The 60,224-nt window shown below is 43.8% G+C and overlaps 1 protein-coding gene across 1 annotated transcript; it reads left to right on the top strand.

Annotated features, from left to right (window-relative positions):
* Positions 1-6,385: 6,385 nt before the first annotated feature.
* LOC126527896 (uncharacterized) lies at positions 6,386-45,224 on the top strand. Its single transcript, XM_072284264.1, has 9 exons — positions 6,386-6,577; positions 17,382-17,503; positions 20,647-20,713; positions 22,910-22,940; positions 23,013-23,068; positions 26,064-26,145; positions 33,607-33,653; positions 35,017-35,166; positions 43,903-45,224. The coding sequence occupies exons 2-9, from the start codon at positions 17,417-17,419 to the stop codon at positions 44,019-44,021; spliced, it is 639 nt and encodes a 212-aa protein (XP_072140365.1). The 5' UTR covers positions 6,386-6,577; positions 17,382-17,416; the 3' UTR covers positions 44,022-45,224.
* The last annotated feature ends 15,000 nt before the right edge of the window (positions 45,225-60,224 follow it).

The raw sequence follows: 60,224 nt of genomic DNA, 5'->3' as shown, positions 1-60,224 counted from the left end.
GATGGTCCTATAGTAGCAGTTTTCAACTAGAGATGGCGTGTGTTCGATGGGGTCACTGTCCCCCAAGTTCCGCTGAGACAGATGCTGCCACTAAGGGGGCAGATATTGTGGTCACTGTAGGTGTCAGATGTGTATGTGCCAACTGGTCAAGTTCTGCTTATCCGGCAAAGGCCAATATTAAGATTGAAATAATGAACTGGGCCTATAGGAATGCATGGGCACCCTAGGTTCGGATTCAAGTAACCAGAGTAAAATTAATGGAAATCTACTGTACGTTGTTATCCTCGGCATTTATAAAAAGCCAAATCGAATACTGGTCCAGCCATGAGTATGTTTGTTAATGGCATGAAGCTTAACATTATTTTTTACAATGTGTAATGCTGGTTAACTAGATGGAGTGTGAATATATTCTATGCTGAGTTCACATATTTCTAGTTAATCGCTAGCTATGTTTTCTTTGTGCAGAAAGTTTCACCCTAGCTTTACTGGGATTTTAAAACGAAAAGCTTGTCCGAATTCATGACTAGATACTAATCAACTATCCTATTGCGCTTTTCGAGAGAATCAGCTCATCTTTATAGAAATTAAGGTAAAACACTTGAGTTGCATGTTTACTGCAAATAAAGTCCCTCGACCGCCGTTGTAATGTGCCAGCCAAAGTATCAAACAAATTACTTTTGATTGTACTGTGTTATATTAACGTGTTTTGCCTTGTTTTTGATGTTGACTGCACTAGGAAGCCTCAGACCTTGTGCATTCCGAATTACGGAATGTTTATTTCGAATTGTAGAATGTGCTGAACTGCAGTTATCCATGGAAAAAACGCAGAATGTCGGAGTGACAGTGAGAAATTGATCATCACTTTTCCCACTTTTGTCACTGTTATAGCTCCCAGTTGATAAGTCGATGTTAACTGTAGCTAAAGTTAACATCAACATCCATTTATGACTGAGGTCAGTTACAAGTGCACCAATGCTAGCGCTGCTCCAATTGTGGTGAACTGCACTGAGAGGAGAACCCTGCTACATTTCAGCAAAATATGAAAATCTGCGCCTGCTCTGTGCCGAAAGGGTTGCTCGGGCTTTCAAAAATGGGACTAAGTCCTCGAATGCCGCTTGTCCACACCATCAGCTCCATGGTGTACCAATTAAGCCTTGATCATGCCATTATTTGTTCTGCAGGCTGTTGTCTATTTTCACTACCTTCCACCCTGCCGTTTGTGGGTTGCTTAGGCAAAGGGACAATGTCGCTTTTCAGGCAGCAGCAAGCCGGTCACGCTGGCACCGAGCCAGACACTGTGGCGTGCGCCTCTATGACTGAAGTTGCAGATACTGTATAGCGTCTCGCTCGATTTTTTGAACATAATGCGCACATATGTGCAGACGTGGTGCCCATGAACAATTTTTCCGCACCTTCCCCACTTTTGTTGATGAGGTGATCTCACGACTTTGAGAATGTGAATGACCGCTACAAAGATTTTCATTGACTCTGCACCAAACAGCAGCTTTTGCCACTGGATACTGACGAAGCACCACTGGTTAGGCCTAGCTGCTTCGTGTGGCTGTGACAAAAATAGGCTGCTAGCTGGCGTGGTGGCGTATAGCAGGTCACCGTGCCAAGGCTTCCGTCAGTATATTTGGACCAGTAAATCACCTCGGTGAGTGGGCATGAGATCATGGGCTGGACTGGTGGCGAGAAGCCAAGATTGGATCTGCGAGCGACGTGCCGGCAACTACCGCTAGCGCATTTGTGAATTTTGTTTCTGTGCTTACTGGAAAGAATGAGGAAAACTTGCGTGTAAGCAGAAAGCTCCAAACTGAACTTGCACATTGCAGCCTCATCTGACATCGTTGCACAAAACCACACACATATATCTGCACTTCGTGATGCACGCATCAAGCTGGGTGACAAATGAAAGTGAACCGCTTCCACGGTGTCAACCATCACAGTATTTCAAGTTGATGGTATATCAGTGCAGCACAGCACTGGGTAAAATAAATTTTTCATACTACTGACGTTGTATAAAAAGCTGTGAAATTAATTTTACTGTTAAAGTTCGCACTTTTGGACTGTCTGCGTGAGTGCCCAAACGTTTTTGCAAGATATTAGAAAAATCAGGCACTGACTGCTTTCATCATCAAGTTTGAAACTCGTGCAATATGAAAACATCACATTCAGATGCGAAAGTCCCGATACAAAGACGAACCTGCCATGTGACATAGGTGATCAGAGCTTAGGGCAGCTGCACTACTGCCCTCTCTTGGATGACATTTCCCCGCAATGAGCTATGTCAATGGGGGAGGGGCAGGGCCAGGTAGAAGGGGGTCTGTGTCTAGACTCCAGCCTGTGAAATTATCCTCCTTAGTGTCAAACTTGATGATCATTTCGGAACGGAAGTGTTCTTGAAGAATCAAACAAATTGAAGTCTTCGAATCGATTGCCCGAATTTTCAATGAAATGTACATATATACATATACCATAAATTGTGAAATAAATACAAAACATTTATTTGCTGGCTCTACTCATTTGCAAAAACTAAGTCTTCCAGAGCAGATAACATACTTGTGCAAGCAGCTATTTTCACAGATAGCATTAGTTTTATCAAGCTTATTTGCATTAGCTTTAGAGGACTTGTATAATATTGAGATAACGGCGTGTGAGAACAAGGCATAAGCGAAAGAAATATACGTCGCCAATTCCATTTAGAGAGGTAAAGGAGAAGGTGCATATTACATTAAACTCAGCTATGTTATCAACACTTTCTTTTTCACAGAGCATCTTGTCTTAAAGGAGACATTTATTGCAGTAAGATCATGCTGAAAGTTTTCAAAGTCTGCACCTGACATGTCCAAGTGCTTCTGTGCTTTTTTTAAGCCGCTGAAGTGCTCTTTAAGCACATCTTCAGACACCACTGCTTCATCACAGTTTATGGTGAGGACTGCGATGAAAGGGGAGAGGGGGTCATTTTTTTGTGTTTAGATTGGGTTTATGAGCCAGCGACCACTTACTGCTTTCACATGGCTTGCCGTCTGTGAAAGCTCCATATAATATAACTTTCACTCACTTTCATAAACATGCTCCGAAAGTCCATTTTACTGCTCCAAAATGCATTTTTGGCTGCTTCAAAAGCTGCTACAACGTGGCACGGGTCGGTAGAATCGCTGCCAGTGGGTTTCCGCAAACATCTGAGCTCAAGAGGCTTCCTGCCAGTGTATTTCAATACTTCAGACCTCAAACCTATCTGACTTCTCTGCACTTCAGCAACATAAATTGCGTCTTCCTCATTTAGCCTCAGAATGTCATCGTCACCCTCCCCAATTTTCTGAAGCTGATTTTTGCCTCACCATGTGAGGGTGAGGGCACTTTCGGGTCAACATGCCCTCTGGAGGGTTCCCATGTCGGGTCACACCTGTACCCCTCTCCCCTTGCTGTTTTGCTGATTATCATACGAGTCACACATAACACGTCTGAGCCAGTCTTTTTTTCTTGTTTTTTGGGGCATGACCTCCTGTGTGTGGTTCGTCACACTCGGGTACTGTAGCCTTAAAGATTGCCTCTGGCCCTGCTGAGTGGCCAGGTTCTCGCATTTTCTTCAAGTATGCTTTGTTTCTGCACCCTTTTATTTCATCTTCTTTGGCTGTTATTACTGTATTTCCTTTTGTTGCAATGACAGTAAAGCGTTACGGGTCATATGTGGACAGGTGTATTCTTCTTTCCTCTTGTCTTTTTGATAACACTTGTTCCCACATTAAAGTTGTAACAAGTGTGTCGCCAGTCATCAGCATAAGCTTTCGAGGCTTCCTTTCTCTTGGTGTCACTTTCCCCTGTGTTGTGCTGTTGCTACGGTGGCAGCATACCTGGGAGCAGACTTTTTTTACTTCTGTGCCAAACATCATGATGTGGGGCAGAATTAAGGCGTGCAGTTGGTTCTGTAGCAAGATGTTTTTCTTCAAGGTGGGATGTCTGGATTAGCTTGAACAATAGTTTTATGAACCACTCTACAGTTCCATTTGTTAGGGGCCAGTATGACATTATTTTGCATTTATGGAAATTCAGCTCTGTTGCCAGAGAGGCCATGTTCCTGCTGTTGAAGACTGGTCCGTTTTCAGACTTCACAGAGTCTGGTATACCGAAAAGGGCAAACGTCTTGTGGATTTTTGGTGTGACTTATTCCGAAGATGTCGACTGAACCAACTCTACAACTGGGAAGCACGAGTGTTCATGTGTGATGACAGGTCAATGTTTGCCTGACTGAAGGGCGCATGTAGGCCAACAGCGACTTCCGACCAGGATTGCTGTGAAAGGGGGTTCATGGTGAGTGGTGCCTGGTGAGATTTTAATGCGAAAGCATTGTATGGTTCGTGAGGCAGAAAATTCTGCATTGGCACTGTTGGTGTGACCACGCCATGGTAAAAAAGAAATGCTCTGAATCCCCGACCTTTTGGGGGAGTCGAACCCCCGAACTTTGTTGTTAAGATGAGCTTAATTAAGTCATATTTAATTAGGATAGAGTTAATAAAGGTACTCCAACCCTTGGCCTTTGGTAGGATTCTTCATGACTCTTGGTGTTAATTAAGATGGAGTTAATTAAGGCACTCGAACCCACGACCTTGCATTGTGTGTACCTTGTGATGAACACCGTTGGTCACGTCGCAGCGCTTCTGCTGACATGGCCGCTCGAGTCACGCGACTCTACCAGTGGTGCACTGGATGTCGCTGTGATGCTTTCACATTCATCCACGTGTTAGGATGGCCAAGTGCCCATTGAATTTATTTTGTCACAGGCTTGGGACGGAATACATGCTTGGACTATCTTGGCATACAATGTGCATCCAATTGCGCAAACCAAACTTTGGTGTGCAGCAGTTTGGCTTTCACAATCCCCTCTGGTGGCCAATGTGTGCTAGATGGACAGCCAGCAAGCGGAGAGGTCTTGGCACGAGGATTCTGGTGCCGTCAAGGATGATGTTATTTTGCACACCCAGTTAGTTTTTTACCTTTGTTACCTGAACAATCTCATGTTGGTCGCTTGGAGAGCTGAACTGTTCTGTTTGTTGTTGACAGTGTTTTCTACTGCAGAGTTTTATAGTTGTGAACTCGATCTTTAGTTACGATCAAATTTTCTTATGTGGCATTTTTGTAAGCAAATTGTTTACCTAAATCAATAGCCAGCTCCCAGCTATTAGTACATTCTAATTCCTTTCTTTTTTAATGCACCAGACTTCCTTAAAAATCAGTTTAAAATAAGCCAGCTACATCAAATACAGTCTAGCCTGGTTATGACGAAGTCGGTGGGAATCTGAAATCACTTCGCTATATCCGCTATTTCGTAATATGTGGACTATGAAAAAAAAAATGCAAACATGGGCATACCGATTTATTGCCGCTGAAAGAAGTGGTCCAGCGTCCCCTGAACACGTTTCGCGAGTGCGGACTTCAGGATTGCGGCTTCCATACCATCCAACTGCGAACCAAAGATCTGGTCGAACTCCGGACTCCTGAGGTACATCCGTTAGTGTCAACAGCTGCTATGGCCGCTGCGGAGGTGACCGGCTTAGGGGCACAACTAGCATCGTCGCATTCGCTGTCGGAGGCACTGTCCGCCAAGGTCTCTTCCATGACACTCCCGGCAACTTCTTCAGTCGTGAAGTCTTCGGTGGCAACAAGGTCTTCGTCGGGGAAAACGAAGTCCATGTGGCTTAGATCCGCAGGCACAAGGTTCAAGTTGCTAGTGGAATCCCAAAGCTGCTCCAAGCAGGCCGTCACGGCGGCAGCATCTGCGGTTGCAGCGATGTCAATCGCGGTAGCTTCGTCCCCAGCAGGCGCCGCCTCCGCGCTGCTGCTTTGTGAGAAGCCTGCTATCTCGAAGCAGTGGGCGATGGTCAGGTGCTTCACATCCCTCCAGGCTCCGCTTGCGAAGAAAATCGCCTTTACCAAAGGCACCTTCATGCCGGCCACGTTGTCAGCAGTGTGAACATCAATAGAGAAATAGAGAACCGCGACTGCGAATAGAGAACCGTGCTCTACCGCTCTACGCCGTGACGCCGTTCAAGGACGGCGCAACACGAGACCGGCGTGCCATGCGATGCAGTGAAGCAACCTTTCGCTCCGCGGGAAAGCAGACGACGCCACGAAAGGACGCCGTCAGCCGAATTTTGTTCTTATATACGCGGAAAAAATCGCCTCAAGGACGCAAAAATGTGTTGATTGACAGATTATTTTTCGGTTGGTATTAAATGTCTTCGTTATATCCGCTGACGCGCTATTATTTACTTGGTTAAAACCGGCCCCAAAATGTATTGAAAATGCAAAAATGGGAATGGGAAGTTGAAATCCCTTCGTTATAGCCGCTATTTCGCTATAAGTGGCTTCTTTATAACCGGGCTAGACTGTATTATAATTCTCCTGTAATCAAGATACTAATTCCTGACATAAAAGCTTCCGATAAGTTGACAGTCGATTGCATCTGTGGCTTCTGCAGGGCTGCTTTCCAAGCGCCTGCTTGTGCCCTGGCAGCGAGTCCGGACATTGCCCAGACCAGATGACGAGGAGCCAGCCGTGGCCCCCGAAGAACCAGGTGAGTTCATCGGGCCTGTTTTCTCTTGGAAGCAGAGTGCATTGATAATGTTCCTGTAAGCACAGCAAATTTCGCTTGGGGTACAGTACAGCCGAACTATTTTATTTCCACCTTCACGGGGCCAACGGAAATGATCGAATGATCTGGTGGATCGAACTAAAACAAGAGGCAGGAAATGTCCAAACACATCGCTGCATTATTTCGCACTATTTACCTGAACCTAATGCGCACCCACTTTTATGTTTTCAAAGTGGATAACCATGTGCGCGCAACTATTATGCCCCACTGATTTTATAATGAAGAAAACGTACAATATCAATTTATGCTATTGGTCAAAGTATTTGTGTGGTGTATTTGGCTAGCTCTCTTCAGCTATCAGTAAATAAATTTATAGAAACTGCAAATCACCATCCTGCAACTTTATAGCAATAACTATAAAAGATGAGTTTGGGCTTAAAGCTACTTTTCTCGTTCAAACTTCACAGCAAGGTATCACTCTTTGGAGCACATTGTTCACTGAAACACCATTTGTCATGTTTGCAGACTGCTACAGTCGTCTACCTTTATTTGGCTTGCCTCTTGTTTGAAAATTGGCTTAGTTGTATCACAGCGACTGTATCGCACAGATGCAACACAGAAGTGAGAGCAATCGCATTGTCATGTGCATTTTCTCTAGTGATGTTTATTAACCAGCAATGACCAAATTGACGTGTTTTCTTGTTGACAGTCAGTTGGAATGATGCCCTGCTTTAAGGCAATGCCCGCTCTGTTGCTAAGACGTCATTCCCTGTCACCCTCGCATGTTGAGTCGTGTGGTAAAAATAAACCTGCAGCATTACCAAGCTGTTTGGGTGTGTGTCGAAATGCTCTGACAGGGATGGAAGTGCTGCACCAATTGCGCCATTTTGCGCAAAGCTACCAGCTGCACCAGCTTGTGCCAAAACACTAACTTCGAATGAAGTCGCTAAATTTGGCGGGATGTTCAACGTTCATTGGCACAGCCGCCTGTTGACTGCTAGTATTTAGCCCTAGAAGCAAAGCTAAAGCAATCCGTTTCAGTGTCTGCGTCTTTGGAGTGTGGCTGTGTTTGGTGGCACATTGTAACTTGGCAACGGGAAAACAAAAATCCTTTGTGCTATACAATGCATTACGAATGTTTTATGTTAGTCTTACACGTTTGTGTAATATGCATATAAGCTAAAGATGATTTGAACTGTCACACTTTTTACGGGGCAGTCTGGAAAGAAAGCCGCACTCTAAGCTGAATGAATGAGCAGTACGGTCTATCGTAATAAATTTCAGGGCTCGCTTGTACGGCCTTTTGGTAAATCTGGGTCGATTAATGGCAAACACCGTGGGTGTAACGTTAAACATAGTGCTTAAATGCATTAAACGCTGACAAATGAGCTACTTGCTTTTGCAAAAATTTTTGATGAAAGATATCCAATGGCAACTGTAATCATCACTCAGAATCATCACTCATCACTCCGTATTCTGCCCAAGCACTCTATACAAAATCAGGCTTTTGCAGCCGCAAAATGCAAACCGGGAATGTAAAGTTCTGGTTTTAGTCTACCGTAGTGGCCAAATTGTGGGTTAAAGGGTAGGAGAATGCGTGAACAACAAAAATTGCGTTTGCGGGAATAAGGTTAACGACACGACTTGCACAGATTGAGTCCTAAAATCTTATGAAACCTTTGTCTGGCATTCAAAATATCGGTCACCGTCTTATGTTGACTTTATGGGGCAGCCCGAGCAATCAAGCTTGTGCAAAATATTGGTGGGTGATGCTGATCGGAAAGCCACTGAACACTTTTATTCCCTTTATTCTTCACATAAATGTTAGCATTCTTTTTTTTATTTTTCTTGCCAAGTTATGCAGAATACTTGCAAACATGCAATTACCGACAAAGCAACTGCGCACTTATTCTGTGGTACTCTGCCGTACCAACTGAATGTCACCAATAAATAAACAGCTGAGGGTATTATGTGAACGGTGTTCACTACATGTTGATGGTTGTTGTTCATGGCTGTCAGTCAGTATTTCTTGTTCATTGTGCACGAATGCGTCTAATTTGCTAACTACAAACTTACTTAATTCATGAGATGACCATGAAATAGCTGTGGAGGAGGTTGAAACATGAGAGATAATAGAGAGTTTTAGAATAGGGGCCCCAAACGTTTTGGGGCCCCAAACAAATAGCGTCGAAGCCACTGCGCATGCGCGAGACGCAAACTGCGTTTGGGTTTTGCGTTGGGAACGCTATTTCACCGATTTAGCGGGAGCTCAAATAGCGTTCCCAAAAGCTTTGCGTCAACAAACATGGCGGCACCCATCGAAGCGACGGCTCTGACCTGGCACCAAACTAAGTTCGATTCGCGGTAACGCGTGAAGTTCGCAAGCTAGGAGAAGTGACTGCAGTTATCACTTTCTCTCAACTAGCGTATGTTATGAAGATTGATTCATTAGACGCCGCTGATTCCGAATTCGAGTGTGGATCTTATGGCTCGTAGGCCTAACACGGCTAAGCTTGGCTGGTGAAGGCACGTAAAGTTGGTTTTGTTGCTCCAAACTAAGCACAACTAATTGTTTGCTGCTTGAAGAATAACCTCTAAATTGTAATTAAACGCAAATACACGCAAGTCAAAATTACTATTCATATCATAAAATGAAATATTTTATTTAATTATTTTTAATCGTTTTTCTTGGACGCCGTAGTGGCGCTGTCAGCGCAAGACGCTATCCGCAAACGCAAAGCCCTTTTCCTAAAACTCTTCACTCCTGCGTGCCCCAACGCTAACACCCGCAAAGCTGTTTGGGGCCCCAAAATATTGGGGCCCCTATTCTAAAACTCCCTAATGTGATTTAAAGAAACCTAGGATTTCTGTTATCCAATATCCTTATTCAGTAAGTGAGGTAATTAATGTTCGCTAATTAAACTTAAGTATTAGTTGCTTGTGCACAACGGGAAAAAAAAAACTTGACTAGCATTAACAAAAGCCTGTCAACATACAAAAGCATTGGTTCGTGTAAATCTTTTGGTTATTTTTTTTTTCTCGGCCACGTTTAGTTGGGATGTCCGGTATATAATTTAATAGTGTTTTCTGAGGAACATACTATATGGATTTCCTTTATTGGCTGTATGACATTTTTTTTCTTTAGTGAACTTTCCTTCATGTTGCGGGCCTCCGCACAGCTGATTCGTCGTAACCTAATAGTATTTTGCAAAGTCTAATAAAGAGCATCTCTTCTTGATTTGTCTGTATTTCAGTCACGTCGAGGCTTACCTATAGCATGCCCCGAAATGCGTATATTCTGCTCCAAGAAAAATATTTCCTGCTCCAAACCTGCTTCAATGTGCCGAATTAGCTTCTTCCAGAGCTGCTCCAAATCTTCCTTAGTTGTGGACCAGTCTTCTGGTTTTGAGGTTCTTATTTTAGTGCTTGGCATGGCAAACTGAAATTAGGATGGAGCATTCACACTGATCTGCCTTTTAAGTCGTGAAAAGTGACTGCAGTCACTTCCTTCTTGTTGTCGGTGGCATGCATTTCTTGGCCACACACAAGTCTTACACACTGCCGTTGAGGTAGGGTAGTCACTCTTGCCAATTACCGTGGACTGTATCGACCATCAATTTTGTACATTGGTTTTCCATCTTCCAGTTACTCTTAATGAACAAAACTAACATGTGAAGGTTTATGCCATGTATCAAAAATGCTTTACTGAGGATATTCCTGTGAGTAGACTGTTTTGTTGTGATAGCAATGTATAGCTATTCCAGGTGAATTTTCCCCGTCACCGTTTGTTCCATACGGTAACAAAATCCGGCAGATCCCATGCCTGTGGGAATCGATCTCATGCAAAGTAGTGTGCAGAGAGCCTACCAAAGTAACAAAACGGCCATGACAGCACCAAGACATAGGCGAATGTTTCATGACCTACATGACACGCATGTCATGACCTATAATTTATATTCGTCATACACTCCTGTCATACTATGCCAATTTTGGTACATATCAAGGAAACGAAGTGACCATGAGAGCACCAAGATGGAGGCGGCTGTTTCATAACCTACATGACACGCATGTCATTACGATAATGTCATGACCTATCATTTATGTTCGTCATACACTCTTGTCATGCTATGCCAGTTTTGGTGCATACCAAGTTGGCGAAACGACCATGAGGGCAGCGAGACGTAGGCGGCTAGATAGATACTGTCAAAGTGACAAATGTTCGCCACGGAATGCTTTGCATTTAGAAATTCCAAGTGCAATAAGAGAGGCCTGCACACCGTGTGCAGCAGGTTTGAGGGCAAGTGTGCGAGAGTGAGCTGAGAAGGATGTGGCTTGATGTGCGCCGTCCTCCCGTACGCTCAAAGTTGGAGGTCACATCACCTGATTGAGTGTGTGCTAGGGCAGGAGAGCACGCATCTCAGACCGGCTGTGGCTGCGCATGGCCGTCCGCGTAGATGAGCGCATATACAGTTAAACCTTGATGTAACGAAATTCTCGATATAACGAAGTATGTAACTTTTCTTAATCTCTTGTCCATAGAACACCATGTAATTAGAGCTTCAATATAACGAAGTGTGTTTGTACGCGATTTCGATATAAGTTAATTTCGCTTCCCCAGCAAAGGAATGCTGAGACAGTATATGGAAACCTCTGCAGACACAGATGGTCAAATGATTGAATTACAAATGACTGCTTGCAAACGCACCTCTCAAATCGTGTGCGGTGTGACAAAAGCAATCGCCGAAGTGAAGACACATCATGTTCCATATAAAGTCCAAGTGCGATAAGACCCTATTGCGCCCCGCGCACCTTATGCTTCAGGTGTGAGTGAAAGTGGTGCAAAGGTAAGAAAGAAAGATAGTCGCTTCACGGACGAGTGCTGCCTCCCCGCACGAGTAAAGGGAAAGAGAGGGAGGGAACTGAGCTCGCAGTAACGTGAGATAGCGCGCGCTAGAGCCAGGGCAGGGCGTAAGTTGGCGCACGTCTCAGCCGTCGCTGCGCATGGCTGCAAGCATGGCTGAGCGCATACGTAGTCGCGCACCCTGCTTTAGAGATAATCTGCTGCAAAGAGTGTGCAAAGAGTGGGCCTGCCGAGACGGCATGGCATCATGTAAGCTGTCCTCCCACGCGTTTAGTATTGAAGGTTGCGTAATCTCGAATTTCAGTGACCCGTTGGAGCTAAGGGCACTTGCTGCCGGCACTTTTGTGTGTCCTCGAAAGTATGGCTGGCTTCGCTTAATTCGTATCGCCTGCGTAAAAATATCGTCGACATGGCATGAAACCGTATCATTCGTCACCGACTGCCTAATTCATCAAAATTGATTGTTTTCTCATTCAAATTTGCTTTTTTCAATTGCCCAATAATTTGGAAAACTCTGCAGCCCCTTTTCTTGTATAAAGAAATGATCGGCGACTATACTTATTTGCATTAATGATAGAGTTTCGATATAATGAAGCGAATTGCTGATTTTACCCACTTCGTTGCATCGAGGTTTAACTGTACATGCGATGCTTTCCAGCTGCTCAGATGCGTCCTGCCAAATGTAAGCTGCAACTAAGAATAATAACAGTGCACAACATGATTCTATGATTTAGATGGAGCAAGACAGATTGGTGGTATTTAATGAAGCTCTTTGTCACGTTTATTACGAGTAAAGTTGCATTCTCAGTACTAGTGACCAGTAAGTGCAGAGGGCAATGCGTAATTGAGAGGAAACACGTGACCCTGAGCTTTCCCTTAAAGTGACTGGAACTTGGAATGTATCGCTGCCGAGCAGCCGGTTTCCATCACATCATCAATTCTTGCCACGAATGGTCCAAGCCGCATCGCAGTGGACACGCGTGTAGATAAAGCAACTGGTCGCAGTCACCATGCATGCCAGCAATTGACATGAATTGTTTTTGTATTTTGTGTCGTTTTGGACATTTAAAGCGGGGAAAAATGCCCAGGAGGTAGACTTTTGGGTGCGGCAACTGCCAGGAGTCCAGGAAACCACTTTTCGGGATACCAACTTGCCTGGTATCTGTTTTGATGAAGTGATTTTTGCGATACCAAACGGAAAGAGCGACAGCAAAGCGCGGTGGTGGTACAGCTGTGCCAACTGCACCGAGAGTGATGCTTTGCACCATCCTGCTCGAAGACAACGTCTTAGCAGACAATTCTGCCAATTGTGCCAAGTGAAGCACAAGAACAAAAAGCCTCCGTGTGTTGCTGCTGCCTCGTTCATAAAACTGGAACCAAAACCTAAAGTACACCGTCATTGTCATCATCATCATCCTGGAAGTCAATGGAATGGCCACAGTCGCAGTTATAACCAATGCTGTTGGTTCTAAGTTCGCTGTTTTCACGTTCTGCTGTATTTCTATTTGGCACAAGTTTTAACGTACTGCCGCTCTACTGCCTTTTTGGTTTTGCAGTTCATGCTGCAGTTCGATGCTCTATAGCATAGCACGGAGCTCAGTCAAGGAAGGTGCTGGATTAAAAAAAAAGCCCATGATAACGTCCGGTCACACATTGATTAGTGCAGTTGTTGGTGGTGCGACTTCAAGAATATCTCGTAATACATCTGTTCAACTGTTGACATATGATTTAATTATGAGTGAGGACCTTCTTTGCAATCCTGCACAAGCAGAAGAGCAGATCCTACTATTTTAATTTAATAAGCTTTCGGATGTTCTATGACGCTGCAATGCAGGAGAAATTGTGCACGTTACGAGAAGCATCTGGACATCTCCACTCTAACTTCAGTTTAGTCGTGCGTGTCCTAGAGCGTGGTTTTCTTGGCATGCCCTTCAGAGTTCCACAAACTTTTGTATTTCTCGTTTAAAGCCCACCGAATCCGCAGTGCAAGCCCAAATCGTAGAAGCAGCTTTATAGCATGATGCACGCACATGGAAAGTAACTGTATTAAAAATCATTGGCACTAGTTTCGCAATTTCAAGCCTGAATGCCTCATGGATGCACCTAAAGCAGGCTCTGCTGTATTTATTGGGTATTGTATCTGGTATACGGATGGTTGTCGGAGGCTGCGCCAAATCGGATTTCTGCCTGTGCCAGGAGGTCAAATGGCTGTTCCAGCACTGCAAGTGCCATGGAATATGGTTGCGTGGGGATAATGCTTGTCACTCACACTAGTGTCGACAAATGTCCTTGAGAGGCAAGCGTTACTGCGTACAAGCATTTGAAAGAAGTGCCTCATGGTGCATTGTGTACCACTTGTGTCATTCACTGCAAGTCGCAGCTATGATGCAATTTTTTCATTTTTTTTTTCAGGATGAGTTTCGCAGTAGCGTTTCGATTTTACTGTGTTTTATTACGAGGTAGATGTTGCCCCTAATGGTTCTCATTTCACATGCCTTTCCTGTACAACAGTCGCACAGACTGTGTCAATCCTCGTTGACGTTGAGCGGTATGAAGTGTTCCGAGTGCGAGTAAAACATAATCAGATGTAGGGTTTAAAATGATGCAGAGCAGCGCCTAATTCCAAGTGAGCTAGGTTCTGAGACCAGAGGGTGGGTGTGGTTTTGTGTGCAATTTTCATAGCGCCAACTGCAACTACTACTATTTATTCTTCACTGCTGCAATTGTATTGAAAACGTGAAGAGCCCTTTACACTTTCTGCAGTCTATCGAGTAGCTACGAGTAAACAATGAGTGTCCCGGTCAGCGTTTTTTGCGAGCGCGGGATGCACATGAGCTGGCGACGTGGAAGTGCTTTAAACATTACCAGTGCTGCTTAAGTAAGCACAGCGTAGAGGAATTTAGTGCCCCACTGTTGTGTTTTGACGCCGAGCACATACCACATCGGAGAGTCCGGAGAGGTTGGCGAGTGCGTTGGCACAGAGGTTCGAGCAGCTGTCCTATCGCCCATGTTACATCATGCGATTTGGCTGTCAGTTACGACCCTGCATACTTGTACAACTCTTTAGCATGCATTGTAGGTATAGCATATCTCAGGGTGTCATCAAAGGACAAAGAAATGCGTTGATTTGCGTCGTCTAATACTTTGCTATTGCGATCACTGCATTTCCTTTCAAGGGAAACTGCACTTGCTTCCTTTGACTGTATTCTGTATTTTCCAAGCTAAACTTATTTTATTACATTGAGTTCTTCACCTTTCTTATTGTTTTTGCATTGCCGTGTTGCGGCCTGGCTTCTAGAAAAGGCGTGGCTGGTCGAACTGCGGTTCTGCAGCTTGTTTCCTCACCAACTAGGCTGTAGTTTCTTCAGCTGAAAGACTGCAGGTTTCCTATTTGTATGGAGTTTGTGCACTGTATGTGGCCCTCTCATCAATGTAGACACTACGCAGGAATGCAAAGTTATGCCGTATTAAGTGAACTACGATTGCACTGTAGCAAAGTGACCACTCCTTGCCATGAGAGGGTGTTACGCGAGCCAGAAAAAATTCTTTAAAAAAATATTACTAGTGGCAATGCCACCCTGAAAAAAACAATTGACAAGTGGTATTACCACCCTGAAGTTGCTGTGCCATGACGGCATAAATCCTGGCAGCGTATATACTCTAGTCTGCTTAATTTTTATTTTATTTATTTATTGGCAATACTGTCGGTCTCTGTGAGACAAAAGCAGGTGGGCATGATATTAGACAGTTTTACAAAAAGAAACAAAGAGCCCATGTTACATGGTATAGTAAAAGGAAAAAAAAAGCTACATTAATAATTGTTTATTAGTAAAGATGGACTATATGTAGAGGAGGTAAAAAAGGCTAAGTGAGTTTGAAGACACGACCTAACAAGTCTAGAGAACTTTCCCACTGCCAAAATTGCCCAGATACGGGAGAATAATTTGGAATCTGTGCTGTCACACTGATACTGATGAACAAGAAATTTTTACAGTGACGCTTCATATGGCTGGGGAATTTCCACCGCCCACAAACAACCCGCGAACTAGCACGTTAGCAACCCTCGAACAACTGCATGAACATACTTGTGCCACGGCTCACGCATTCGTCATCGTCGTCCCCTTCCACAGCTGGCTCCATTGCCTCTCATTGCATAGAGTTTCTCACTACATTACCTAGAGGGGAATCCGGCGCTGCTGCACTGTGATATGCATGAGAATGCCAGTATATTGTGACTTCCGATTGGCATTGTTCTCGGAGAGCCAGGACACCTTGAAGACGCACCTGGCAAGCACCGTTCTGTCTGTCACAATGATCCATTTTCTTCTAAAACAGCATGTGAAAAGCTGTTTTAGCTTTATTGTAGCACAAAAACATGTTTCGACTAATTATGAGAACTTGTTATTGCATGTACAATTCTGTGAAACGTAAGAAGTATCAGCGGGCCACTAAATTTGTAGGACAGAAGATTCGCACTCGCTTTGAAACAGTTTGTCGTCTGTTCTTGCTTTTCTTTGCTTGGTTATGCATTGTAGGTGAGTAATCGTCCCTGGAAGATGTAATATGCATGAATGAAAACCTTTTATGAAGATTTTACTTTAAGAATGCATTATTTGTGTAGCCATATCCACATTTTAGACGAAGCCTCTTACAACGCAAGCCTCATAGACACATATACCGTCGTTCCCATGACAGCACAGCGCCCGTTAGGAAACTCCCATACACGGTGGTGCCAGATTTCCCTCTAGGTGTTATAGTGAGAAACTCTCAAAAAAAAAAAAAAAAACGAATCCATGGTCAATACTTAATATTAATGCCTATGGTATATAGATAGCCTTTTATTTGGGTCACTTACGTCTCAGCTAACACAATACGATCAAAGATACTGATTTAATGCCTCATTGCTTAAAGGGGTATGAGCTATTCATTCCCAAGAGGAAACTATCATCATCATCACCATCCTCAACTGTCATCATCAGCAATGGCTCGCGCATCGTTGTCTTCTTCCACAGCTGGCTCATTTGTTCCCGGACCAACCGCTCCGTTGCCACTCACTGCTTATGGGGGTATGAGCTATTCATTGGCAAGAGGAAATTATCGTCATCATAATCATCATCAACTATCATCGGTTAATGGCTCAAGCATCGTCGTCCTCTTCCACAGCTGGCTTCGTAGCCGCTCACTGCTAAAAGGGGTATGAGCTATTCATTGTCAAGGGGAAATTATCGTCATCATCACCATCATCAACTGTCATCATCAGCAATGGCTCTAGTGTCGTCTTCCACAACTGGCTCGTTTGTGCTCTTCGGAGAAACCGCTCGAACACGCTCATGCCTATGCTTGCGCGTTCGTCGTCGTCCACAGCTGGCTCAGTTGCTGCTAATCATTCCAGCGCAGAATTTCATTTCTCTTCTGTCATTGTAATGGGAGGCTGCGTTACTTTTTTTTTTTTTACGATGAAATGAACCATTGCTTAAAGGGGTATGGGCCATTCATCGCCTCACTTCATAGATGCAGTTAATAACAGAGGTGATACAAGAATGTATGCATACCTTATGTCCCGATTACCACCGATCGGGACAATAAATATGTCCATGCCTTTGCACAAAATTCTGTGGCACCTCTGTGTTACGTTGTCTTTGTTGGTCATCCACCTTCTGAGAGTGTTTTTTTTTCTTATTTCACTAGTAACCAACATATTTCTTATCAAATTAATGTAAATATGTAGTGTTGAAAATAGTTCTTTACTTGATTTACTCAACTGGGTTAGTGTTGCTCTTTTTCCTGTCCCTGAGGCTTTGTCCACAAGCAGTTAGTGAAAATCTTTTTACTCGTAGCTGCACAAACGCATTTAGCATTATAACCAGGTTGCAGATAAGGTGATACAAACCCATCGAGTGACATTGTCATGTTTCTGTTGTGCAGTTCCTGAGCCAGAGGCTGAGCCCGTTCCAGAGCCCATGTCAGAGCCAGTTCCTGAGCCACTTCTTGAGCCACTTCTTGAGCCAGTGGCTGAGTTAGTTTCTGAGCAAATGGTTGAAGCACAGGTAAATGCAATCTCTTGATTTTTGTGGCAAGGGAGTATTGTGAAGACTAGACGCAAACTTGACACACAGCATTGACTATCAATTTGCAATTTTTATTGCAACAACCGCAATATGTCATCGGGGAAATGTAGCTTGCCATGGTACCATATCCATCCCTATGCAGTAATCTTATGTCTGGGAGTGTTGTTTCCGTAAAGTCTATCACTGAAAACTTTCATGCAGTGAATTTATTAACAACTTGCCACTCTTCTTGAATTAATTGCGAACTTGGTCAGTTGCTGCAACACTTTCGTATTCATTCATTTTGCATGCATCCAGCACTGAAACCTCCTTGTGATTTTGTGCCATAACTGATTACTGTCTTTTTTTGTGCCATTTGTTCACCTTTTTTTTTTTTTTGTGCGAGAATAGCCAATGACTGACATACTTTTTTTTTTCGTCTCTTAAATATGTTCTTATTAGCTTAAATCAAGCGTTTCATTTTGCTTCCACACTACTGTCTGTATTGCTAGCATTGTATAAGTGCTGCATTTTGCTCTATGACGACTTTTTTTTTTTCATTCGGCAAAGCAATATGTGCTTGGAGGTATATTTATAAATGCATAACCATTGATTAAACCCAAGATGTTACGATTGCTACAGTTAAAACCATCACTTGACAGTCGTGTTCTGCCTTAAGCTGTTTTCTATGTTCATCCTATTGCTTCACCGTAATTTATGTTACCATGTAGTTGACATTTGTACCTTGCTCCAATACTTTACTCCAAGCATTCTTTACCTCTTCCATTAGCTTTGCAATAGGTACGTTTATATCTGTCTATCTTGCATGGTTTGTAGGGCCGGTAAATAGTAAGGAGTGGGAAACAAAGCACAACAGCTCGCACAGATGTCGCATGCATTGTCATTTCATTGTTATCATGCAACTGTCATCAATAATATCACTGCTCTTGGTCATGTCGTCATCTTGATGCCGTCGTCTTTTTGTTTTCATCTGACATACAGTAAAACCTCGTTGATACGATCCTGTTTCATACGATTTCTTGGTGCCAATGTTCGCAATCAAGAATGCAAAAAAATACCCAATAGAGTTACGCTTACTTTTTACTGGTTAATACGTTCCCAGAAAAAAACACAATCTTTCAGCACTAACTTCCAGTGTATCGCCAAACTGCAATCATACGACAAATTTTTCGGCCACTTGATGCCACGTAAAAAACAACAAAAGAAAGTGTGAAGCATTTGCAATCAAGAGGAGAAGGCGCCCGCAACAACAGCATCCCCGCTGCACTTGTCTGTCTGCCCCACAGAAAAATGCTGCCACACACTTGGTTCCCCATTTCGGTACCAGCTAATCTCCTGGTGGCTCGTTGCACGTCCGTCACTGTTCACAGCTATGACTGCCAACCCATTGTAATAACAATCTTCACCTATCTGGGACACAGTGCATGTGTGTTTTAGTGCCATTGGAAGCATACCGCGAGCTTTCAATAAGCGATAACCCAAACACACCGCCGTTCCCTACTGCAGGTGGCGCTAAGTGAGCATTGTTGGGATCCGGTTCTGGGGTTCGTAGTTCGGACTCTGGCGTCACACAGAGGGTTGCTTGCGAACGCTGCCCGAGTGCCTAAAACGTGGTAGCTGGCCTCCGCTGTACTGGCGTGTCACACTAAGCTGACTAAGCAGACCTACGCGATCATCCATCTCTATCGTTGAGAGCTGCTTGTTGGTGCGGAGATGAAGTTGGGAGGTTGATGAAAACACATTGGTTTATTTTACATATTTGCAACCAACAGCTTGCTCTGATCCGCCGTGGTTGCATAGTGTCTATGGTGTTGGCCTACTAAGCACGAGGTCGCGGGATCAAATCCCAGCCACGGCAGCCACATTTCGATGGGGGAAGAATGCAGAAACACCCGTGTGCTTGGATTTAGGTGCACGTTAAAGAAACCCAGGTGGTCCAAATTTCCAGAGTCCCCCTCTACGACGTGCCTCATAACCAGACAGTGGTTTTGCCACCTAAAACCCCATAATTAAATTTTTAACAGCTTGCTCCAGCAATATGGAGCACACTCCTTGTTGGAGCACTTTACATGTCTGAGCACACCACACGTCTGAGCGCACGCTTCACAGTACCCAAGATCTGCTGTTTAAGCCATTGTTTTCCCGAGGTCACCAGACGAGTAATCTAATAACCTTAATTCGGCCAATCGGCATGGTCAAACTGAATGGCTGAACTCCACACATGGTTGCACCACCTTGCTGGACTCTACCTGTGATGTTGCACCTTTACTCCTGCATACGATGCAGCCGCAAGGCAATTGGGAATCTCGAGTCAGCACTGTTCTTCCCACAGAAGTCGTCGACGTTGACCCATTGCACCAATTAGTGGGCTCATATTTTGACACTGCCTACCAGCTTGATTTTGTTTTGTTTTCCCGTTGCCTTCAGACTTCAGATCTTACGTTTCCCCAGTTAGCATGTCCTTTCCTGCGTTTCTTTACAGAACGTATGGACGGAGTTCTTCTGGACATGCATCACACGCATATAACTGCTTGCCTCAGACAGGCATGTTGCACTGTCTGCTAGCACTTGGTTCATCCTGAAATGAAGCGAGATAGCCAAGCTACCCACAAAATGCTTCGTGGAACGTTGATTCCCAATGTGCAGGATTTACATATTCTTTTTTCCTTGCTTTTCATTGCTGCCACAATGCTCTGCAGAAAGGGTAAGTCATAAATGTGACCAGCGATATGACAGAAACTACAAACCCTGAGTTATGCTATGCGAACTTTTCGTGCCCCTAGGTATTTATCGCCATTTTATGTTCTACGAGGTTCTTTTACTGCTTCTTGCGATTGGTGTCAGTCTGTGAAGATCGGAGCCGCCTTTTCTGTACGATGTGGTCGCAGGCTTATGACAAAATAAAAGAAGAGATGCTTTGGGAGGGTGCAAGACAAGCGCAAAGGCTATTTGATGACTAGTAGCAAGTCGTAGTTAGTTTATACCCATAGCAACCAGTACACAGCACCAGTTTTCAGAGCGTCAGCTGTGAGTCAGCACTTGGGTACTTCACTGTTTCTGCTGTTACCACCTTTGAGAATGAAGCTACGATTAAGCACTGCCACTCAACTCTGTCCATGCAGGAGCTGCCCTCGGCTCATGGCCTGGAAGTGGCGAGAGAGCCTTCACTGCAAGACACCTCAACTGCCAGTGAGTACGACTGCGTGCGGGCTCCCTGCCTAATTCTTTTTCTCGCCTGGGTTACCATGTGGCACAATCTTTAATGAAATGCCAATATAAGGGATTACGGGCTCCCCAGGCACCCTCAAGCTGCATTTGGCCGCTTTTCGCCTGGGGTGTACCCTAACTATCATGTTGGAAATAAAATTGTGAATGATATATACACACACGCACAGTCAACTTCTGGTAATTTGACCGCGACGTAACCTACAAAATTTATCGAATTTCCCGGTGCATCAATTTTAACAAAATGAAAAGAAAAAGAAAACAGATGTCTCTTCCCAATGCCTTTCGGCGCTTTTCACATTCGTGAGTGGTCAAGAGACACTCCGCCCCGGGCAGAGCGTCGAACGCGGCCTCTCACGAACGCAAAAAGCACGTAAAGGCATTAGCATTGGGAAGACGCATCGCCACAAAATCTCAGCTCACTGCTGATTTATTTCCCAGTATTTGGCTGATTCTAACACGCCCCAAAATCAGACATGCGCATCGACTTTCTGTGTGCGCAAAGGATAAAGCTAACATAGAAATGACACTTAAACTCCTAAACAAAGTAGAAAGGTAGTGTGCAGCCAATGTGTGAGCAAGGAAAATAGGCAAGGGTCTGATGATATTTGTTGCACAATGGTGGCCAGTTCCCTAAAGTTGTCATTGTCATTGTGGAGCTAGACGAAGCCAGGTCAAGAGACCAAGCCATAGCACTGTTTTTGTTGTTTTCATAGTTCATACTGTTGCCATCGTGGCTCCATTTTCAAGCCCCAGCTTCTAGAAATGCGTGGCGGAGGGTAAGCCTCATCTGTATGGCTCGAACCTGACGAGTATCTTTGGCTGAAGCTTGAAGGCAGTTGACATCATCACTATGAGGAAGTCGACTTTGAAAAGCCACCTGAAGAGCTTGAAGCGTGTGTCTGACTCAGCAGCTGCTTAGTTGCAAGAAATTGTAGCTAAGTAGGAGGTTTTGCTATTTTTCAGTGTATGTGCATGGATACCCAATACATCCGTGAAATCTTTCAATTGCCCTTGAATTTGGAGTGGAGTGTTCTGTACGAATCCTGTGTCGATCACGAGCATAGGGGGAACGGCACGAGACAGTGTGCTCCAATCCTTGCCAGCATTGAAGCCAGTCTACTTTGATGGCTAGAAGACAGCTTTGGGCCCAACTATTAGAGCCTGCCTCTGTAGCTGGACGCCGCCTCACAACGGTAAAAAAGGAAGCTGAGAAATAGAAATGTCTCCGCTATCAAACGCTTTGCACGTTCAACCAAATTCCCACTCTTTTGGAGAAAGCAGCCATGGGGTTTGCTACAAGTGAATGCTAAAATGTGATCACATCTTTTTGTGTGCAAGGCAGACAATTTTGCCGATTAGCTTCGGGCAGGATACTCAGCTGCCATCTTAATTGTTCAGGTACTACAGTAGCCTGCATCATTCTTGTCATCGATGCAGTCTTCGCAAAGCTCTTCTTTGTGTGCATTGGAAGGAGACTTAAAGATGGAGGCTCCCCTCCCTTACACTTTGCGATCTACTTTACAGTCTTCTACAGGGAGTAATAGAACACAGCCAGGGTTTTGAGCTGGACGAGTTGGCTTTTGGTCGATGTGGTTAACAGCGCCAATGATGGCCAAGAGATGCACAAACAGCTCATGTCTGCCTGATTTGCATCTTTATTTTCCTGCCTGCACTGTTTGCTGTGTTGAGCGCTAAAGGTCGCTCAGTTGAGTGTTCTTGCATCTGGAGGGTTATGCTGAACTTGCACACTGACTCGTGCTACGTGGGGCAGCACATTGGCACTGCTGCCACAAATTATTCGCAATAAAATCATGTGGATTCTGCCTGACTTCAGCACGGAGTGCAAGGCAAGAAAGATATTCGAAAGATATAATTTCTTCATATAACTCACAAATGGTAATCAAACCTCTGCCACATGCAAAAAGCATGCTTTCCAATGCTTAACCCTTGTTTTTTTTTTTCTTGTATTGTTGTTAATTTAGCACTGTGACAGCTCAAAACTTATTTTTAACTATTTTTGAAGAAATTCTTAACTTGGCAAAGTTGAAGGGGTGCTCATGTACTCGTCTTATCCTCCAGAAGCCTCAAAAAAAGCTTCAGTGATTCGAATCGTTCTAAAAATCTCTCTGACAACTTTGCCTTTTCCCCACTTTGCAGGCGGAGAGGGGAAACTGGCAGGAAGGACTTCGTGAGGAATCATTCATCGTTCTGCCCTCACTCCATTGTGACATAACTGTTAAGACCATTTTTGTTCCCACAGCGTGGTTCCATCGATGACTGGAATTCCTGAGGAAGAACAGCAAGCAGAGATTCCTGGTAAGATAATTTATTTGAGCATTTACTGCAGAAGGTCCCACCGATCGGTTCACAAGTTGAGGCTTCTGTCACGTTTTGTTTGTATTTCTCCAGGCTTGCTACAGGCTTATAGGGCCCCTCACCAGGTCACATAGAAAATTTTCGTTATACGCTGGAAGTTGTTACGTGCCCTCTAGGGAGCATTGTACCACAACAATTTTTCAGATTGGTTTATTAATAGCCGAGGTAGAAATAATTCAGTGCCGCCGACACATGATTTCAGGAGGTGAGCTTCACTGCCAGCATAGACACTCTCTCCACTTGCCACCGTCTAGACTCCACAAGCGAAACTCATTCCCTGCGTTCTCCCATACAGGAGCTGGAGTATCACACGTCACATGCATCACGGGCCCCGCTTTTCTTTTTTTCTCTCTCGTTTTTTTTTTCTTTTTTTTTCTGTGTGGGGTGCGCTTCTGCTGACGGTATCACGTCCGAGCTGTTGCATTTGTCTCGTTTCACGCAGTGCGCGAGAACACCTGACTAGCGGTGTAAGTCAGTGCTACACGAACACAGAGGCAGACACAAGCGCATCGCAGAGCATGATCGCGCGCTGGAACACGGTAGACAATTGCATGGTTTCTCTCTCTGCATGCTCAACCGCACCACGCGGGAACAAAACGAAACGGAAGCACATCTCTCGCTACAGTATGAAGTTAAACAGTGACACACAGACATTCGGTTTGTATGTTTTATTATTTCTTTAACCTATAATTCGTCCATTAAAGCAACAGATTAAACAAATAACTGCTGTTGCCTTGAATAATTGTCAAAGTCACTTGTCACTGTGAGTGAGGTTACAGTACTGCAGTGTACATACGTAGGCGCACTTGTGTGATGCGCATCTACTCTAGGGCTGCGAGCGTTGTGCCCGCGAGGAGGAGGGCAAACGGCATTTGGTCTCAAATTTAAGCTCTTTTCTCGGCATGTAGTGATGTAATACTTTGCAGGCACGATCGTTAGCGCTCATTGTAAGCACTGCGCCTGTCAGTTCGAAATGGCCAGACCTGGTGAGGAGCCCTTAACTCTTTGAGGATCGATATTTTTATTGCAGATTCCGATTCTTCTGAGGAAAGTATTGCGAAAACAATTACCGTAATTTTTCTAGGTTGACTGTAAAGTCAGAAAAGATATTTTCCGTTGGTATATATGTACTGTTTGTTCATGAATAACAACAATAAAAAAAGGAAATAAGCTTATAAGAATTAAAAATTTGGTGAATTGTTACCCACATAAGGCTTACAAAATGCGCACACGAGAATATTTCGTGTCAAATGTTCCTGCTCTTACACTAATATTTACGTCCGTAGCGTAGTCGAACTATGTAGGGGAGCACGCTCAAGAAAACTGGGGTTGTCTGCCCATCAAAAAAGCAAAACGTGTGACCAACTTCCACTAATCTTCATCTTATCGCCAACCAGAGGCAATTACCGTATCTACTCACATAATGATCGCACCCCTGAATTTTGTCATCAAAATTTGATTTTTTTTATTTCCCGTGTAATGATCGCACCCTGAACTTGCCTTAGCGATATGTCGTGTGCCAAGTCTAGCTAATAATGATCGCGCTTACCATCTGTCGAATGCTACGTGAGCAACTCTTAAAGACAAACCAAGCGGTCTGCACGCACCAACCATTCTTAAGTAGATGCCTCATTTCATTACTTTCATCACTTTCCGCACTTCCATGACAAAAAGAGGTACAACCAAACTCGCCTTTATTATGTGTAGGCTTTATAATGGTTGTGGTCAACAACAAAAAAGCTCCTTTCGATTCTTCTCATCTGCACTCGTGGTCACGCAACAAATCGCGAGCGGCAACAATAGTAGCCACGTTTACACCGATACGTTAAAAGTGTACCCTATTCATAAGCCGACGCTTGTAAGACACCTAAGATATTCACCCACCCTTAGCGCAAATGTGCCGTATTAGGATAGTAGTGAAGACATATGCCGCAGTTTCCGCAGCATGCCCGCCATGTGTTTCTATGTCACTGGCAGCTAAGCGCGCCCATCTGTTCCTGCCCCCTCAAAGTGGACATGGCTACGTTATTGCCGCAAACTTGCCGATATTAACGATATTATTCCTTACTGATGCGGAAGAAACTGTTTCAATGCACGTAATGTACTCACGAGAAGAAAAAAAAACGCGTTCGGCTTGCTCCGCCGGCCGCCATTTTTGTTTTGGCGTCCCGCATCCCGTAGCAAACGCGGGACGAAAAAAATATTTTTTTTCGCAGAAAATTTAACCCACGTAATGATCGCACCCCTGAATTTCCGTCAATTTTTTCTGACAAAGAAGTGCGATCATTATGTGAGTAAATACGGTAGTTTTCGCGACTCTCCAAAAAAGAAATGAGAACAAGGAAACGCATGCACGGCGGCATCCTTCCTATACGCACCCCTGTGAGCACTAAACGAGCAAGAAACAGGCGGTCGCCCTTTGAGCGATTAGCAACAAGATAGCCATCAGTTTTGCAAGCACGAGAAGCTGAAATCGGCCGCGAAACAAAACCCAAACCGCCACCCGCCCGCCTGCCCACACGCCAATGCGCGAGCGGTAGTATATAGACGCGCAGGAGCATGCTAGCTCTAAAACAAACCGTGCAACGAAAACCGAGAGAGGGAGGCGCACAACAAAAATTCCCTGTATTCACACATAGTGGCAGCACATGACAGAAAAGAAAAAGTTAGGAAATTGGCGTGATTTTTAAACATACAGACGGCGCCGTAAATATACGGCATCAACCATTTTGGACTTGTTCGCGGCGCCATATATTTACGTCATTGACCCTCAAAGGGTCAAGGAATTCACATGGTATCAGCAGTACCATATTTCGCTCTGTGTTCCATTGTGACAAATTCTGTGGCGCTGTTGGAAATTCAGCGTCATGCAGGAGTCGGCGTTCCCTGGCCACAAGCCGGTGCATTGTTGCTCAAATCGTTCGTGCCTGTGCAGGGGCCGAGGAAGACCAGCTGCCCATTCCAGAAGGACCGGCACCGCCCGAGGACGAGCCGGAGCAGGCTCCCGTGGCACAAGTGTAGGCAGCTTGCGTGCAGTTTCTTGCTTTGCGTGATTCCCTTATTGCGACTGCAGAGAATGGGACAACAGAGAGCAGGCAGCAGTGAATCAGTTTAGAGTGGTTTGGCATGCTCTCATAACTCACTGTTACCTGCCGTGGTTGCTTAGTGGCTATGGTGTTGGGCTGCCAAGCAGGAGGTCGAGGGATCGAATCCCGGCCATGGCAGCCGCATTTCGATGGGGGCGAAATGCGAAAAACGCCCGTGTACTTAGATTTAGGTGCACGTTAAAGAACCTCAGGTGGTCCAAATTTTCAAAGTCCGCCACTATGGCATGCCTCATAATCAGATAGTAATTTTGGCACGTAAAGCTCCAGAATTTCATTTTCATTTCAACAGTCGCTGTTAATTTATTATGCAAAAAAAAGAGGTTCACTTTTACTGGAGAAAATGAAAACCCAACTTCTGTGTTTACTTGTTTTGCTTGTTTCTGAGTTTTACGCCAATAAGCAGGTGTGACATCATTGGAGCTTAGACTATTTCCTAACACTTTGGGCTGTATGGCACAGTAAAATTGTAGCAGCAGATCCTGCTGTGTCTCACATAAGATTAATCGTACTGTGAAACAGTAAGTGTGCAGTAAAAGTGATCCTGTGGCTTAGTAATGGAAGTGCTGCACCAAATCACTGTTTTTCTGCTTGTTTTTCTGAGGCACGCTCACTCACGTGAGGATGCCTCGGAAAGCACATAGTGAATGTGTAAATAATAGCTGCAGGTGTCACGTAGCACTTTAGGCCAAACGACTGGCCGAGTTGTACACGGGTTTCACCCGGAAGGGGCATTTAATGGTTCGTGCAGCTTTATCGTGTCTGCGTGCGTTGCTTGCCTCTTTCTTCCTGAAGAAATCGGGATTGCCTCTCATCTGCTGCCACAGCTGACAAAAAGAAAAGACGTAGATTCTGCAAGAGACAAGTGGTGGCACCACCTCTCACTTAAGCTTTTGGTTCAGTAAAAAACGGTTCAGCTCCGGTTCAACTTCTGAGAAAACAAAATGGCATTTCAAACCGGTTTGAGTCAATACCTGTTATTTTGCATAACCTGAGCATAATTACAGAAAAAGGGCATAAATAAATTTTGTACAAGAACTCAACAATGCTCCTGAGCAACACAAGAAAGCAACAAAAAAATATTGCTGATGATTATGATGCTCCCTAATGCGAAATTTGAGTACAGCTCTATACGTGTTTTCATTTCGCAATATATTGAGGCATAGAGTTTGGGAGAGACATGTAGCAGAGTCAACAATCGTCGAAAATCTGATCTGCAGCTGAAGGGCATCGGCTTTTATGCATGACCCGTTGAAAGTACCAGTGTAATCACAGGTGCCGCTTGTCTTCCAGAAAGTTGTACACAATTTGCATCACGTAAACAATCAGATTAGAAAACAATTGCAAACCATGACAGTTGAAACAAGCGTGAGCGAGAGCTGACGCAAGCAGACGATAGTACGAAACGAGCGGTCCAGCTGAGACCAATTACGAGTACGCATCGAGCGGTTGGGTAAGTCCGCATGAAATCAGTTTCCTGTGCATACGTCACTGAAGGGGCCGCTCTAATTGGTCTCGGCTGTTCGTGGCTCGTGTCTTTCATCTGCCTCTCCGCATTCGCTCTTTTATCTTTCGTCGTTGTGCTTGTTCGCTCGGTTGTGCCGCCAACACTCACCACAGGAATCGGCCATTAAGAGCTGCACTCTAAAAAGAAGGCGCGGAGGCTGTTCCTCACGCTTGAAGTAGTTACGAAAAATCATGTTGGTGCAGCCTACCTCATAAGCGGTACGTCAGAACTCCATAGCAGTTTGCAATGTCTAATGTACCCACTACAGTTATACTGGTGGGATCAAGTGTGACTGCCCAGCTTCTTCATTTTGGTGATTATACATAGGTTCTTCGCCATAGGAAAAATGATATTGACAGTCACCAATTTCTAAACACTTATGTGTGCATTACTAACAGGTATGCCTCCTAATGCAACACATTGAAAATCATCCTAACGATGTGGTCACTCTTAAAATGCCAGCGCTCTCGTGCATTTCCGAACGAGGTACTATAGTTGATCCACAAGGTCAAGGCGTGATGAAAAGCCTCAGAAAAGGTGGCCAAGCTCAACCTAAAACCGTCTGCCTTTTTTTTTCCCGGTTTCATTATAGAGTGAATATATATATATATATATATATACACACACACACACACTCATACGAGATATTCTGGTTCAGTTTCGGCGCATCCAAAGATAACGTCTGATTTTCGGTTTAGGTCTGGTTCAATACCTTGCTCACTACAACAGCAACAGCACGGCATGCTCTGTGTTTTACCCGGGCTCTTACACGTTACAGAAAAAAAAAGTAACCGATCGCAGTTACAATCACTGCCCAACGAAAATAATTGATGAGTTACTAAAAAGTAAACCATTAAGTTACTTTCGTTCGAATTGTTTATAACGTTGCACAGAGCTCGTAAATCGAATGAGCTGGCCTGGCACGTTCAGTGCATCCTCTGCCACCCTTCCTACATTGCTTACTTTTATAAACAGGAGCATTTCAAAGATTTCATTGGTCATCTTGCCTCGTTTTTGTTGCGAATTAATCTGCAGCAGCGATGAAAACTTGCTCGATGTGCGCGCTAGGGGATTGTGCGGATTGTCCGCAACGCAAGGACATTTTGCACATAAGATTGTCGTTACTCAGCATCTGCGTCCTCTGTAAAGCACAGGGCTTCGTTGTTTTCTCGTTGCTGGCACATGAAGAAGATGCTTCTGCAGGGTGTCTACCGACCGGGAAAACTGGGAATTCTCAGGGATTTTCAGTAGTCTGGAAAAACTCAGGGAAATTGCGCTTCTATCAGGGAAAATTAGCTGTAATTTTATTGAAAGGGAAACAAAGTCGTGGTAAAGCTGGCTCGAGTAGGAGGACTTGCCAGTGTTTAGTCAACGACCAACTTTCCGGACGGCCCGATAATTCGGACGGCTTCGCGGCACCACCACATACCCCATAGAGCCTATGTATAATAACGTCTGAAATTTCGGATGCAAGAACCCTTCGCCATCTGATTTGCCAGACTTTTTGCCGTCATGGCAGGTCCAAAACGGCATTAATAAAACCACCACCACCGCCACCGCCGTTTTGATTACCTCGTTGCTCCTCGAACTGGCACACGCATGCATATCCGTTGGCAGCTGTAGCTACCACCGCAGCAACGCTAGGCCTAGCTGCTTCTGCGTTTGCTGTTAAGCTTCTTGCTGTTCTGTGCTGTGTTTTTCATTGAAAAATTCGCCGCTGTCAGCAATGGCATTGACTCTGCCTTTGTAGTCCTCGCAATTGGCTTCGAAGCTCGGAAAGCACTACGCGTTGCATAATGCCGGTTGCCAAAAGTCAGCTTCGCCTCACAACAGCAATATTACGCGGTGAAGCAAGCGCAAATTATTGCGGTGAAGCTCAACAAGCGTGGAAAGGGGCTATTGTCATGGGACACAGTATGTATCCCTTAATTAAACACGCGTGCACCTGCTGCCTCCTGTCACAGGATGAGCACCGACATGCATAATAATAAGGCAGGCCTTCAGAGCTTTTTCTGATGTGCTGCGGCAGTAAAAGACATGCAGTGGCGTACCAACTATTTCTAGAGTGTGTGTGTGTGTGGGGGGGGGGGGGGGGGGGCAAACTGCAGACGGTATGATCTTTCTCTCTCTCTCTCTCTCTCTCTCTCTCTCTATATATATATATATATATATATATATATATATATATATATATATATATATATACTATTGCCAATTACTATTACAATAAGTGAAATAGACTGGAAATGCTTCTGTTATATGTATGTTTAACCGACAGGGACCTATTTATCAATCATGCATGGTGAACCATGAGGGCCCGAAAAATGAGCTGAATTTGCATTTATCTCTTGCAACTATATAACATCTCAAGATGATACAGGGGCAAAAGGCAATGAGGGCACCCACAGTGGTCTCAGATGGCAGCCAGTAGCAGCAGTACAGCGTACATAAAAAGGCACATTTGCTACAAAGAATATAAATGATTCAACAAAGAATTGTACTTGCTGTTTAAGTCTACAACATAAATGTATCACTAGTTTAGGTGATAGTACTGTCGAGGTTATACGCAATGACGTACAATGAACATAAATTACTTGTGATATTCACCCACACACAAAGAAAATGGACTCGCCATCCCGGCCCTGCGACAGTGGACATCCAGCGAAGCTGTTAAAAACCACCACTACAACGGCTGAGGAGGGTATGCAATGCTTTAGGGCTTTATAACGCCCCCCCTCCCAACCATTCCCAACACTCAATTTCCACTGGATTTGATATCTGTTGAGTTCACAGTTATTCCAGAGCAATTGGATAAATTCTTTGTTCGCAAAACACATTCATAAAGCTATGAATAGCTTACATGCATCATATACTAAATATATCATAATTAGTTTTCTATCTTTGGAGTTTGCCTTTATTTTCGCCAAATATAAACAAAATGTATTGTTTAGTTCATGGAGGACATCGCTAAAACAAAGACAGAAGTTGTTATGACGCATGAAACTAAGGAAAGAAAAATGACGGCTCATTATTATTTACGCTTTTAACCGGACCAGGAATGTAAGAATTTTGTCATACATTGCAGTTACAATGGCCCCCCTCCACTTTCCACAAGATAAGAGCCTGTTGTAAACTACAGCTATGTCGAGACACTGTGAAGCATAGTTGATAGCAGCCATATCACATGCTCTAATGCTTGAATAAGAAAATTTTACAAAGGCTGCATTTGATCCAACCTTTCGCATAGGAAGTTTCCATGGGGCACCATTAATTTTCGCTAAATTTGGTCTTGGCGGCTTGTATAGTGCTGCTAGAACAGCGGGCTCAATTATTCCGCTCTCGTTAGACGTGCTCAAACATGCTGCAGTGCTTGCATAAGTAATTTATTACGAAAGCCATCTATTTTGAACTTCACCTCCACACCACCCATTAATTTGTACTTAAAGTCACCAAACCTAACGAAGCTGCCTTCTTTAGTTCAGTGAGGGCACCAGCTGAAATTAATATGTCACGCACGACAAAGTAAGAAAAAAAAATGGGGGTTCAATGATTATTCGTAACCCTTCACAATAACTGAGAAATATTAAAACTATGCGACACATTCCACTTAAATTGCTGCCTATTCCTTCAAAGTATAAAGTATCGTAAACTCTCTTGGGACAATAGTAGTAGCGTGATAATTTTGAACACTTGTTCATAATTTTTTGATGCTGTATTTCATCAACACGCATTTACCATCGCACATAAACTTGGCGTATTGTTCTCCTTATGTTCGCACAATTTTATCTCAGTTGTAATTATGCAAGCGCAGCTGTCTAAGTCTTACACCACTCGTAAAACAGGCTAATAAGGCTATGGACCACTTGCATACCTATTCTACTTAAAAATGTGCATTTAACCCATCCATTTGAAGCATTGCCTAGACCTTATCCATACCATGCCCCTAATTTTCCCTAGAAGTAAACAAGATGCCTTGTTTAGCTCACTGAGAACACTGGAGAAACAAACTGCAAATCTTGTAATATGCCCTTCAGTCACGGCATAACATTTGCAAACGCAACTTATTTTGTCATTACTGTGTAGTGGTTACAAGGAATAGGCAGTGAACATTAGGCTTTGAGTAAATTGCACATTCTGCTTTCTTAAGGCACACCCATTCCACTTCTCAGTGAAATGTGTCCCTTCAAACGACCGCTTTCACGAAGGCATCGCCCTCTTTGACGTCCCTTCAAAGTGGGTAATGCCTTCATGAAAGCGAAGTTGGGGGTTTGGGTAGTAATCACAAAAGATTATTTCTCCCTTGTTGTAATGCTTGGGCCCAATAATTAACCTTTGCAAGTAATTTGAGTGGGTGATTCAATATTTTTATTGAGGAAACATAGCACGACTGACTTCACAATTAATGAATATTAGTTACTATGTATTTACGATGGATCACTATAAAATTCACAGGCATTCTCCCGCCTTGACTTGCCTTCTATATGGAGTCTCCAGCAAATAGCTAATCTTCGAAAATATTTGCTTCTGTATGCATATCGTTTTTATTTGTATTTGAGAATGTCTCACTAGGAGTTTTACGCATTTTTTTCCAATATATCTTTTTTTCGCTGTGCATTGTACTAACTCCTCCCTTCTGTTTTCTTTTTGAATAAAATAAACCCCTCCCCTTACTATTCAAGCTGGATTAACTCGTTTTGTATTTTTTAGCATGCTTACTAGAGAGTGAAACCATCGGATGGCATGTTGTCAGCCCGTCTCTTGACATAAAACAGAGTTCTGTGTCGCTCAGGGAATTTGGCAAATGCACCCAGGGAAAACCTGGAAAACTCGGGGAATTTGGAAATGTCAACTTGGTAAACACCTTGTTCTGCCTTGGCGAGTGAAAGGCTGTGCAAATTGTCCGTAGGCGATTTCTCGGCAGTGCTTGTCGCCGCCGAGACATACGAGCACTGGCTCCATTCGTCAGCCAGCATCTGTCAGAGCGTTAGCACGAGGAAACAAATATTGAGCTTCCAGGTTTTCCCTCTGAACGTATGCATCCGTGAGACTGCTGCATGACGCAATCAGGGGCATTTCGCTGTAGTTCCCTCTGAATTCCGGTTCCTAAAGCTGCGTTGCCTGTTACACCTTGTCGCGTCAGTAAAGTAACTAATTGCATGTGGTTAGTTACTGAAAAAGTAACTGTATTGCAGTGAGCATTATCCAGTAAAAAGTATAATTCTGAAAGTACAAAATGACCAAAAAATGTGATAAATTACAAGTAATCACTTACATGAAATTTATTATGTACGAGTCTTTTTACTCTACCAGTGGCAGGCAATGTGCCAACATACTACAGCAAAGTCAGAATTTTTTTAGGACGGACATCTCAACAGAAAACATACTTTCTGTATAAGCAGCCAATTAATGTACATAAGTATGGTAGTAAAATGTATGCACTGTGAAGTTTTATTACCGTGTTTATGTACATTAATAGCTTGTTCGAGTCATAACAAACTAGAAGTCATTGTGTCTGTCACAAGTTCTGACATAAAAAAATGCCAACTTTGCTGCTGTGAATTGCTGGCATTGTCTGTCAGTGGTAGTGTAAAACACGGGGCATGCTGCACTTCTGCTGCTGCAGCGAGCAAGGTATTGAACTGGTACTAATCCAAAAACAGAAGACACTTCTGTTTTTGTCCTGGATTAAACAGGCAAAGAGTGTACGTAAACATGGTAATAAAATGTATGCACCACAATATGCGACCTTTGCATGAAATCAGAGCACAAACGAGGCAGAAGTTCAGGCTTAAAAACTGTTAGCGTCTACCGCTCTCATTACGCTGCTTTCAGTAAGTTTTTTTTCTTTCTAATTTATTATCGCCCAGTGCCCCTCCCGACGAGACCGTGGTGCATGCTGTGCCTGCAGCAGATGGTGAGCATTGTTTTCCTTCCCCTGTTTGTCAGCTTCACTGCACTGCACTGCTGTCGCACCGCAGCTAAAGCGAAGACTTTGTTAAACGGAGCACCTCGGCTGTGTGAGGTGCTCTCATAATTTCTGATAAGAAGAAATAGAAGGACAGAACTTCATCTCAAGCATGTTGGCAGGCTCGTTGGTATTGGTTTGTGGTTAAAATGTGCAGGGCGGCTAGACAACAAGAAAGAAAATGCACGTACAGCACCGTGTGTGTGTGTCGTTTTCTCTATCTTCATCTAGTCCCGCAGCATATTCTAATCACGGAAGACAACAGCTTTGCATGAACACTTAAGTTTCTTTGATCGGGCCAATAACTGCAGTTGACGTAGATTTCCCTTATTTGGCCACTGCCGATCATGCTATGGAAAAGTGTCTCGCTTGATATTAGAGTGGCCTGAGGTTGCCTCCTATTGCTGCATCAAGAAACTGCACTTGTTTTGAAAAAGGCACACTGTACATTTAGGCAGACGAAAGGCAGTACTGTCACAATAGGTTTTCTGTGACTCAAATGCTTTAGAGAAATGAGAGAGCTAAATTCTTGTGATGAACTGCACACAGAATACAAGCCAACTGGGACAAAAATAAAGGTTAGCTGTTGTGCTTTTGCTAAATATAATATCAGAAGCTACGTAATTATATGTAAGATGGTGATGGTAAACCAAAACTAAGTTGAACTGGTAGGCAATGTTGGAATGCGATGCTGTCAGAACGAGACACATCGCTCACTTCGCGCCACCTGCAGCAGGACACAACGGTGCGCTTGGGTTATTGCCCATTAAAATTGTGCAGTACTCTTCCAACGGCCCTATGCCACGCGTGCTGTGAAACAGATAGGCGGAGATGCTTATTGTGGTAACTGTGGTTGGCGATGCGTGGTGAGCCACGAGATTTGCTGGTCCCAGAATGGGAAACCAGGTGCACGGTGGCATTTTTCACGTAACGCAGGCAGGGAAACATACATCGGAGAAGCTGCCACTGTGGGTGGCTACTGCTCTCGGTCACGCATGCTTCGCACTTTTTATTGTTTACATGGGATCTAGCAGTTTGAGAATGCATTGTACAATCGCAGTTTGGGGATACACTGCACGTTGGTGCTAAACGATTATGTTTTCGAGGAATGATAATTAACAGTTAAGAAAAGTGTAACTGCAGTGGGTAATTTTTGAGTTCTCAATCACAAACATTGGCACCGTGAAGTCATGCGAAACAGGATTGTATCACCGAACTTCTTTATTAAAAAAAGTCGTGAAATCTCGCCACATTTCAACCTCTCGTGGAATCGCCCAAGTGCTCATGTGTGATTGCACACACATGATTGCAGCCCCCCTGGCGCAGCAAGGCTCCATGCTGCGTGTGTGGGATCGGCTGCAGCAGTTCAGCGACGACCACGGACTGTGCACCGTGGAGGCGCTGGTCACACCGGATGCCTTCAACCGGAGAGCCGTGGCCAGCTGCTTCGGTGCGCTCCTGCGTAGGTGGCCTCTCTCTCTCTTTCAGTCGCTTCCCGCATTGCAAGTACCCTGCGTGTGTACTGAGAACAGTGTGGGACGTCCTGTCTTGTTTATGCACTGTGTGCACATGTGCACACTGTACTGTGTACTTGCGGTACCCCGTCAATTGGCCCACAGAAATGAGTTAGCAATTTCCAGTAGGCACTGCCTGTCCTTTACTGGCATACTATGCTTAGGTTAGTGAAGCAGTGAGTGGCCTGTCTCGTAGCATAAAGCTTCGAAAAGAACCAACGTAGATTATCGCAGTGTGACCTTAGTAGCGGAAGAATAGATAGTGCTTATAAGTGACGAATGTGTGCCTGACCTTATAATTTGCGTCTAGTGTGTAGGATCTGGCTGTGATGACGCGTGTCGTCGTATGCTAGAGCTGATACAGGAATGCGTTGCTCATTTTGTTGTGATTGACAATGATTTCTAAACATCCTGAAATACAGTCAAAGCACCTGAAGTGGCTTGTTCTCTCTTAAAGGTACAAATACCTAAGGTTGTTGTTTTACAGTATGCTAAGCATTAGAAGCTTAATTGATAAAGGAAAGATACCTAAAAAACACCTAAATCTTCTCGCATGTGGACTCGGCCATCAAGATATCTCCATATCAGTGCTGCATAAATTTAATAAGCTACGTTTCATTTGATATTGTACATGAATGGAAGTGTGCTTACTGAAAGTGATTGTTACTGCACTTCAGTTTACTGTTTTTTGTTCTTTGATATCTGTACTCTGGAAATCACATTTCTGGAATATTTAGTTCTGGAATGGGGGTGCCCTTCGGCATGGTAATAAAGTGTGCTGCGCTTTGCCTTAACAATGTCATATGAATGAAAAGTTCAATTTTCCAGGATTACCCTGTCTGAACTTTCTGAGAAATCTGAAGTTGTCAACAGCAACGGTGCATGGACTCTCACATTGTTGCACAGGCTGCGAAAGCAAGCAAATTTTTTTTTACGGGATATGTCTTTGCAAGTGCACACAGGTACCCCGGTACGTGTGAGGGGAGGACAGCCACTGCTGTAGCTCAGACGATAGAGCACCACACACACACACACACCATATATGAAAGTGCTTGCGATGGCATGCCATCCTTTTCTAGATGTATTCAATGAAAAAGTTCATCGCTCAACGAAAAATACATTCCACACATAGTCATTGTGTCAAACTGGCAATTGCCGTGGTTCATTCGACCGTTAAAAAGGCTCTGTAATAAGAAAAAACTAATTTTTCGCTTTGAAAAACTAACCGGTACTGAGGAACGTTGGACTACTTATCAGGCCGTGGCTACCTAATACAAAGAAGCTCTCAAGCACGCCAACGATTCATTTTTTAACAGTACATTACCATTTCTTCTAATTACTAACCCTAGGCAATTTTGGAGCGTAGTCAACGAAAGAGACAATTCAGCTGTCACTCAAGCTATCAACTAATCCAACTTGATCAATGCGCAAATGTTTTCAACTCTGTGTTTGTTCTGTAACCTCTACCTATCCCAGTACTGACTTTTTACCGATGGATCCTATTGTGTTTGATATTGCTGGTATAGAAAGAATAATAGATCAGTTAAAAGTTTCTTCATCCTGTTGCATTGACAATATAACTTCCAAGCTTTTAATCAGGACTAAAGTGTACAGTGCTGTAATGCTTTCTCATCTATTCCAGCAAGCTCTTCAGACAGCCTTCATTCCAGAAGACTAGAAGGTTGAGGAGGTGATTCCCTTGCACAAGCCTGGGGATAGCCATTTGCCACATAATTATCGGCGCATTTCACTTACGTACATTCCCGGTAAAATTATGGAACGTCATGATCATCAGCATGGACTTCGCAAGTCATTTTCCTGTGAAACTCAACTTTTATCGTTTACACAGGATCTAAATTCCATACTTGACAAGAGTTCCATTGTTAGCTGTATATTCCTAGATTTTTTTAAAGCTTTTGACAAGGCTTCTCATCAACTGCTTACTTTTTTAAACTAAGTAAACCTAACCTTGATCCTAACGTTCTTTAATGGCTGCACTCTTTTCTCACCAATCGCTTGCAATTTGTCACAGCTAATAGCACTTCCTCTGTCACTTCTACAATTGGATCAGGTGTGCCACAAGTCTCTGCACTGGGACCTTTGCCTTTTCTCATTTATATTAACAATTTACCTGATAGGTTATGCTCATCAATTAATCTTTTTGCAGACGCCTGTCGTATACCACGAAATTAACAGCAACTCCGATATAGGTCTTCAGTCTGATATCCAGTATGCTCTTGACTGGGCTAACTAAACATTAACAAATGTAAGTGCATGCGTGTTTCTCATCGTGATACTACACTGCCCTCATATCATCTTAATACTAGTAACCTCAAATCTGTGCCCTGCTGCAAATATCTAGGCATATTATTACAATATTAGCGGTAGATACCCGAGAGACGAGCCACCGCGAGAACAACGACGAAGGGGGTTTGTGCCCTTGGCACGAGAAAATGTCGGCCTGGCGCTCTGGCTCCAGTCCAGTGTAAATAGCTTGTAAATAGCCTCTTCCGTCTGTATCTTCCTACACGTAACAATATTTATTTCTTCTAATCTTTCTTGGAAGATGCATTTAGACCATATAACCAACAATGCTAATCGCATGCTGGGCTACATACACCGCAATTTTTATCTTTCTTCTTGTTCTGTAGAACTACTTCTTTATAAATCGTTAGTTCGTACTAAACTTGAATATGCTGCATCTGTCTGGGACCCCAGTGAAGAGGCGCTCATCTATCAACTTGAATCTGTCCAGAACCGGGCAGCTCGCTTCATTCTTTCTAATTATCACCGTAACTCCAGCGTCACTACTGCGAAAGCAAGCTTATCGTTACAATTGGTTGTCACAACATGGGAAAGTATTCTGCCTTTGCCTGTTCCATAAGATGTATTATGACAACCCGATTAACCCTTTGAGGGTCAATGATGTAAATATACGGCACCGTGAACAAGTCCAAAAATGGTCGATGCCATATACTTGCGGCACCATCCGTATGTTTAACAAGCGCGCCAATTTCTTAACTTTTTCTTTTATGTCATGTGCTGCCACTATGTGGCAATACAGGGAATTTTTTTCGCGTGCCTCCCTCTCTCAGTTTTTGTTGCATGGTTTGTTTTAGAACAAGTTTGCTCCCGCGCGTCTATATACTACCGCTCGCGCATTGTCGAGTGGGCAGGCGGAAGGCAGTTTCAGTTTTGTTTTGTGCACTGGTTTCGGCTTGCACTTGCAAAACTGATAGCTACCTCGTTACTAATTGCTCAAAGGGCAACTGCTTGTTTCTCGCTCGTTTAGTGCTCATAGGGGTGCGCACAGGAAGGATGTGGCCGTGCATGGGTTTCCGTTGCTTCCTTTTTTTTTTTACACCCGCAAAAACTAATTGCCTCTTGTTGGCGATAAGATGAACATTAGCAGAGGTTTGTCACACATTTTGCTTTTTTGACAGGCACACAACCTCAGTTTTCTTGAGTCACCTACGCAGTTCGATTACGTTATGAATGTACATATTAGTGCAAGAGCAGGAACATTTGAGCCTTGCGAAATATTTTCCTGTGTGCATTTTCAAAGCCTTGAACTATGTGTATAACAATGCATCAAATTGTTTATTCTTATAAGTTTATTTCCTTTTTTATTGTTGTTATTCACGAATGAAGAGTTCGTATATAACAGTGCAAAATATTTTTTTCTCACTTTAAGGTCACCCTAGAAAAGTTAGGGTAAAGTTTTTTCGAAACAAGTCCCTAAGAAGAATTGGAATCTGCAATAAAAAAAATCAACCCAGGGCGGTCGCGTATGGCGAAAAAAAATCGACCTCAAAGGGTTAAGAATAAATTCATAACCCTCCCTTGCTACGCTTCAGCTCGCATTGACCATCGTCATAAGGTTGGTATTCCTTCATGCCACATCAACCACGTTTTCAATTCATTCATCCTCAATTCGTCAGCCAATTGGAATCACCTTCGCCGATCTGTCATTGAAAAATCTGACAATCCTAAATTCAAAGCTGCTTTAACTAACCTGCTGTTGTCAAAACACAAGAAATTGTAGCACGATCATTTTTATTTTTGGTTAGCGCATTTTTTTTTACTTTTGGATCCCACCAATCTGTGTTTTGTAGGCATATATTACTGTTTTGAATATCATTTCTTTGGTTTCCTATCTTTGTTGATAAGACCTATCTATGCATTGTATGCTCAGCGGGGTTTTCTTATTGCTTTTTTTTTTCACCCTGTACTGTGCGCTATTGTTAATTTCTTTATTGTATCAATGTAAACCTTTCTTTTTCTTTTTAGTTTTATACAAGTGTACTGCTGTTTTTTTTCCCACTCTAATGAATGTACCCACTCCCCTCTGTAATGCCCTCGGGCCCTGAGGCTAATGAAAAAGAATAAATAAAGCAGGAACTTAGGAATAGTGTTCTCCTTCAAATAAATATTCAGATAACCTTCTGTGTTTCTTGAATGTCCATGTCTGTAATGTTTTAAACGTATGTGCCCCCTAAATATAGTAGATGCACTAAGGAGACAGATGGGATAATGTGTCATTGCAGCCTGCCAAAGTGTGCTGTCACTTCAGCAGGAGGGTGGAAAGTTCGGTTGTTTGGTTGAGCATTGACATTCTCAAAAGACAGTACTAGCTCTTCAGGACTGCAGAAAGAGGGGGCTGTGTTTGAGAACATCTTTTCAGGAAAGTATTTAGAAAAAAGAAAACTGCACCAGGAGTCGAGGCAAACTAAGCAAAGCCACCTCGCAGAGGGCCTGTCGACCAGGCTTCTCTTGCAGTGTCCTAAATGCCAGCTGATAACACTGCAGACAGTGTGTGTGTCGTTTCTACTGCATGTATGCAAGCTGTATGCTTCCTCAAGTGCAGCCTCAGCCAGGGGCTCTTCCTGGCTCAGCTGCACTTGATGCTGGAGATTTCTTCTTACCGATGTAAAAAGCTTGTGTCCCGCTTTTTTAGGTCTAAATACTGTCTGAGGCCACAATTCCACGAGGGAATCAAATAATTAATTACAGCACCTTTGATACAACCAGTTCAAAACATGCAGTAAATGCAGCCCGGCTTCTGACGTGAAAAAAGTAGTCCCGTTAGGTCACTGAAACCAGGAGGGGTGGTCACGTGGTATCACAAATATTTTGAATCGACCCTGAACCACTTTTTCAACATTGCAAGAAAACATTGTAGATGTGTTCACAAGGCTCCTGTGAACATGTAGTCCAAATATGATTGCACGGCATGCAGCAGGATATTTACTATCTTGTGTCAAAATCGGTGAAAAATTGCTCGTTCTTGCTTCCGTAGTGTTGTCAGGCAGTAGCAGTAGCAGCTGGACTCGCAACAGCTACTGGCTGATTTCATGACCGCCAAGAACATCCTCAGTAATGCAGTTATTGCTCATTTGAGTTAAGTAAATGAAAAAAATATATATATGTCTGTGATCTCAGAAAAACAGAGAAATCATTTCATCGTTGCACTGCACATCTAAACGTGACAGTTGCGTGTTGCTGCGTCTGCTATTTGTGGCCTCCAAGATGAAAAGCTTAACGTAGACACCTCGGGTGCAACAGGGTGCCACCAGGAGCAGTCTCGCATTCCACATTTGGGCATTGCTCCCTTGTGTCTCCATGCTGTCTCTCCTGTTTAGCTCCCAGTGTGCTAGTGGAAATGAAAGGAGACAGAGCCACTGATCGCTCCAGTAACTACATCTAACTTTGCATGTGCTTGAAGGATTTGAATACTTTTCATAGCGGGAGATTCGCGAGGTCATGTCATTAGTTATGTTATGTTGGATGGTTATGATTAGTTATAAAAGTGTTTCAGGGCCTATTTAAGAGCCCACTGTCAGCCCATTTTCGTAGTTAAAGGCCATACACTGATCTTGTTCCTGGAAGCTGCCAAATTGGTCTTTCTAATTTGGCGCTTCTTATGGAAACATGGAGGGACACGATCCCCGTTTGTCTCTTCGAGTGCTGATTGGACTCTGCTTTCAGCAGTATGTCCATAGTCTGTGTGTTTGCATCAGTAATACTAGTATATCTGGTACCATGGAACTGCCACAACAGGTTTTGGTGGCGTGATCAGCCTCCTTCACGTCTGAAGCCACCCTGCTCTTGGCACATTTGGAACTGGTTACAGTAAAAGTTAACGTAATTATTTGTTGCACTCGGGGAATTGAGGCCGGATAGTGTAACTACTGGTTTAATGGTTATACAGTAAAGCAATAAAAATGAAACAAAAATATTTCTCTTAGTACAGTTAAACCTTGATATATTGAACTTCCATATAATGAAATTCTAGATATAACGAAGTATTTAACTTTTCATAACCTCTTGTCCATGGAACACTATGTAATTAGAACCTCAATATAGCGAAGTGTGTGATTTCAATACAACGAAATCTATCTTCCACAGAAAAGGAATGCCGAGACAATAAATGGAAACTTCCAGATGCTCAAATGACTGAATTACAGGCAGCTGCTTGCAAACGCAGCTCTCGAATTGCACAAGAGCGACTGCCGAAGCGGAGCCACATCATGTTCCATATGAAGTCCATGTGTGATAAGATCTTATCGCAGCCCACGCACTTTGTGCTTTAGGTGCGAGTGAAAGTGTGTGAGGGTGAAAAGAAAGAGGGTGGCTTCAGGCATGGGTGCTGCCTTTGCACGTGAGCAAAGGGAAAGAGAGGGAGGAGAACGAGCGGGGCTGGGGGCGGGGGAGGATAAGATTGTGCGCATTGCAATTTCTGGCGTGCGTTTCGGCAGTGGCTTCGCATGGCTGTAAGCACGGCTGAGTGCATACGCAGCTGCGCACCCTGGTTTATAATCTGCCGCGTATGCGAGTGGGCATGCCGAGATGGCGTGGCATCTAAACTGTCTTCCCCGCACGTTTACTATTGGAGCTTGCGTAATCTAGCGAGTTTCGCTGGCCGGTTGGAGCGAGAGGCAGACTAAGCATTCGTGCCCCGCCGCCAGTGCTTTTCCACATAGCGTACGTCCTAGTGCGGGTGACGCTATCAGCCGCGGGGGTGGAGTGCACGCGAAAGTGTGGCTGGCTTTGCTTAACTCGTACTGCCTCTGTGAACATGTCGTCGACATGTTGTGGAACCGTATCATTTGTCACCGATTCCCAAATTCATCGAAATGAATTTTCTCATTCAAATTTGCTTTTCTTCAATTGCCCAATAATTTGGAAAATTCTGCGGCCACTTTCTGTGTAAGAAAAATTGATCGGAAACTAAAGTAAATTGCTAATTTTACCTACTTCGCTACATCTAGGTTTAACTGTACTCCTTCAACACTTTGCCACTCCTGCAATAACTCAAGCACCCACACTACCGCAGCCCCTGCGGCTCCCTAGTATATTTGTTTTCTGTTTTCAGCGCACTTCCTGCCTCTCCAGAAGCAACCAGTGCGAAAAATAACATTGCGTACCCTTTTTCCCACCAATGGTGAGGTCATTGTAAACAAATGCAAACCTTTAGGTTAAGTTTTTGACTGTGGGTAGAGCAAATGTCCCTGTGCTTTGCTGCTCTGTCACAGCAGAGTATCCATGGCGAGCCTGTTTGGCAGGTCTGTCACCAATTTTACAGGCAAAGAGATTTATGAATACTTGACATATTATGAATTGGAAAAAAGAAACGATGACAGAGAGCCATTTGCGATGCAGCATGAAATGTCAGATGAGCCAACAAAAGAAAAAAAAAGAAACTGGCTGGGACTGAGAACTCAAAAAGCAGTTGTGGCCATGAACAGCGTGGCGTGTCTGTCCGTCCGGACTATAACAGACGGAGGAATATATGACCTGTTTTACAAAAACAAATTCTGTTTGCGAAAAGGATTGCCTCGTCAGTTTCGGAACCTTGCACTGAAAGTTTTGTGATGTTCAAAGGGCGCAAGAGTGGTACCTGCCTCGGGAAAGTTTACAGAGAGAAGTTCCACGAGCAAGTGAAATCGACAACAGAAAATTTGCTGAAGTAACTGTGATCTCAAAAGAATGTGTTGCTTCATAAATCGGTGCTGTGTCGTGTTTGCTGCTGCTGCCGCTGGTATATTGCATCTAAAGCTAACTCATGGGTCCAACAGGGGCGTGCACTCAACGCAAGCTTTAAAATGAGATTCTTGCAAAGAACTCCTCCCCACCCCGTTCCTTCTTTTGATTTTGTTCCACGGTAGTTTTATGGATATTGAAGTTCACAGGTATGCCAGGAAGTCGCAGAGCTCATGCGACTAAGCTGAATGAAAAGCAGTTCTTGCAAAGCAATGCTTGCAAAATGTCGAAAAGCGATCGATTTTGTGGAGTCGCTCCATGACCGGTTTTTCATCTTCACAACTGGAGTCGCAAAGCTGTTGAACCAATCAGGAGCAGGATATCAGAATGTGATGATGGTTGTTTCATGTGGCAGTGACGGTGAAAGCAAATACGAACTGCACCAACTGCAAAGCATTTAATGTAGCGACACGCAAATCGCACTTGCTGGTGTGAACATTGGTCGCCACGATGAGCTCCTTAGTTGCCAGTCGGTTGCGTGGCCTTTTTGATTTGACCGTGTGAGTGCTGTCAAAGTGCTGGCTTCTTTTGTTGCTTCTAATGATGCATGGAGCACATGTGGTTTAACTGGTACATGACAAACCAGACAGTGATGTGTTTATAAGCTAGGTGCTCTGAATTCGTGACTGCGTCTCATGCAGGTCTTCACAAACGCCAGCTGGTGCACCTCAGTCAGGATCAGCCGTACGGCCCAATCGTGATTGAAGTGAACCAGCAAGAACAGGGCACCCCACCAATGGCTGGGCGCCTCAGCCCCTGAGCGACCACCACACAAGTAGCACTGGAAGCAGCGTCAGTGTGGGACAACATTGGGACAACACTGTCTTTGTTGTCTGTACCATCGGGGCAGCCCTGTCCCCTCTTGACAAATCAGGTCGCAAATTTCAAATATCTCCCAAAAGTTGACATTTTCTGCATCATCAGTGTTGCTGAAGAGGCAGACACAAAGCCATCTCTGTTTTTTTTAATGATTATGGGTCTCAGATGAAGCATTGGGTAAGGAGAGCGTAACAGCAAGAAATGAGTAGAAACAGCAATATTCACATATGCAACTTAATATAAAAACATTGAAGAATTGCTTAAAAAAAATGTATGTAGAAATATACTAGTAGAGTTCTTTGAGCTCTTGCTGCTGAGGTCTTTGTGTTGGAAGTACAGCTGGCACTTTTTCTTGGTCTTCTTTTACGATTGCTATTTCTGGCATCCTTGTGGAAATGCATATGCATATGCACTTAGGAGGAGATTGGGATTAGACCAAAAGTTATGCAGATTTAGTTGACCTATTTCCCCGCTCAACACAATGGCAATTACTATGAATTGAACACTGAGAAACATAAAAGCCATTCACAGCCAGCTGCAGTGATGTAACAACAGCCTCTTTCTTTTCTGTTTATATATATATACACCATGTTTTCCCTTATCTAAGATAACAGACGAAGGTGCTCAGAAACTGCCTGACGATTTCTAAGCACTGGACATTTTTATAATAATTTTGTAGCTGGTTTTGTCGGTCGGTCGATAGCATTTACATTGCATTCATGTGACATTTGTTGAGTGTAATTTTGAAATGCTAGACTAAATGTTAAATAGTTATCTAGTCATTTGCCTACTTTACATTTTTAGCTTGTACTCATGCCAGCACATTCTTTTGTGCCAAACTTGTTTTTATGAGTCAGCATTTACCACATGCTGTGTGCATGAGTGAATCTCTGAAGGTTTTATGACAAGTCTCTTTGAGGTGCTGCAAACTGTTTTGTTGTTTATTAATATTGTCAATTTTTTTTATGAAGTTCTCTACTTGTTTGTTCTTTATCTGACTTTGTGATTGTTACCTGTGATAAGGCACACTGATGGTACTCATATGGACTTACCTCAGCGTTGACCCAGCTGTGATGTTTTCAGAGCTTCGAGACACCGTTTTAAGGTTTTATTTTATTTAATAAAGAAATGCTATGGTTCATAATTTGGCTTTGTGGCATTCTACTGTTTCCCATCTTCCTGCATTGAATTTGAAGCAAACCATTTCACACATTATCACACTTGACTCGGTGATATGTAGGTGTGCACACAAAAGACAACAAATCTGGAGCACTGGATTAACTGTTTCTATGGGTCAACTTGTGCTCTGCAAGACAAAACAAACAACAAAGTGGTAGTACCCTCAGTGGTTGCTCGGTGGCTATGGTGTTGGGCTGCTGAGCAGGAGATCGTGGGATCAAATTCGGGTCGCAACAGCCGCATTTCGATGGGGGCGAAATGCGAAAACACCCGCGTACTTAGATTTAGGTGCACGTTAAAGAACCTCAGGTGGTCGAAATTTCCGGAGTCCTCCACTACAGCGTGCCTCATAATCAGGTAGTAGTTTTGGCACGTTAAACCCTACAATTTTTAACAAAATGGTAGTGATTAAGAGGAACTCGCAAGAGCTTAGGCTGCACACCACGAAGGTACAAACACTCTCAACGGCGGCGGGTTGCTTTTTACTCCAATGTCCTTTCCTTTCACTTCAGCAGTTCTATGTTTCAGTTAAAACAACAAATGTTGTTGCATGTGCTCTCTTTCGCTTTTAATATGCCTGATTCATATGTTTGGGACTAATAGAAAAGGGTCACTTGTTCACATTCACTGCACACCCAAGGGACTTGACTCTGGCAGACAAACATTTATTCTATATACGTTTACTTCTGAAGTTCACATAGGATATGATCGGTTTATAATTGTAAAGTATTCTCGAAAATGTCTACTTTCTTTGGTTACATGGTAATAGGTTGATTATTAGGAGAGAAATTGACGGTCACAGTATCACTACTGAATATCGTGTCGACACTTGAGGGCCGGTACATCAATGTGATGTTGCATATTGCGGAGTGTTTTCTCAGTATTTTGGCCGTTGCGATTTGGTAAATGTCGAAACTTCCTATTTTTGGCTATTTTTAAATACAATGTCACTTTTTAACCAATTAAAATATTAATTGCAAACAGGCACGTAGCCTAAGTATACATGACATCACAGCAACCTGGTGTGTGATTTCAAGACGTCATCGCCCCCGTCTGAATTTTGTATCCTTTCTAGCTTACGAGGAATCTGCTAGTGGAAAGAGTTTTCTTTTATATTCCAATACATCAAGGGCTAAAGAGGCATGAACAGCATACTGTAAAGGCATGATGGAGAAGGCAGCAGCAGTGAAGGTATATTAAAGAGCAAAGAATCGAATCAAAACAAAAGGAAAGCTAGGGGAGTCAACAGTAGTCGACATCAAAGAGAGGCAAAATATTCTTGGACACATTAGCGTACCCTGTGGTTTGTTTAAACTGTACTGCCTTCAGTATCATCCCACATTATTAGTCCCCACTATCTCGGGTATCTGCCCACATATTTGTTGAGCAAAGCCATGCTTTTGGTATCAAGTGCACCAATTACAATTTAGTTATTTTTCTGCTGATTATGCATTACTGACTTGTTGCATCGTTTTCTTTCCAATCTTCATTTTGACGCCTTTTTCGTTCTCCTGTCTGCAATAAAAAGCCTAAAATCTCCTTATTTTGACAAAAGTAGTCGGAAAGTGACAGCCAGCTACCCTGATCCCACGAACCACAAATTAATCTGCAGTCTTCAAAGAAGACTGCCTTTAAAAAAAGGTTGAAAAAAAAAATGAAATGCAGCCATCTGCTGTTTAAAGCCAGATTAGCAGGCCTGAGAACAAGATATCGTGAAAACCATAGGGCATACATGTTCCGTTAGGGAGTCACTAGTAAACCAGAGGCCAATGCAGACTTATCAACCCTGCCCACGAGACAATAGGATTTTGGTACATTTAGTAAGCGAAGGCTTAACATTTGTTGTGCAAACGTATGAACTGTAAAAAATACCTGAGGACAATAAATATCAAGGAGAGGGCTGACAGATGGAGTAGCACACTGGTTTAAGGGTAAACAGAAATAAGGTGCCTCAGAAAAGCTGGCAAGTGTTTCGATAGGAAGACCTATCTTTGTCAACATCTTTTCTGATTGTTAATGATTTCCTAATCAAACCATGGGTCATAAAAGAAGAAAACAGGTAAGAGGTAAAAGTGTCCAGCTTTGTGACTTTCATGGATGCTCACATTATTGAGCCAGTATCCATCCGAGGTCACCCGCCGTGGTTGCTCAGTGGCTATGGTGTTGGGCTGCTGAGCACGAGGTCGCGGGATCGAATCCCGGCCTCGGCGGCCGCATTTCGATGGCGGCGAAATGCGAAAACACCCGTGTACTTAGATTTAGGTGCACGTTAAAATTTCCGGAGTCCTCCACTACGGCGTGCCTCATAATCAGAAAGTGGTTTTGGCACGTAAAACCCCATAATTCATTCATTCCATCCGAGGTTTTATCTTGCACACACGCGTAGATGCCAAAGAATGTGGACCTGTTTACAGCCTTCAACGTTTTTGTAAGTCTACTTGTAACGCGTCGCATGTGTAATAATGTAGATCTAACAGCCACCATGATTGTACACTTTTTATTTACATTATTATTTCTACATTGAACTTAACAAATGATGTCCGCTATGCTTTTCTGGCTTTGTCGTGTGTGTGTGTATGCATGACCATGTGCTCGTGATATATACAGGGTGTCTACCAACCGGGAATTCTCAGGGATTTTGAGTAGTCTGGAAAAACGCAGGGACTTTTGTGCTTGTATCAGGTAAATTGGCTGTAATTTTATTGAAAGGGAACCCGAAGTCGCGGTAATGCTGTCCCGAGTAACAGAGAGGAATCGTAACGAATTGTCTTTGACGCCGCGTAGTTGGCTGGAGGAGTTGCCAGAGTGCAGTCAACGAGCGACTTTCCAGGCGCCAGATAATTCGGATGGCTTCGCGGCACCACTACGTACCCCATCGGGTCAATGTATAAAGATTGTCTGAACTTTCGGACGCAAGAACCCTTTGCCGTCCAATTTTCTGGACTTTTTGCCGTGACCGCAGGTCCGAAACGGCATTAATAAAAGCTACAACCGCCGCCATTTTGATAACCTCGCCGCCTCTAACCGGCACACTCGCACGCAGATCCGCTGGCAGCCGTAGCCACCACCGCGGCAGCGCTAGGCCTAGCTGCTTCGGGGTTTGGCATCAAGCTGCTTGCGTTCTGTACCGTGTTTTTCATTGAAAGAATTCGCCGCATTCAGCAATGGCACCGACACCGCCATTGTGGTCATCGCGATTGGCTTCGAAGTTGGGAAAGCGCGGCGCGTTGCATAATACCGGTTCCCGAAAGCCAGCTGCACCTCATTACAATAACGTTACGCTGTGAAGCATAAGTGTGGGAAGGGGCAACTGTCACGGGACACAGTATGTATTTCTTAATTATGCACGCGTGCACCCGCCATCTTCTGTCACAGTACGAGCACCGATATGCCTAATAAGTGTACTGGCAGGCCTTCAGAGCTTTTTCAGGCGTGCCTGTGGCGATTTGAGCCCTTAAAGGCTGTGAAAGATGTGCATTAATTCATATTTTCGGACGTTTTCACGGCCCCTAGGGAGTCCGAAGAATCGGACGCTAACTCCACAACTGTCCAAGAGGATGCTTCAAATAGTCCATGTGGCGAACGCGCAGCCAAAGGAGAACAAGAAGACAAAGGACCTATACGCGTTGAGAAATAGGTACGGGAAAGGAAGCATGCATGCCGCTTTTTTGAAGGAGCTTGCACTCTAAAAGCAAAGTGTTGGCTGGCACCGAGATGCAGGTGTCCCTCACCCAAGCAAAAAAACTCTTTAAAACAGTGAAACGCAACACTGAGGCGTCGTGCGCGGGCTGAGAGTCTGCCAGGACAGTTGAGGTTGACTGCCAGCGGTTACGAGAGAATCTCACTTGTGATAAACTTCAGGCCTCATACGAATTAGCTTGCTATCAGTTGATAGAAATAGCTCATATTCGAAAATATTCTGTATGCATCTCTTTTTTGATTCGTATTTGAGAACGTTTGACTGAATTTGCAATGGGTTTTACTATTTCTTTCGGAGATATTGAATTGCTGTGCATTTTACTAGCCCCTCCCTTCTGTTTTCTGTTTTAATAAAATAAACACTACTTGCTATTCAAATTGGATTGAGTTGTTTTTTTTTTAATTTTCTAACATGCTTACTAGAGAGTGACGCCATTGGGCGACATGATGTGGAGAGCCTGTGTTGACATAAAACAAAGTTCTGTGTCACTCAGGGAATATTGCAAAGGCACTCGGGGAAAACCTGGAAAACTCAGGGAATTTGGGAATGTCAACTTGGTAGACACCCTGTATCTATCTATCCATCTATATATATATATATATATATATATATATATATATATATATATGTATATATATATAAGGGAATCGGAGTAGAGCGAGGCCGACGATTTGGTCGTCTGATGTAAGGCGCAGGACAAGAGTAATTGGAGATCGCTGGGAGAGGCCTAGGCAAGAGACACGCGTTCTCCTACCCTAGCGCGCGCGCGCTTCTCGGCTCGCCCTCGCACCCTTTCATTCGCAATTAACCCCAGCATGTGGGATGCAGCGGGGCACTATAATTTTTATCGCACTTGGACTTGAAACCAAACATCAGGGCGACAGCGCGAAAATTCGCCTAGGATGTCCAAATAATTGCTATCGCAATAATACACTATACAGAAAAGTATTATGGAAATTATCTATGGATGGTTCGAAACTCCCTTAATTTCCCAATCACGCACCCATCCACCGATTCGCTGCACACATGTATCCCACGCGGCACGGTGCATCGATCATTAAGGTGTATCGGTCTTCTCTAGCTCTATGATTATTTCTGCAGTAGTCAGTTGCTGAGAAGCTTAATTTTCAACCTATGCGCTAGTGTCGTACCTGAATTTCAAAAGTGCATGGACCATATATACGTTGGCAAAATAATCGGAACTCACTCAGACTCGCCAAAATTATACTTAGCTGCTCACTTGAACTCGGAAGATTTCTACTCAGCCGGGCTCACTCGGGCTCAAACTCTCCAAAATACTGCTCAGCTGGGCTCACTCAGACTCATGGGGTGATCTGAGGGAGTTGACTCATGAGTGAGTTTGCCAGCATGTGATGTGTGCTAAACCACAAACTTGGCTTTCTTGAATAAAAACAGTTGGTCGGAGCAACATACATCCCGGTCTGTATATGGATGCGCATATATGTGTAATGCAGAGAGTGCGGCATTGTAAAGGCTCCCACAGTTGCCATGCCACGCTGCAGCTCGTTTCAATCATGTCAAATGCAATACCCCTGCCAGCTTTGAGTCAGTCGATCAAATGCGATTGTTATTTAGTTATCTCATCACACCTAATTTTCGTGCCTAAGGCCTTGGGTGAATTTTCCTTGGCATCCATTCTGTTACTCTAACAGGTTACCAGTTATCTGTTGCCTACGAAATTTAAAGTTGTGCACATGTTATGTGGACTCCATGCCAGACTGGTAGTACTGCATGTATTTTTACAGTTGGGTCTAGAGTTGCAGAATCTCGTGTGGGAGCTACTTTAGTAAGCAACTGTAGCTTTGGAGCAAACATGTGCTTGAGAGAGTGCTTAAGTGTTGTTGCCTGTCAAGACTGGGAGCACCAATGCAGCTTGTGCAGTAAAGGCATGGGCAGTACGAGCCCACAGATTTTACTAAGTGTGGCTGAGGTGATGCGTCTAGACTTCACTATGAAGAGAGCCAAATATAAGGTCACCTGCCCATCATACCTATTCTGGAGCCTTTCCTTGAGCTTTTCTAAAACATTAAGCTCAGCGTCTACACTTTATCACAGCATAATTATTACATGCGTTGTAAAACATTCTATTGTTCAGTTTCTCCAACTCTTTATGAAGGCATCTATCCATATATTAAACAGGAATAGGCTCAATACGTTGACATATTTCCACAGTAGCGCCTCCAGGGCCTCCTACTGTCACAATGCATCACAGACATTATTTAGGTGAACTCCAAAAGTGAAGCTCTTCATTAACATTGGCTAAAATTGTATCTTTAGCAAAGTGATCATGCATAAATCTGTATGTCACGACAGAACACTTCATCGTTTTTCACAGGCTTTGGCTCACAATTGTTTGCAGGTTCTGGAAAATTGTGCAGTGGACTAGTTGGTTCGACATACTTAACACTGTAGAGTGAAGAGCGACGAAGGGACAGGACTTGAGCGAGAAAACAACACACGACACCTGAGCACAAACTATCAACTGGTGATTATCACAAGGCAATGATTCTGCTGAAAAGTAGGAACCAAAGGAAAAGAGAAGTCGTGGAAGCATACAACATCAAGATGGACCCACAAGGCTCATGTGTCAGCGCCCCATCTATTTCACTCAGCAATAAAGAGAATCGCATAATCACGGACAATAGAGGGTGTGGGTAGACCAGGAAGAGAACTCCTGCGCATGCGTGTAGGCTTTATGTACGCTTCATTTGCACAAAAATAAACCAGTTCATAGTTTGTGATAAGGTGTCGTGTTGTTTTCTTGCTCAAATCCTGTCCCCTCATCGCTCTGCCTAACAGTGTTATGTTTTCAGGTTGTTCAATATGTGATGTAGGAGGATAAAATTGATGGGAAATCCCAATATTCTCGGGCATATTGCGAAAAATACGGCCAAAGTCAAGTGTCACTTTAGGCTTCACTGTCCTCTTTTATGCGGCAAATAGTAATAGTTGTTTGGATTCTAAGGAAGCTGGTTGCTTTTTCTGACTTAGCCTAGGCCTTGCTCCGCTCTCAGTGGAAAAAGACAGGTAAACAGGAGGACTTGCCACATAAGCTGGAGGTAGCGCTCCACAAAGACTTAAGTTTAACATACTGCGTGCTTCCACAGCCCTGGGGGGCTATTCTGTAAGTGTTGACTAAGTAGATTGTCCATTCCACTACACGCAGAATGAATAGAGCACAAGAGCCCGCGGTGACGATTGCCGCTTGCTCTACCAGCTTAGAGCTCTACCTAATCAGTGTGTGCTGAAACAGACAGTCCACTTAGTGGACCCTTACAGAATCCTTCCCTGGAGTGATCTTTCTTTGGTAGGTTGCAAGTATTTCACTGTTGCACTATTGCAAGTAAAGAAAGCCTTGGGAGATATGCAAAGGGGGAAGGCAGCTGGAGAGGATCAGGTAACAGCAGATTTGTTGAAGGATGGTGGACAGATTGTTCTAGAGAAACTGGCCATCCTGTATACGCAATGTCTCATTACCTCGACCGTACCGGAATCTTGGAAGAACGGTAACATAATCCTAATCCATAAGAAAGGGGACGCCAAAGACTTGAAAAATTATAGACCGATAAGCTTACTGTCAGTTGCCTACAAACTATTTACTAAGGTAATCGCAGATAGAATCAGGAACACCTTAGACTTATGTCAAGCAAAGGACCAGGCAGGATTCCGTAAGGGCTACTCAACAATAGACCATATTCACACTATCAATCAGGTGATAGAGAAATGTGCGGAATATAGCCAACCCTTATATATACCTTTCATTGATTACGAGAAAGCGTTTGATTTTGTCGAAACCTCAGCAGTCATAGAGGCATTACGGAACCAGGGTGTAGACGAGCCGTATGTAAAAATACTGAAAGATATCTATAGCGGCTCCACAGCCACCGTAGTCCTCCATAAAGAAAGCAACAAAATCCCAATAAAGAAAGGCGTCAGGCAGGGAGATACGATCTCTCCAATGCTATTCACAGCGTGTTTACAGGAGGTATTCAGAGACCTGGATTGGGAAGAATTGGGCATAAAAGTTAATGGAGAATACCTTAGTAACTTGCGATTCGCTGATGATATTGCCTTGCTTAGTAACTCATGGGACCAATTGCAATGCATGCTCACTGACCTGGAGAGGCAAAGCAGAAGGCTGGGTCTAAAAATTAATCTGCAGAAAACTAAAGTAATGTTTAACAGTCTCGGAAAGGAACAGCAATTCACAATAGGTAGCGAGGCACTGGAAGTGGTAAGGGAATACATCTACTTAGGGCTGGTAGTGACAGCAGATCCGGATCAAGAGACGGAAATAATCAGAAGAATAAGAATGGGCTGGGGTGCGTTTGGCAGGCATTCTCAGATCATGAACAGCAGGTCGCCATTATCCCTCAAGAGAAAAGTGTATAGTAGCTGTGTCTTAACAGTGCTCACCTACGGGGCAGAAACCTGGAGGCTTACGAAAAGGGTTCTACTCAAATTGAGGACGACGCAACGAGCTGTGGAAAGAAGAATGATAGGTGTAACGTTAAGGGATAAGAAAAGAGCAGATTGGGTGAGGGAACAAACGCGAGTTAATGACATCTTAGTTGAAATCAAGAAAAAGAAATGGGCATGGGGAGGACATGTAATGAGGACGGAAGATAACCGATGGTTATTAAGGGTTACGGACTGGATTTCAAGGAAGGGAAGCGTAGCAGGGGGCGGCAGAAAGTAAGGTGGGCGGATGAGATTAAGAAGTTTGCAGGGACGACATATCCACAATTAGTACATGACCGGGGTTGTTGGAGAAGTATGGGAGAGGCCTTTGCCCTGCAGTTGGCGTAACCAGGCTGATGATGATGATGATGAAGTATTGCACTTTATCTCCTTTCATGTAGGCAGTTCCCACACATGGATGCCATTTAACAAACTGTATTCATATTGCATTTGGTCTATAAATTTTCAATCCGTGCTTACAACCAGGCCAACCACCTCTTGTCCTGCATATTTATAACCTTATCATTTCTGCATCAACACTGCACATATACATAGCAAATTGGAGTCATTCTCTATTATACCCTCAAGCACTTGACGTAGATACTGCAATAACACCAAAGACAGTAACATGAAAACCTTGTTGGGCTTGTAGTGGTGCTGAAGGATGCACACGTACCATTTATGCTAAAATTCTCAGCCGACATACCAAAGTTTGTACGAGTTCAACTTTAGCTGGCTAAACTGAATGATGCATTTTGAAGGCAATCCTTACAACACTTGGTCAAACTGAATGAAACTGGACAGCACAATTAGTTGTGCTCATCTACCAATTATATGAGTGCTGCCTTGAGCATTGTGCCTATTTTGCTTTTCGTTTCTGTGCTATCAAGTTCAAGTACACATGTACTTTACCACTGTACAAGTTAAAAAGCTTCAAGGCTTTTCCTGGGCATTTAACAGTCACTATTTATTCCTATAAACCTTCCTGCATCTGAAGGCAGGTGAAACTTATTAATTCATGCTGGCAGTATGAAAACACAGGTATATGAACAGAAAATGTTTATTTTCTGCACCGATGTTCTTGCTGATGTAGATATGGTGCTGGCTCCCTCCTTGCCCGAAGCATGTGCCTGCTGTACACAGCGCCAGATGATGGCTGATGGCTTCCTAGGTCAAAAGATCAAATTGAAATAAGAGACATTTTGTTTTAGCTCTGAAAAGAGAAAGCAGGATTGAGACATTAACATGTAAAAGAAATACTTGCCCAAAGAAAAATTAATACACAAGCAAATTCATTAAAGTGGTTCACTTTCAAGAGCAAAAGTACGGCTATGATGAAAATTATAAGGAAGCTTCACTGCTCATGGAGGTTTCGGTTCAGTATTTGTTGATTAATTATGGGGTTTTAAGTGCCAAAACCACTTTCTGATTATGAGGCATGCCGTAGTGGGGGACTCCGGAAATTTCGACCGCCTGGGGTTGTTTAACGTGCACCTAAGTACACGGGAGTTTTCCCATTTCGCCCACCAAGGCCGGGATTTGATCCCGCGACCTCGTGCTTAGCAGCCCAACACCACAGCCACTAAGCAACCACGACAGGTGGTATTTGTTGAGCCACAAGGGTCAGCATGATACATCTTGCATATTGCCTTGTAGAGCAATATTGCACTTTGAACAATGTAGTACCTATTTAAATGAACTGACAAAGAACGGTGAAACTCCAGGCTAGTTTGGTCTGCATAAGATATGATACGGACACTGTACTGCATTCATTTAGTGTTTTTGTCACTGATCTCATGCACAAAGGTCATCCTACGTGAAATGCAGTTACTTCTTCGAAGCTTCATCTAGTCCTTGAATTCGTTGCATGCTTATGTCTAAGGGAGTTTGTTTGGTTCCTGTTAATGTGGTACATCTAAGCAACTGCTGTCAAATGCCTATAGTGTTCCCTTGCATGTACAAAACATCCTTGGCCCTTTCAATGCACAATACACATTACATTTGACACTTGGAACTCGTGCAAGGTGCCATTTAGGATTATATGCCTGTCCACATCTGATAATGCCTTCATAGCTGAGTAATACCCATGCCAAATGCCATGGTTATTGCTGTGATCATCTCACATTTTTCTTTAAAATATTCTTGTCCACTTTTAAGGAAGTATCCCACGACACAGTGTCACCATCCTAGTGGTGCACTATGGAGTTAACTCATGTGCTAGTTGTAGCAGATGACGTCAACTGAAGGCCATTGACAATAAAATTCTCTGCGAGAGTTCCTTTTGCACAAGAAATGCAAACAATACAGAATAGTCAAAATGCAGTTATCTGGCAAGACTGGCTGCATTCATCATCTTTGTTTGGTGAAATTCTGAGGTGTCTCCATGTTACGAGAGGCTTGGCGATCATTGCCGTGTGACTGTTCGGGACTCTATAAAATGCAAGAATTGCCTCCTTCATCCACCTGCTGATCAACAGCAAACTTGAATGCGGTGCAACAAATAAATGAAACCATGCCAACGGGTTTTGCTCTGTTGAATACCCCTCCGGATGGCATTCTCAATAGACATACTAGTTTGAAACTGAAACCTATGCTTAGCCTCTTTTTGTTGTGATGTGCACTTCGAGCCTGAACTAAGTGTTTTAACAAATCGCTAATTTGCTCTTGAACTTTACCATCAGGCCTCAAACACCCTTTCACTGCAATACAATCCTCCATATTCATTTTGTCCACAAGAAAATGTCACATGAGGGAATCAAAGCACTAGCACTAAGGTGATGTTTGTCAAAGCTGTTAACTAAGCTCTATGCCCATGTGACAGCTTCAATGCGACGCCCTTTGGACTCTGCAATGTGCCTTCCACCTTCGAACGCATGATCGATAAGTCTTGCATGGTTTGAAATGAGAAACCTGTCTGTGTTATCTCGACGACGTTGTGTTTTCAGCCACGTTCTCACAACATTTGCAAAGTCTTGATGAAGTCCTTGCGTGTCTTGCAAATGCTGGCCTGCAGCTCAACACACACACACAAAAATGCAGTTTCGCCAGCAAGACCATCAAAGTTCTAGGGCACATAGTCAGCAAAGAAGGTATTTGACCGGACCCTGAGAAGCTTGCTGCCATCCTCGAATTTTGTGTCCACTGCGTCCAAAAAGACATGCACAGTTTCCTCGGACTTGCTTCTTCCGGCGATTCATATGCAACTTTGCTACGCTTACGTCCCCGCTCCATGAACTCCTCGCCAGTAATGCGCCCTTCGTTTCGTCCAACGAATGTGAACATGCTTTCCTGCTTTTGCAATATGCCCTGACGTCAGACGCAGTACTGTGCCACTTTGATCCACCCACGCCCACCATCGTTCACAGAGACGCTAGCAGTCAGTCTCGGTGCCATTCTACTGCAACGTGACCCCACGTTCCGCGAACGAGTAACTGCTTATGCTAGTCGTGCACTAACCAGTGCACAGAATTACTACATCATAACCAAGCAGGAGTGCCTTGCTCTTGGGCAGTGCAAAAATTTCACCCATACCTTCACTGCCGCCATTTCACAGCCGTTACCGACTATACCACACTGTGCTGGCTTTCATCGCTAAAGAATTTATCAGGTCACCTGGGTCGCTGTGTGCTTCGCCTACAGGAGTGCGATTTCAATGTCACCTACAGGGCTGCCAAGAAACATCAAGACACCGATGCTCTCTCTCGCTACCCTCTGCCGAATCATGACGATTCACCATCATCTCTCCGTAATTGTGTACGTTCCGAGTCGTCTTCATCGGCTTTACCCATCGTAACCCTCGATTGGCTAAGACACGATAGCCCATCTGTCCTTGTGTCTCACCAACGCACCGACCCATACTGCCAAACTATTCACTAGTGCATGGAAGATTCCTCGTCACCTCCAAACGCCCGACTTCGTCGACAACTTAATCAATTCAAGCTGCACAATGGGGCTTTACATCGCTACATTTATGACATTGATGACAACAAATGGGTCCCGGTCATACCACATTCTCTGCAACGTGAGGTGCTCAAAGCCTTTCACGATCATGTGACGGCCAGTCATCTAGGCTTCCACAAGACTTACAACAGAATATGAAGTCGCTGCTCCTGGCCTGGCCCGTCTTCAGTCGTTGCGAAGTACGTTGCATCCTGTGTTCATTGTCAAAGCCACAAACGACCAACAACAGCTCCTTTTGGCTCTTAACAACCTCTGCCTTGTCCCGCTTCGCCTTTCAAAGTAGTTGGAATAGACTTGTACGGTCCTCTTCCCATGACCTCACATGGCAATCACTGGATTGTAATGGCCGTAGACCATCTAACAGGCTACGCGGAGACAGCATCTCTACCATCCAGGACTGCTGCTGAAGTCGCCGATTTCTTTCTACACAACGTTATCTTATGCCACAGCGCTCCGCGCGTTCTCCTCAGTGACCGCAGCCAAGTCTTCTTCTCTTTTATCCTTACCGAAGTTCTGCCCACCTCTAAAACAATTCGCTAGACGACTTCCAGTTACCATCTGCAGACCAACAGCTTGACGGAGCATCTTCATCGTACCCTCTCCGACATGATTGCGATGTACATCCACCCCGACCACACGAACTGGGATGCAATCCTGCCGTTTGTGACATTCGCCTATAACATGGCTACGCCACATACTATCGGCTTTTCACCTTTTTCCTTCATGTATGGCTGTTCACCAGGTTTCGTTCTTAATGTATCGTTGCTTTCGACTCCTGTACCCCCATCAGCTACTTTCTCGGAACAGTTTGCGTCTTGCCTCGCAGACTGCCGTAGCCTCGCCCCGCTTAACACCAGCATCTCCCAGGATACTCACAAGTTTCGTCACGACTCGATCCACCGTGCTGTGACTTTTTCTCCTGGTGACGAAGTTCTTCTGGACAGCTGTGCGCATTCCTGGCTTATGCGAAAAATTTCTCACGCGTTTTATTGGACCTTACACGGTCATTGAGCAGACATAACCTATCAATTATCATGCCTCGCTCGTTAGAACGTCATCCTAATCCCGTTGCTGTGGGACAGAGATAGTGCATGTCTCCCGCTTAAAACCAAATACTTGACGCGTTTCACAATACTTCCGCGCAGCCAGGCGGCTGCTTCCACAGCGAGAGAGAATTAGTGTAGGCGCAAGACATGCCTGACTTTCAACTTCATTGTCTGCACATATTTTTTTTTCTGCATATATCATCACCAGCAGCACAGTTTAATCCTCAAGGTAGTAGCCGGAGCTTGGCTGGAATAAAGTGGTTCCTTACGATATATATATATTTCTCACACTTAGAGAAACTTCGTGTGACCTCGAAGAATTGAGCACTGAAGCGACGGCGCTATGAGTATATATAAGGGCTCATAGTAGGAGACCGTTCAATTTCACAGCCTGAGTCCTCTTGGCGGTGTAATCTTCCTTCATGTAATTGTTGCATTCTTGGCTATCACTAACACTGCTTCGCCTTTTTGGCAAAACTGCAGCCTCTCTCTCTTTTTCTGCGAATCCGAGCGTAATCGCTGCCGCACATGACTACTGCTGATTCTGATTTCGAGTGAATCCGGCTTGGCCTCATTTCGGTTACCGAGTGATTTATACAGAGAGAGAGAAACAGAAGAGAGTAAAGGCAGAGAGGTTAACCAGATGCATGTCTGGTTTGCTACCCTGCACTGGGGAAAGGGGTATGGGGATGAAGAGAGAGAGAGAGTGTGTTCTCCAGCTATCATGCATCAAGTCTTAAAAAAAGAACAGTTGCGGGACTCTAAGAAAACCTAGTGCATATTGTTTCCAGTAAAGTGGAGTAGCCGCCAGTAATTATTTTGTTACTGAGATTTAATTTGGTAATTGCAATTAATTATCTAATTCAAGAAGTACTGTTCTAATTTTCAAAGTGTCAATAAGGCATTTGTAGGCATCCCAAAATGACATCTAACTGTGGTGTTTTCAGCGACATACTAATTGCGTACAATTTTTTCCGACTGGAAAATAACCTCACGAAGTATGAAAAATACCATGTGAGTGCGCTCCCACCTGCATCATAAAGCAGTGCCCTCAAATAAGCTGATTGAAAGCAACTGCATTGCCTGTCGCAAACCCGAAGAGACAGCGCATCACCTTGATAATGGTACAGAAGGAGCCCCAACAGCAGGTTTCGCAGCTTCGCAGCTGCTCCTTTCTCTCTACGTCACACTTATTATCCATCTCTCAAGGCCGACTGATCAATGATAACAAAAGCCCCTTGATAACGCAGCCGAAGTGCAGCTCTGACCACACACGAAATGCGAAGAACAATGTAATAGACACAGAATGTTGTAAAATTCAGCCTTTGCTCGCGCCGCATTGAACGAGTGCGTGCGAAATTATATTTCGCACCAAAAACTTGTTTCGGACCAAAGCCAATATAAAGTGAGCGCCTTATTTTTCATGAAAGTGTATACGTGCTGCAAAAACATGTTCGTGTCAACAAATAAAAGCGAAATAAACACACTGGAAAGCAACCAACTTGTAGAGAAAAGGCAAAACCAATGCATTCACGAAATTAAATATACTTGTAAATGAGCCGAACTGGCAATCAGAATGTCGGTACACACACACGCACACACACACAAAACTGTGTGCTCTTATTATCTATGAATTCGTAAGCTCAGTCGAACATCAGACTAGAGGATGTGTTTAAGTAGGTCTCCTTTTACAGCTACGCAGTACTGTGCCTATTTTATCACACCTTTAGTGGCTTTCTTGATGACCAACGCTGGAATTCTACGGCAGACATCCGTT

Source organism: Dermacentor andersoni, chromosome 9 (genome assembly GCF_023375885.2).
Source record: "Dermacentor andersoni chromosome 9, qqDerAnde1_hic_scaffold, whole genome shotgun sequence".
In the NCBI taxonomy this organism is placed as follows: Eukaryota; Metazoa; Arthropoda; class Arachnida; order Ixodida; family Ixodidae; genus Dermacentor; species Dermacentor andersoni.
Note: the sequence above shows the minus strand (reverse complement) of the source record. Positions and strands in the feature narration are given on the sequence as shown.

Coding starts and splice junctions, on each gene's coding strand:
- LOC126527896 (XM_072284264.1), top strand. CDS start 17,417: ATGTCAGAGCCAGTTCCTGAGCCACTTCTTGAGCCACTTCTTGAGCCA. Junction 20,714..22,909: donor GCAAGACACCTCAACTGCCA/GTGAGTACGACT, acceptor CCCACTTTGCAG/GCGGAGAGGGGAAACTGGCA. Junction 33,654..35,016: donor TGCTGTGCCTGCAGCAGATG/GTGAGCATTGTT, acceptor ACATGATTGCAG/CCCCCCTGGCGCAGCAAGGC.